General features: G+C 25.0%; 4 protein-coding genes across 5 annotated transcripts in view; 3 read left to right on the forward strand and 1 right to left on the reverse strand.

Moving 5' to 3' along the window:
* LOC113559402 (legumain-like) overlaps nucleotides 1–3508 on the forward strand; it is a 12964-nt gene extending 9456 nt beyond the window's left edge. Inside the window, exons 9-12 of the mRNA XM_026965205.1 lie at nucleotides 606–806; nucleotides 894–1010; nucleotides 1085–1270; nucleotides 3245–3508. Of these exons, the coding sequence (XP_026821006.1) occupies nucleotides 606–806; nucleotides 894–1010; nucleotides 1085–1270; nucleotides 3245–3385 (645 nt within the window). The 3' untranslated portion in view covers nucleotides 3386–3508. The remainder of the gene's footprint in view (nucleotides 1–605; nucleotides 807–893; nucleotides 1011–1084; nucleotides 1271–3244) is intronic.
* A 7851-nt stretch (nucleotides 3509–11359) lies between these two features.
* Nucleotides 11360–23031, forward strand: LOC113559403 (legumain-like). The gene is made up of 12 exons (XM_026965207.1): nucleotides 11360–11512; nucleotides 12076–12230; nucleotides 16750–16847; nucleotides 18159–18240; nucleotides 18934–19019; nucleotides 19427–19565; nucleotides 20247–20316; nucleotides 20978–21105; nucleotides 21628–21828; nucleotides 21916–22032; nucleotides 22347–22532; nucleotides 22770–23031. Exons 1-12 carry the CDS (start codon nucleotides 11509–11511, stop codon nucleotides 22902–22904), a joined length of 1401 nt encoding a protein of 466 aa, XP_026821008.1. The 5' UTR covers nucleotides 11360–11508; the 3' UTR covers nucleotides 22905–23031.
* Nucleotides 23032–36770: 13739 nt separating this feature from the next.
* Nucleotides 36771–46073, forward strand: LOC113556556 (mesoderm induction early response protein 1-like). 2 transcript variants are annotated; one of them, XM_026961584.1, is made up of 13 exons: nucleotides 36771–37244; nucleotides 38277–38310; nucleotides 38382–38551; nucleotides 38623–38763; nucleotides 38831–38864; nucleotides 39663–39751; nucleotides 40142–40217; nucleotides 41787–41848; nucleotides 41915–42127; nucleotides 43222–43395; nucleotides 44903–45012; nucleotides 45375–45427; nucleotides 45674–46073. In XM_026961584.1, the coding sequence occupies exons 1-13, from the start codon at nucleotides 37227–37229 to the stop codon at nucleotides 45676–45678; spliced, it is 1179 nt and encodes a 392-aa protein (XP_026817385.1). In that variant the 5' UTR covers nucleotides 36771–37226; the 3' UTR covers nucleotides 45679–46073. The 2 variants fall into 2 exon arrangements, with proteins under 2 accessions (XP_026817385.1, XP_026817384.1); XM_026961583.1 differs by having other exon boundaries at nucleotides 36775–37244; nucleotides 45375–45531.
* Nucleotides 46074–50336: 4263 nt separating this feature from the next.
* LOC113558892 (uncharacterized protein C1orf194 homolog) lies at nucleotides 50337–55234 on the reverse strand. Its single transcript, XM_026964473.1, has 3 exons — nucleotides 55211–55234; nucleotides 52042–52241; nucleotides 50337–50547 (listed from the first exon to the last, which is right to left on the reverse strand). The coding sequence occupies exons 1-3, from the start codon at nucleotides 55232–55234 to the stop codon at nucleotides 50355–50357; spliced, it is 417 nt and encodes a 138-aa protein (XP_026820274.1). The 3' UTR covers nucleotides 50337–50354.
* Nucleotides 55235–72089: the final 16855 nt, after the last annotated feature.

The raw sequence follows: 72089 nt of genomic DNA on the forward strand, positions 1-72089 counted from the left end.
TTTTGTAAGCAATATTATAGCGAAATACGACGTTCTCCTATTGAGTAAAAGATGATCCTTAATAAATATAACTGTATAATGTTATTTTGGCTACCTTTCTCTCGTCGCATCACTATTTATTTTCTATACTAATTAAAGGTATTATTATAATGTGTGGTATTTTATGACGAAAAAACAGAACATTGAGTATTGACAAAATGCACAAAGCAATAAAGTTATTCACCAAAGTAGTATATTTTTGAAAAATCAAAAATATCTTTTTTCAGAAAACTATATAAGAAAAATGAAAAACAAATTTGACCTTTTTAAATTTTCGTGTACAATATTTTGGTTAAATTTGATTAAACTTTATGGCTAATATAAATCGTTAAATATTAAAAGCGCTCTGTATAATAATTTATACTATAATCTAGATTTATTTTTGAGATGTATGGTACTTTTATACAAGTCGTGGCATTTTATATTTTATTATTACTTATATTTACACGTAGTACACAATTTTTTTCAATTTTAACTTCCTCACGTCATTTGCGTGATTTCACGGCATACTCTACAACATCATATTATTTATATCTATATATATTTAAATTTTAATCACTATGTAGACGATATTCGATTCTTCTACGAAAAAAAGAACTGTCTTCAACGATTTCAATGAGGTGAGAACTAACGTCACTGATAGCAACGTCATGGTGTACGGTGATTTCAAAACGGGTCACGAAAAGCTCTCCGCGTTCATAGGCTACAAGAACCGTAATGAACATCCGCCAGCCAAGCCAAAAATGACCAAAACAATTGATCATAAGGTGTGTAATATATATATAAATAATATGTGTATTAATAATTATTTATGAAACGTATTACATTTATTCGTGTTTCTTCGTAAAACATAGATCACGGTGTCCAGTAGAGACGTGCGCGAAAATACCGTGCAACAAAAACTGGCAGACTACGAGTTGCCAATTTCGGAAAGACGCCATTTGTCAACGGAATTACGCCGGAACAACGAAGTATTTAAAATAATAATAATTAATCGTTCTACGTGGAACAGCGGTCGGTAAGATACGAATATAAATTGTTATAGATGAGATTGATCATCGACAGAGCACTCCGGAACATTTACTCGAAGGTTGTAAAGGCTAGACCGGAAATCATGAATAAAGTCGGTAACTTTGACGAACCCAATCATCTAGACCTCTCGTTAGACATGTTTCCGTGTTACAGAAGTATCCTAAATAAAATCACGGAGAGCTGTTTTTCTTTGCCACGGGTACGTATATTCTTACCATTATAAGTTGTGATTATATATTACCCGTTTAGAAAAAAGACAACTTTGATATTTATATAAGCTGTTATACATTGTGTACCAGAGGAGTTGATATATTTAATGACACCTGTTGAACTTAATAAGCTTACTATAGAGCTAGGTATATTGTTAGAAGGAAATAGGTAGGTATTATAGGTACGTTGTACGTATATAACAGAAAATTAAAAAATTAATAAAAAATAATAACAAAAGAAGGAAAAAGGAATTATACATAAATATATTTTTTTAAATGATGTTTTGTAATGACTTAAAATAATATAAAAAATGTAGGCAAACGGATTATGCTGCTGTACAGTAGGTACCGATAGTAGGTCACTGTGATGAATGTGTAAAATTTGAACTCAATGATAAATTATATCATTGTATACGAAAAACAATTTTGAGCGAAGACGGACATCAGCCTGTATTACTAAGTATATTTTATATTATGTTTTTTTGAAATTACTATTTTTAAGTAAAGTAATTTATCCTACTATTGTCTATTAGTTATAAAAGTAGTCGCAGTAGGTTATTGATTTAATTTTTTTCCGGAAACATACTTGAAAATAGCTTTGTGTGTATTTAATATAATAAATATTCGTAAAAGTTCTATGTCCCCAAGAATAATATTTTTGACTATAATAAAATAATAATGAATATCGTTATTTATAGTTAAAATATGCAATTTCAACCAAATTTGAACAAAAATGTCCATAAAAAATTATATTTATATATGTTTTACATATTACATTTATTGGTTTTAGTGTTTAAGTATGAATTACTCTCGTATTATAATTTTTTAAATCTTTAATATAAATATGAATTTTTTTTAAATATCTTCCTATAAAATAATTTGAAATTTTTGAGATTTTACAAATTTCGCCGAAATCATAAATTTAAATACTTCTAAAAAAAAAAAAAATACCGTGACTATAATTGTTTGATATTTTTCAATTGGTAATTACTAAAAGTTGTTTTGAATAATGAGTGATCTCTGAAAAAAGAATCACAAAAGTTAGTATACCTACTTGTTGTGACTTGTTTTTTATTTTATGGCCTTGTGAGTGTGTGTGACACCCTAAGGGAATACGAGATACTGTTCGTGCGTGTTTACGTATGTTGTGGTTTCATTTGCATATTGTAATGTGTCAGTGTCAGAATAAAACATCTTCGTTATCCCGGATACAAGGTTCTTTAATATCCTACGGTGGTTTCGTGAGTCCAGTTGTCAGCCATATTATTGTTAGTTGTCATATTATATCGCGAGTATTATTTATACTATTATTATGATTATTTATACTTGAATAACATTTTACTATGATAGAATTCATATGAGTATAATTAATTGTATGATACCTTAGCACTGCTTAGCTCTGTCGGACGCGACTCGTGATCACTCAAAATATATGTAGTATAAATGTATAGGTAATATATATCTAAAATGATTTTTATTTAATAGTTTCTATAGCAGTAACAAAAGTACAAAATATAAGTATTTGTTTATTTATTTAATTATCTAATGTTTATCCCACACGATATTGGCAAACACCCTCGTCATTTCAAAAAACTATTGATGTTTTTGAAGATGTTTTTTTCATCTAATTTGAAGTCATTACAAAACAAAATGTTTGAAAAAAATTTTCCTTTTTTTACCGTGATTATTTTTAAGTTGCTTATTTTTTTTGAACGAAAACATACATTTTAAATTTCCTATTTCAAACTCTAAATTAGAGTATTTTTAGTCTATTCAAATAATAGATATGCATTATTTAATTTCAAACTTTCAAACAAGGAATTAATTAATTATACGTATTTGAAGATTATATGTGTGGGGTATTACATAGTGCTTACATTATTATGTTGGTGTGCATTAATACTTAATTATATATTATATATTATAATATACAAATGCCACGTTTGTTGAATTATTGATTACAGAATCCTTATGTTTTGGATCGATTGACGATTTTCGCAAACTTGTGTGTTGTTGATAAACACATACACCAGATGGTCGAAAAAATAGTCAGTGCATCGTGTTCAAATATTCAAAAACAGCATATTATAAAAAACGTATATTAAAATTGTAGCATATCCGTAGAAGTATTTGTCTACGTGAAAATTATGTGTGTAATAGATATACTAATATCTAATGCGATTATAATACTACAAAAAAAAAAAATAATAATTGAAATACTATTATACTAATAATAATTATAATATATAATTATAAATTGTAATAAAATAATATTTTTAATCTATAAATAAATTATTCGTTGAATATAAACGAATGCATGTACCTAACAACAAAGGCGTAACTAGTCCTTTAAGTTAGGAGGGGAGGGGCTAAATTCTTAAAAATGTTTTATAGTAAATTTTTTTTTTTTATTTGATTATTATTTATTGTTTCTGTTGGTATTTAAAACTGACTTGAATAATTATTCGTTTATATGAAACATAATATTTTTTTACATTGTAGGCAAAAATAAAGTTAATACTATTATATGTTTTTAAGCAAATACATTTACTCAAAAATTCTGGGGAGGTTGAAGCCAACCCAAGCCCTCCCTTGTTACGCCTATGCCTGTTATCAATATTACTGGTGTGTCAGTATACTGTGTATAAATTGTCCAATCTTAGTTTTAGGTTTTTAACTATCATCAGGATTAGCGCCAGAGTATTTTCGTCGAGAGAGAGGTGGTGTAAGGTAAGTATATTTTTAATTTTTAAATCTACTTTTTTTAACATCTTTACTATGGTTTGATATATAAATAAATAACAAAACACAAAATTTAAAATGGTATTTTAATGGTAATTTTTAATTTTTTTTGTTGGTATATAAAGGTAAGTGATATAAGTCAAAAGGTCATGCATTTACTGGATATAATCCGTGGTATATATGATAATAAGATTTAGTTACTATCCGCAAGACCTTAATACGACTATAAATATTGATACTTGATAATAAAATATAAATAATATAATAGAGATAATACTATAAAATAATGGAATTTTTTTCAAATTAATATTGGTTTTACTTTGTCAAATATAAATCGAGATAAAAAATAAATAAATTTCTTAATACCTGGTAACTTGTGAGATTTATGTGAAATTAACAACCCTATCGCTTACCTTGGTACCTCCGAAAAGTCACTGACTCGAAAAAAAACAAACCATTATGAGTACAACGTGATACTATCAAATATCTTTGCGTTCGACAACGTCCCGACCATACAATCGCCTGTTTCACCACTAACTCGAACAGTTATCGATTAACTAAAACGTGCATGCTGATTATTGTAACTCACAGTCGACAGCGCTGTATTTAGAACTTTATACACCGGACTCTCGTAAAATTCCTACCCTATTTTAAAGCCCCGTATCAGTGTTGAATAAATAAATATGCATATAAAAGTATAAAAACATTTAAAAACTTACATTGTACTAGTATATCGCGTTCAATAGAAATTACAAGTATATATTATAATAAAATATGCTTTCATAAGTTATACCCAATTTGAACAATAGACATTTTTTTAAAGTTATGTTAAGGCAGCTGATACACTGGTCGCTGCACACAGAGTGCAAGACTCCTTTCACGTTGATAAAACTTAAAAATAACAAAATATTACGCAAAATTTATCCACAATATATATTTTATTACCTTAAATATACGAGTATTATGATTTGTAGTGCAGCAATAAGTGATGACCATTAATATTTACGTCCAGCTTTGGTCTGAATATTGCATTATGTCATCACACGTTTTTTCTATGGAATCGTTTGTATAAAAAAAGATTTGAAAGAATACCTTATAATCTACATAATACAATTCAGCAATTAAAATGTTTAAGTTCCACTTACAAATCAACAATCTATACTATTATATAAAATTGTAAGGGTTTTTCTACGACCGCGCTACCCGAGAAAACTACCGAACCGATTTGGCTGAAATTTTTTCCTGTATACCCGACACTCTGCTGAAGGTTTTAGTACCACTTTTGTCAATAAAAAAAAAGTATTAAGTTCATAAAAAATTAAAAACAATTGTACCTATATGTGCGGCACGGCGGCCCGCGGGTTTACAGCTACCTGCAACCTAACCTTTTTGTTCGTCAAATTGTGTCGTGTTTGAAATCGGCGTGTAGATATGAATAGTATTGTTCCGAGAAGTTTATCGCACGTACACCGACAACATGTATACCCAATATTCGTATTAATCTATACTATTATGTATATATTATTATATTATTATTATGTACGTTGGCGTAGATCTTCGTACAGAGTGCTTTTCACATGGCCAATTATACGTGGGATTTTCTCGAACTGGGGACCCCAATCATCTTATGATTTTAATTTTAACAGGAGATAAAACAAAAAAACGTCATATACTCAGAAGGCTTATACAATTTTTTATCAACCATAAATTACTTAGCATTTCTTTTTTATCTGTATTTATTTTTAATAAAAATATATTTATCATTTATACCGCTAGAAAAATTTCAATCCGTTTTCATTAACCGTTTTTTATATTTACTTGCCGATCACATTAAACAAAAATATTAGAATAAAAATTCTACATATCATGGTTCGAAGGCAAAATAAACAACCAATCACAGGCGAAGTCGTGACGGGTCGGCTAATAGAGTATAATATACAAAAATATATATATTTATAACATAATTCTATTTTCGAGAGCCAACTCATATGGGTTGAAAAAACTATATATCACATGACCACATTCAAGGGATTTATCAATGAGACATTTATTAAAAATGGTCCAGTAGTTTTTGAATCTATAGAGCACAAATAAGGAAACATTCATGTATATATTATATATACTTTCGTCATACAGGACTACGCCACTTTTATGACTTATGACTATTTTATTGTGGTGTATTTTATACGTATACACTTTAAATTTATCCAAAGGGAAATCAAAGAACATGTAACACACACACACACACACACACACACACATATATATATATATATATATATATATATACTTTACACTTATAGATTTTCATTTTGTGTTCATTATATTAATGAATGGATGTTCGTTTGATGTTCAATTATGTACCTTCCTTGGAAGTATTTGTATTTGACTTGCGAGTTTGCAATAAGCAATCGTTTTAATTATTATATATGCAAATACGTAAATTTAGATGAACGTAATCAAACACAGATGTAATGTTCAAATTAATTAAACAATATTTTCAAAGTAAAGTTTTCGAAATTCATAAATACGATTGTACACAATGTATTAGGTATTATATCCGTTCCATTGAAATCTACACGTTCACTTGATTATTTATTTGATCTCCAATTAATAAAATGTATAACGTTCGTTAATTTAAAATATTACGAATAAGTATACATACACCTTATTTATATTACGATATAGAATATTTTACTTTGTGCTCTAATCCAATTCGGCTTTGAACTTAAATAAGCGAAAACACTTTATTGTGCTTTATTCCATTATATAAACTATGTAGTGCATATTATGGTTATATATTATTTACTATTGATTCTAATGATTATTATGTACCTACGAGTATAATAAAAGTTCAATTTTCATGGTTTGCTAGGTTTTCATTAAGTGTTCCTCGTTTATTTATTATCACGTACTTATTTAACTATGCTTAGTTAACTTATTTGACTTAAATCCACTGTTTGGTTGTTGTTGGTTTGTCGTGAGTTCGAAGTTCTTGAATGGGCTACTATGTGGTAAAGTTGATCACCCCAAATTTTATCCTTGATCAATTTTAAAATTCCTCAAAAACTGTTCCTTTATTTATTCTTTTATGCACTATTAATTAATTATAAATAAACTAAGACATCTTATGAACAATGTAAATGTTGACCACATATTTCATAACTGTTAGTTAATTTATCAAATAAACGTTTGTTGTTGTTTTTTCTATCATTTTATTCTAAAGATATTAATTATGTTAACGGTTTAGTTATTTTGTTATTATTTTATCTTAATTTAACAGTAACTATTTTAATTTGTTGAACACACAAATTGCTCTATTTATTCAAAGGTTTGGCTTGTATAATAGTTATAAATAAATAAACCTATATAACAAACACGTCAGACCAAATATATACTTTTAAACCATTGAAATAGTTACTAAACTGAAATGATCATTAAAATTAATAACCTTCTAAAAATGTCACTAAAATAAATACTAATAACTAATAACTATACTCCTATGTTTAAAAAACAATATTCTGTATAGTGCATATTACTCTTATTATTATTTTGCTGCATATCTAATGATGTATCTATATTGTCTATACAATACGCCGTGTAATATATTATGTTAGCAAACATACCATATTATTATATAAAGAACAACCTGATGTCTGGACTGTTGGAATAATTATAGGTAACTTAACCTTTTTAAACAGAAAAAAATACCATTTTACAGATATTTTAACCTAACTTTAGGAATTAGTTAATCTCAAATTACAAAAATAAAAACAAAATTATTTTTTAAATCTGTGTATACCGGAAAGCATTAGTAGCTAAAAAGAATTTTCCAAGACATATACAAATATGTAAAATTAATGTAATCATTGCTTATATGAATTATTTATGTTATTTTGCTTTTAGTCAATTACTATTGCAACAGTGGTTAGTTAATGTTAATTTTATCAGATAGTATTGAGATTATCTACTAATATTGGTGGCTTAAGTCCGAAGTATTGTCATTAGCTTAAACTCATGGTTAAACATTAAAGTTATTATTATTATTAACATTAACCAAGATACCGAATGATTTCTTATATAATTGGAATAATAATTATTAAATTATGTATTATTGATTAAAATTTTAAATAACTACCTTGAAAATTATTTAAGAAATAAGTAATAATTACATTAGCTAATAGCTATTATTAGCATGTATGTTAAAAGTAAATGTAGGTAGGCGTTGGTCTTCTTTAAGATAATTGGTACTAAATTATATATTATTTAATTGAATATAATACTTGATAGGCAATAATAAGAGGCTAATAAACATATGATTTTTATATTACATCTTTGTATACCTAATATCAGTTTAATTGTAAACCATTAGTATAATCAGTGGTACAGAATATATTAATGTGTGTGTTTAGTGTCACTAAAAAATAATAAACATAAAAGCCTTTATTTTAATTTTATATAATCAATATTGTTAAATAAAATCAAAATAAAGATATCAGTTCATAAATAAAATAATTTAAATGTTATGAATTAATAATTACCGTTTAGTTTTTAATACAGTTCAATGTTATTCATATTTAATTTATTATTGTATAGTTATTAGATTATATAATAAATATAGATATATACTCGACATTCTAGTTTTAATTAATTTTTATTAATATATTAGTTATGTATTTTTCTATTAGTAGTATACAGTTTATAGTATGTTGAATTAATTTTTGCAAAATCTCATCACATATCTTATTTTATTAATTATCATAATATTAAATCGTATATTATTATTATTACTATTAATGTATAAGTCAATACCAATGTATCGTAGCGGTGTGAATAAGACTATGATGTAAGTAGCTTAAAATTGGTTTAAATATTTTAAACATTTGAATAACGATGTACGTATAGCAAAAAGTTTCAATTCTTTCAGGTATAAAAATTTGGCGAAAAATTCAAATGAGTTAATAATTTTTTAAATAAATCGAAAAAAAATGTATTTTGTCAAAAACTGGTTTTGAATATAAGTTTTTTTTAGTTTTTTTCAGAATATTTTTATTAATTACGTACAAAAGATATTTTACTTTTGATTTGAAAGTACTGACTAAATCTAATTCTTTACCAAAAAACACCCAAAGTTGAATATTGAATATTGCTCCTAAATAAGGCCATACAAATACAATCAAATTGTATAAACCAATACTAATTCATTATAGCCATAATTTTTATAAGTAGAATACGTATAAATAAATATATATCTAAGATATTTGAAGAGTATTATCGACCACTACTCAAAGGAAAAACAGGAAAATAACATAATTTTATTTGATTAAATAACGTTATTTTGAGAGCAAAATATAAAGGTTTCATAAAAATAATATACATTTATTATGATTTTACCTTTGTACAAAAATATGGGTATTATTTAATTAGCATCTCTAGTAATGATTGAACAGCATAATTAAATAACTCAAACAGTGTATACTTAATACAAATGGCATAAAAAATAACTATTTTTATATTGAATTAATTACTAATGTAATTAATTATTACTGTTATTACTTAAAAAAAAAATTGAACATGAAAAAGTTAGGACCTAACCTTATCAGTTAAAAACTATAGGTATCTCGACCTTGGTTTTGTCTTTGATAATGTTGTTTCTAATGTTCATATATTAATTAAATATTGATATTGTTTTGGTTAAATATTACGAGATAACTTTTTTAGGACTAAACAAGAATCGGACGTTTTTAATCAAGAAATTAAATTTTTCGATGAATTCTATACTTACCATTCTAATATTATAATTCTGTAAATGAATTTATTAATCGGTTATTTTTATGGTTATGAGAGTAATAAAAATGTTAAGAGGACGTTACTCAAAAATATTTTACTACTATTGTCTGATGTACGCAAAACTTAGGAAGTGATTTTATTCCAAATCGTAGACAGTTGATACAGCAGTACAGCATAATAATAGTACATTCTATGTATTGATTGAGCACTAAATGCAGTATGTACATATCGCAGTCAAATTTAGAAATGTGAGTATCATTAGAATAATAATCTATTAATATGAAATAAATGTTGTTCTTTAAAATTCTATTTTTTTTTTTTAAAGGCTTTATGTGTAGCGTTTTCTTAATGTAGGTATTTTAGTAATTTAAGCAGTTTGACTAGTAAGTGATTATTTAATTAATGATAGATACTTATAAAATGTTAATACTTAATAATAATATATTGTTTAACTTTCATAATAGGACGTTCAAAAATATTTTAATACTCATAAATATTTAATTTTATTGTTATTTATACTCTCTGAATATTTTATAAGTACTAAACTGTATATCTATATTTATAGGTACTTAAAGATAGTGAAATTGAAATGTGTTAAACTTTGATTCAATAAATAAACAAAAATAATCTAATATAACAAAAACAAAAATACAAATATATTAAATTGAATTCGCCTATTTTTAAAACTTTAAAAAAACAATTACATATTTTTTTTCTGTTTTGTAAAATATCTATAAAATATAATATTATATTGTACATCGTTAGTTGAAAGAATAAAGTATACATAGTTGTTGTATTATAGCATTGGAATAAGAAATGTTCTAACATATAACTAAATTGTCTAGATGTATAATTAACACAAGATCAGTGATCAATGGTGGACAGAGGCTTACGGGAATGTAACTTAAAACATAGACAGAGAACTATAATATGGTAAATCTTTACGTAGATATTTTTTTCGGAAGATTAAATTAAATTTTTAATATTTAACTGAACTCGACTTAAAATATTTAGTTTGGTTCTAAAATCATAACGTGAAAAAATTATAGTTAAACTTTTGAAATTTTGTACGCATACGGTTTAAAATTACAATTTATAAATGTATTATCTTACTCACGTTTAACCTCAAAAATATCAATCTTGTAACGAAATGATTAACAAAATAACCTTATTGGGTATAGACTTAAATTTTAGATATTTATCAGATAAACTAATAAAATTACTTACATAACTATGTGTTATGCAATGTTTAATATTTGTGTATTATAATATATATTTATTCGGTGTATATGTGATTTGAAAAAAAAATTATCAATATTATTAGATTATAAAATATATAATAATTTATTGATGATGTACTTCAAAGCAAAGCACAAGTTTCAACAATAAAATAAATAAATTATTATTTAGCGAACTCTCAAAAGGGGTTTTTCAAGTATTAAATTTCCATAAAATATAATGCGGTCATTGTTTCTACATTGAAATACTTATAATAATTAAACATTTTTAAGAAGTATCACTTGGAGTTTAATCACACAATCGATAAGCAAATAAATTGTCTATATAATATGGTCCAACGCTATTAAGTTGAACGTAGAAGTGTGTAAAGTATTATAGATATAACTGCATATTATTACTATAGAGGTTTGTTATTTCTAGTTATAGGAATCGGAATAACCAACTAAGACCATAAAAAATGGGTAAGTTTTATTTAGGATTTATCGCTTGAATCGAATTTCAAAGTTCAATAAGTTTGAAACTTTGAAAAGCTCAAAGCACGTCTGCAACGATACGGTATATATTGGTTATGCATAATATGTTTTAATAAAGAATATTTTATACGAATACATAGTATAATATATATTATTATATACTCTTCCTTTTTTTCCATTTGCAACAGGAATATTTGTTAAGACTTAAGATATTTTCAATTGTATTAACAATATTTACACTTTCCATTAGTTTATTATTCTATTCTTCTTTCCATTTGTTATAACAATGTTTAAATCAGACAATTATTTATTTAAATTTCAGAGAATATGAAAAGAAAATGACTCAGTATTTAAGTTTTATCGTTAATAATATTGTATAATATATTCAACATTATTATGTGTATAGAAAACACAATATACGTATGGCACGTACAAAAAATGAAATATACTTAATTTCAATATTCAATCTGTGATGATTAATTATAATTGTCATAGATTAGTTTACACTTACATTTATATTTTTTAATATTTTAACCGCTTTGATATTACAGGAGTTTTCCATTTGATTGCATTAGCGCTATTCGCTGTTGGATCTTTTGCTGAACATAATATACCGGAGCTAACAAACGAAGATAATTTTATTGGAGGGAAGAAGTGGATAGTTTTGGTAGCTGGTTCAGAAGGATGGAACAATTACAGACATCAGGTTTAAAAGAAATATTTAAGTCATTCAATAATACATTAGATAGCCGGTTATTAGCAATTACAATTTACATTAATTGCATTACATTACGTTTATCTATTTATATTTTTAGCTATACGTTGATTTACTAGGGAAATGTTCATTAAATTATTTGACAGAATTCAGCATTTTTTTATGAAATTTATTATTGGTTTACTGGGATGCCTCTTCAATCTAAATGTGAATATTCATACAGTGTTTCCATTAATTTTTTGATGCGTATTTTTTGTCCTGGTGCCAATAGAGAAATATAATAATATGCTTGATCGTAATAACGAGGTTCCGTAAATCAGGCTTTCTTTGATTATAAATTATATCACCATTTAATTGTATTGGTGATCAGATTGAAAATCTAGTGATCTAAAAAAAATAATAGAAGTGTTGTCTAGTTAAACCAATTTTTGATCGAAAATTATTATATCAAAAATTTAAATTATTGAAATGTTATATAAATGAAATATATTGTGGTCGAAAAATATATAAATGTAAAAAAATGTTAAGTTTAAAGTTTAAAAAAAATAATAATTCATAGTTATATATTATTATTTGTTATATAATAAAAAATAAAATTAATTTTGAGATATTCCTCTTACACAAATAAATCATAAACTGGATTATCTTAGAGTTTTTGTTGCACTTCTTTTAAATGTGTATTGTGGAATGGTATTTTAGTTTTCGTTATAGTAATATCTTAATTTTTACTTTGGTCTCATTTTGAATAGACAACAAAGTTTTGATTAATTTATAAATTTCTACAATAAACAATAATAAAATTTATGGTTTAAATAATGATAAATCATAATATTAATTTCATACAAACTTGAATGTGGTGTTATTAATCTTAATATTTTACTTCGACCAAAAAATCCCATTTGACCACAAAATATTTTGACCATATATATTTCCAAGTAAAAATAATTCGATTATGACTTATCGATCTCTAAACCTTCGACCGACACACATTTTCACCGAGTATCATAATATAATAATATACGAGTAATAGTAAACAAAAATTAATGATAAACATTACAACTAGGGCTGTGAATTTGTAGGAAAGTGCATTTCTTTTTGGTAATTGTGAAACGTAGCTTTGTTAGTAAATAATTTGAATTATGCAATAACAAAATTGCATTTTTTTACGTTTTTAATTTTTTAGGTCATATCTTCCTTTTAAAGTTCATTTTCCAGTATTTATTATTAAATTTCGTCAATTAACATCTTTATAAACCTTTTAAAAAAATGTTTCGCCGTTTCAGGCGAATAGCATTATTAAAGAATCAATCAACTTCAAAATCAAAATTCAAATAAAATCAACTTTTTTTATAGATATATATTTTTTTATTAAATAAATACATTTTTATCCATATAATATACTAATATCAATATAAATGTTATATTAAAAACCATTTTATGTGCATTTTATACCATAATTTTCGCCATTTCAAATGTATTTTTAAAGGTTTTTTAGTGCATTAAATTCACAGCCCTATTACAACTATAGTGGAATAAAATTACAGCGTATACATATATGTACATTCTGTATGTAACTCCGTGTAATCTTATGTAGTAGGTTTATAAGTAGGTATTACAAGAATTTAACTTTTGAATATAATTTTATTTAATCAATCTAAGTATAATTTAGTTTAGTTTATGAACGGAGCAATGGATGAATTGATTTTAAAATAATGAGTGTTTTTTTTTTGTATGTACCTATACACCATCATACCTAAATTGTTTGAAATGCTTTAATTTCTAATAGCAAATCAAATCTAATTTGTATATTAGAGAGGTCAACAATTCCAAGTAAGTACTTTTCAAAATTAACGAGATAAACAGACATTTTTACGCGAAATCACTATTTAACAAAATTGATTTTGGTTTCTTTTTATGTAAAAATATTAAGTCAGAAATGAAAATGTAGATACTTGAAATTTTGACTCAAATTTCATGTTAAATATACTATAATTCTTAAAACATTTAAAATTTTTAAATCTTTTTGAACTATTTATAGATACGTGTAATTTTACATTTTTTAAAGTTTCTTTTTAATAAATATCGATAAAAATATGTTACTTAATCAAAAAGCTTAAAAATTGAAGGCAAAGTTTGTTATATGTTTTTAATTTACTTATTAAAAAATATTGAAAATATTTAGTTACAATAATAATTTTTTATAAGCGTTTAAATTTAGAATTTTGACGAAATTCGTAAAATCTAAAAAATTATATTTTAATTAGAAATTTGTAAAATTTTTGATTTTATATTGAAGATTTGAAAATATTTAACAAGGTTTTTCATTAGTTATTTACATATGATAAAAGAAAAGTTATCGGAAAATGACGCGAATATTATTTATGAGCGTTTGAAGATCAAATTCACGTATTTAACATAGTTACATGTTTTACATTCTAAAGTTCATACATATTCCTCAAAAGTAGGCATACTCCTTAAAATATTTTTAAATTAAAATATTAAAATATTTGTTTCATGCCTCTCTGCCCCCCCAGCTAAGTTGGAGCTTGAACGCTTGATTATATAAGAGTAAAATAAATTCCTTAGCAGTACCAAGAAATACACATAAGAAAATAGTTAGTATATTTTTATTATATCATATTAAAAGAAGGTAATTGTATCATAGTAAACATATTAAAATTCAACAAAATTAAATATTAGAAACTATACGCATAATATATATTTAAATTTACAGAACCCTCAAATCGATACGTAATGTAAATTTAAAATGTTAACAATAATAAAAAAAAGGTAGGCACTAATAAGTAAGTTCGTAGTACCTATCCACTGTAGGTACATAAGTTGTAGAATGGGTAATTTTATTGGATTTGTTAAATAGAATTCAATGATATATCATTGCATACGAAAAATGACTCTAAACAGAGAATATACATAAATTATAGGCTATTCAGACTAAAGTATATGTATAGCTTTAATAGGTATGTTTTTTGATATAGCTATTAAAGTAATTTATTTTACCGTAAACACCGTAAAACAGGGTGAATAAGTCCGTAATATAAAAAGATATCTTAAAATTAATCATCTCATTCTAAAAATTGAATTGTGTATAGTATAAAATTCATAATATGCATAAAATTGTTTTAAGTCACCACAAATAATGTTTTTGAAATATAACAAAATAATTAACATTGTAAAAATAAGTCATTTCGTCCAAATTTAATTTACGTATAATACATACAAAAATAATATTATGTTTGAATATTTTTAGATTTTTATTTTTATACAAACTATTTATGAAGAAAATTTTATTAAATTTTCATACTTAAGCTATAAAATTTGAAATTTTATAATTTTTTTACTAAAAAAAATTATTTCTAGTTCATAAATTTTTTTGATTTTACCGAATTTTGTAAAAATTTGAATATCAAATGGGTATAAAATAAAAGTGTGGCTATGTGTTTTTTATGCTATACAGATATAACAACAACTTATATGGGATCTTGTATTAAGTTTTTGAGAATTTTGACACAATACCTTTTTATTGAAATTTAAAAAAACAAAATAAAAATTTTTCATGCTTATAATTAGCTCAAAAAGAGTTAAAATATTGAAAATAATAATACAAGCGGTTGTTAGTTTTTGAATTACGTAAAAAAAAACCACATCGATTATGTTGAAACTTCCCGTTTTTCGTTAATTTGTTCACGATTATTTTGAAAAATACTTGGAATTGTATTATCTCTCCAAAGTTCAAAACAGACTCAATTTTCTGTAGAAATCACACTCAAAGTGAAAATCAAAGCATTTTACCGACTACTTGTCGTATAATACATATAATACACACCAAACAAAATACTTATTGTAAAATCAATACATTCATCGCTCAGTTCAGAATGTCAAAACATAACATGAAATAAACTTAGTTATATAGGCTGATAGAACATCTTCGCTCAGAATCATTTTTCGTATACAATGATGTAACATTAAATTTAAATTAAGCGCATTTATCACTATGACCCTCTTGACACAAAACGTGTAGCAAAGCAGTAGCCACTTCAAGGGCGCACCCAAGTGGGTGGCTAATGGGCTTTAGCCCCCGCCCTAAAATGGCTATCCCCAAGTATTTTGATAATTTTATTAGATATATTGACTTTAAATTATTATATAAAAAATTATCAATTAACAAAATTGAAACATTATAGGTATAACATAATATTATATATTTATACCTGTCATTCCGGGCCCCGGGAGACACCTCTGTTTATATTATTATAAATACTACTAATATTTTAAAATGATTTTAATTTAGCCCCTCCCCCCCCAAAAAAAATATATATATATCCTGGGTGCGCTCCTGAGCCACTTGCACACCTTTATACTTTAATTGAGAATGGACCATTAGCTTATAGTTCATTTCTAACTTAAATTATTATTGAATTTTACATATTTTGTGTTTAAATAAATTTGCGTGTTTAAGTTAATTATTATTACAATAAATATTACTCTATAGGCGGACATATGCCATGCATACCAAATAATTAAAAGTAACGGAATACCAGAAGAAAATATCATAACAATGATGGTGGATGACATTGCATATAATTCAAGGTAAATACTTATTAATTTTGTACATTTTATAATTAATTCTAAATAATTTAATTTTAAAATAAAAAACACCAATATCTAGTGCATTGTTAATTTGGACTATTTGACATTCGTTAAAATTGAATTCATGTATAATTTTTTCACACAATCGCCATGATCTATAATAGTTTTAATAGTAACCGATTAACAATATGACTTATATAGGTGCAATATTCGTTCTACAACGCAAATAATATTTAAATAATGATTCAAAAATACGAACAAAAATATTAATATTTAGAAATAAAACAAAACCAGATATTATAAATATATAATATGTATTTTTGAATGTATATTTTAAGACAATAATAAATATTATAAAATATAAAATCATATGAGGTCATATAGTTGCTGTACTATCGTGTGCAATAACAACCTTTCTTACATAATTACTTAAAAATATCAAAAATTTAACATGCGTCTTGATATAGGAAGGTAAATTTTTATAAATCTCATTCGTAAACAAACTTAAAATAATTTACCAACGATGAAAATATTATCACAACATAAATACTAATTAATAATTAATTAAAACTATTAATAATGACGCCTATGTCACAAACAAAAAAGTTAAACATATAAAATTGACCTAGTATTTCTGTTAATGACCATGATCTATCTGATACAACTTACTATAACGCATAAAACAATATTTTGAATTGTATTTGGTGATAATAAAAAACTAAAGAAAAAATGATTTTACAATACTTATACAAATTACAATATATTATTGATATTTAATTAAAATTTTGAAAATTTGTAATTATTTTGTAGTAAAAAATGTTAATAATATTCAAAATTTATAGCACAGTTTTAATATTTTAATACAAGGTTTATCATAAATATTTAATTCTAAAAAAATAATAATAATAATAAAATAAGCACAATTTTTTTTAGACATTTTAAATTTGTACGAATTTATATAGATTAGTATTTAAACAAAGAATAACAATTAAAATTATTTTATTATAATTCATTCAACATTTTGTTTAATTTCAAGCTATTATTATATCCACATTTTATGCTATGAACCTATCGCCGCTATATAATATGGCGATAATGACAAGGTACTTTACTATTTTTTATTATTTAAGACGATAGGTACTTTTTTCCTTTTATAACAATTAATATTGTTGACTTAATCAGTTTCATATTTTATTTATACCGTGTATATAAAAAGTTATTCACATATTAATATATCATAGTATAATAATATTATCCACGATTGTACCTAATTGTTTATAATAATCTGTTTATGATACGTCTTAATGAAAGGAATCCTACGCCTGGGAAGATTATTAACAAGCCAAACGGCACTGACGTTTACCAAGGAGTTGTAATCGACTACAAAGGAAAAGTAAGAAAATTTTGAACTTGTACAAATACAAATACATTTCTAATTAATAATGGGGGTACTGCCGGTACTGGTACAATGTGTATACTTATAAACGCATTGTGATAATACTGATAGTCGTACACATAAAATTGATTTCAATATTTTGATACACACACCTTATGATATGATTCTATGATCAGAACATTTTTAATTATATAAAATAGGTAAATTATAAACATTGTTATTAATGTGTATAAATGTAGAAACAAATAATTGACGAAAATACGGAGTAGAGACAGCTTCCGAAATTACATGGCTTTTTTTTTTGTATAAAAAGTGTTTTACACCATTGAGTTTACATAGATAGTATACTCGTATATCGTACTTTACAATTTTTACAAAACTGAGAGCATCTCGATGGCTATTTATTTTTATTGATTTGTGAGTCATCGGTTTATTATAATATTTTATGACAATCATGGAATAGTAATAATATGTGGTATCGTTATATTTTATACTTGCATATCGCATTACTATTAATAATTTTAAATTGTTTGTATTTTGTGGAAAATATTTCAAATAGTAAGTTAATTTTTATAATATTTAAACGGTGAAAATTTATTAATTAAAAACACAATATTTTATTATATTTATACTTAATTTGAACTACTATTTTGATATTTAATTACGTGATGTTTTCTATTGTTTTACTAGGACGTAAACAAATCAAATTTCTTAAAAATTATCACTGGTGACAGTGAAGGCATGCGATCCATTGGAACTGGCAAAGTTGTAAAAGGGTATGTTAAAAATCACAACAACTACATAAAATCAACATTTTTAACGTTTAAACAGTAAACTTTTTTTAAATGTTTGTACCTATTACGTCCTGAATTAAAATTAAGAAAAGTTGCATTTTTGTCATAACGGCATAATAATGCATACGGCGAGATATATATTTTTATATAAAACTATAGTAAAAATGATTGTTAAAGACATATTTTAATTTATTGCAAAAATCTTCAATGGAAAATAAAAATAATAAAATAGTTTCAGCTTTTTCTATTCAATTATTCAATACGATTTAATAGTACATTTCTAAGTCAAGTCACTCGTGTTGTAGTCAAATATAATAATTAAGTACTCAAACCTTATGAACATATATTTTTTATAAATTATATTTTTTTGTTTAATTGTTTGTATAAAGAGGACGATTCGATAAGATTTTCATTAACTATGTTGATCATGGTTCGACTGGACTCTTATGTTTCCCAAATGATTATTTGTATGCCGATGAACTAAACGATGCATTTAATTCTATGTATGGAAATGGGAATTATAACAAGGTAAAATTTCGTTGTCAAGAGGACGCTGCAAATCTATAAGATATTTTTTTTTTAAATAATTTCACATGGTAAAATTCTATTTGGCCTATAGCTTAGGTTAAAAAAACCAATCAAATAATTACCTTCAAAAATTGAAAAACTTTGGCCAAACAATATAATTTTCATTTATTCGAGATCAGTAATACTAAAACAATTATTAGTGTATTAAAATTTATTTTTTTATTGTATATCAGATTTAAATATTTTTTTTTTTGCAAACGTGATATCAAAAAAAAAAAAAAAACTTTGAACAATAATAATGCTTTTGTTTATGGTGAAAATATGATTTCTTAGTTGATTCTTGGTTTCTCGTCTTGGTTTCTCGTCTTGGTCATATTTTCTAAATCATTTTGGAATCACGTAGAACAACTAACAATGGTTATAGGCTTATAGCTTTACAGTTTGTATTTATTTAAGTATACTTATTACAGTTAATAGTTAATTTAGAGTACTTTGATCTAATTTTGAAAGTATACTTACTAACTAATAACAACTGAAAATATTAAATTTATTAAAATTTCCCATGTTTTTAACTTTAAAAAACAAATGTGTAGCGTCCTCTAACTACAATATTTATAATATTAATAACTAAAATTGAATATTTTTGATAATATTTTTGGATTATAAAATGACCGTAAATAGATGTTGTTGTACATTGAAGCATGTAAAGCTGGATCTATGTTTGATGGTATACTTAGTGAAGACACAAACAGTAAGTTTAAAATTAGAAAACATTTACAATAGGTACATAAACATTGCTCAAATCCTTTCTATACCTTTAAAAGATACCTTATAGAGCATATACTTTTTACTGTAAAAAATCTTTTTTTTACGTAAATTTTATATGAGAAATAATGATAATTTATCATATTGTAAAAAATTTTAGATTAGAAAAATAAATTATCTTTCAAGCGTGTTTACGTAAATATATTTTTTTAAATATTATCTTCACATAATAGGTATAACTGGATACAGTAAAAATATAAATTATAAATAGTAAATACAATATTAATGTTTTGACCGTGTGGTTTCTTGTTATCGATACACTATAATAAAAAAAAGATCAGTTAATACATATGATAAAATGTATATTATGTTGTATCCGCTTGATGAAATTGTCTATTTTATGAAATGTTATTCAGTTCGTGAAATGGATAAATTGGATAATGTAATCAAATGCATGTGATATATATATATTTATATATATCTATAATACTTATCCATTATATTTATATAGGTATCTACTACAATATTTCTAACCAACATAGGTATACGCAACTATTATAAGCTGTGATAAAGATATTATTATGATAAATACGATATTAAAATAAAAATATTAATACATTTAACTTATATCTATATTTTGTAACTAGTTTTGGCAATAACCGCATCAGGACCAAGAGAAAGTTCATACGGTTGCTACTGTAGATCTGAATCGGGTCCGTACAGGACATGTCTCGGAGATTTGTTCAGTGTCACGTGGATGGAAGACTTAGATGTGGTATGCGTTCTTGTTATACATAGATAATAGTTTTGAATAAACTGCACCACTATTTAAGCAATGCACTTAACAACTTTAGACGATACATACTTATAGATTCGATTACACACGCAGTAACTTAGGTTTATATTGTTTCATAATTATAGATGTGTATCACCTATTTGGGTTAAGAGAAATACTCAAATAATATTATGTAGCTATTACGCATTCTGTAAACTGGACATTGGTTACAGATAATTCATCAAAAAAAGTATTTTTTTTTTTAACTGTACACGATTTTCTATATCTACGATTGTAATTATATATAATACCAGCCCAGAAATCTGTCGTTTACAACACTTGTTAATCAAAATCAATTGTTATTTTGTTTTAATTCAGTGAATAAATTATGGATACATTAAATTATTGATTTCTGGTAATTTTTGAAGAAATGTTATTTATTTTAACTTTTAGTATGTATAATATAGCATTGTAAACGTGAAAATGTAATATATTTATTTAAACGTTTTCATTTATATTCAGCCAACGTGCAAACAGACAGCAAGGAAACGGTCTATTTTCAACGACTTTAGGGAGGTCAGAACTAACGTAACCAAAAGTAATGTCATGATGTACGGAGATTTTGATACCGGAAGCGATAAACTTTCCTCGTTTATTGGTTATCATGGAAATGATGGATATGTCTCGCCGACTGTACAAAAATCGAACGAAATCAATATAAAAGTAAAATACCATCTTATTATTTGCACTACAATCATTATTACGTAATAGAAAAAAACTACAATGCACATGGTTCTCAATATATTATAGACCACAACATCCAGTCGAGATGTATACGGAAGTGAAGTACAATATCAATTGGCGCACGATAAGTTGTCGCTTCCAGAAACTCTCAAATTGTCAGCAGAATTACGTAAAAATAACAAGGTAATATTAATAATAAATATTTTTGAACCGCCAACACATTAAGACTGTTTACAGACAATAATAAAGGTATTTCGTGGGTCAATAAGCATTTGCTCGCTAAAAGTATGAAAGTTTACAGAAAGTTTACAGAAATAAAACGGAGAACCCAACTGCGGATATTGTAGGAATGATGAATTTTCCGCAGTTAATTGGGATTTCTCGAAGAGACTTTCTGGAAAATTTCAAAATTCTTATTCTCTTGACTACCGCCAAGTGTTCATCGACTAGAAGACGAATATAATGTGTTTTTGTACGTATCTAAAATCGTGTTTTAGATGAGATCCGTCATAGACTCTGTGTTCCAAAACATTTACTCGGAAGTGGTGAAGGCAAGGCCGGACATCAAGAGCAAAATCGGTGACTACGATGAACCTAACTATCTACAGCTGAATTTGTCCATGTTCCCATGCTACAGAAACGTTTTGAACCAAATCACCGAGAGCTGCTTTTCATTGCCTCAGGTACTGTGTGTAAAGTATACAATTATATCTTATTATTATGATTTTACGTCGTAGAGTTTTAAACAGCTAAAACTAAAACGTGTAAAATTTACTTGATGTCAATATCCAAACAGGTTTTGATAAATCCGACATAACTAACACGTATTTACTTTATTTTATTTGCTCATACACTTGAATAATAACAGTGTATTAACCATCAAATAATAAATAACATTTATGTATGATTATTGGTTGCAGAACCCCTACGTATTGGATAAGTTAACGATTTTCGCCAACTTGTGTGTCGTCGACAATCAAATCCACCAGATGGTCGGCAACATAGTCGTTAAATCGTGTTTAGACATACCAAAAAACATAATAAACGTACAATAAAATGTAATATTATGTAGAATTACGTGGTACTATTATTTAGTGCAAAAGTTTAAAGTTTAAGTTTCAACAATTAATGATATTATTGATATTCAATAAATATTAAAATATAATCACTCCGTAATATCCATGTTTTGTGTTTTAGTTTCTATTTAGGTCGAAATTGTAAGTATTTCCAAAACTATATCAAATTAATATACTAATACATAATAGTTTATAGTAGTTATATACTTTACTGTATACCATATTTTATGATTGGTAATAAGTTATGACTAGGTATTGGTCTTTTTTAATTAGGTATATGGTTTTTATTAAATTAAAAACGATTTGAAACTAAATTTACTCATATTATTTAAATTTAATTTTTTTTTAACTGTAGCATTTATTACTTTATATGCACTAAAATTTTATCTATTAACAATCTTTGATAAATTATGTTAATTTATTTTAAATTAAAAAGCATATTGGGTGATTATTTTATCGAAAAACCCTCTTTATTTCAAAATCTACTAACGTTCTTACTTAATTTCCAGTCAAAATAAAACAACATTTTTTAAAATACATAGATTTTAATGTTTTTTATCGTTATAATTTTTTAACGACAAAATGCGTATTTAATTTCATATTCTGAAGCGGAATATTTTTTGGAGTATTTCAATTCATAAAAAGTAACCGAAGAGCGGAGTAGTATAAGACCAGCATTTTGTGGAGTATTACCGTACCACTCTACTCCGCTCACCTATTAGCTTAATAATTTAAGCTACAATAAAAAATTACTATTGTTTTGAATTCTAAATAAAATCTATTGATACATTTGAAAGATGGTTAAATTTATAGCCCTGTTGATAAACCAATTCAGTTACACTATATAGCAGTAAAATATCATGTTAATTTGCACACTCTATCTGAATTGATAATCAGTTTTGCATTCCATAAGTTTATTAAAAATGTAATAGTTTCCATATTATTATATGTGAACTAATCATTACATCAATATAAATCCACATATTATACAAAATATGGATACAAATAGAGCACTAAATTATAAAATACTATTACCAAAGGAAACGCCTCAATATGAATCTCCTGCTATATGGTTCATATTAACATAAAACTTATTAAAACCAATTAAAAAAATTAAATTATTGATCGTTTAAACGCAGACCTCGACTCATCTTCACCACCATCAAATTCATTGTTGCTGCCAATAACGTGTGTTCACTAAAAATACCATGTTTATGTAACTTTATGTAATCCATAAATAATTATAATATGGATAAATATCTATAAATCTTTAACGATACTCAACATTTTTCAAAAAAAACATATTAGGTAATAAAAAACAAAACAACTCCTTTTTTTATGCATTTACTTAATAATATAAATAATATAAAATATTATAATACCAACAAGATAATAATTTAGGAAAACAATAATTTAAAAACTCAAATAATGATGTATAAAAGTATCTTGTTAAATAAACTTAATATCGTTAATAAATTAATTACAAATGTATACTGTTTTTAAATGTATAAACAAACTGTTAACGATATATGTACATCTGATATCTCCAATACCAAATATATACATAAATACATAGTTATAATTTATAAACCAGTGGGTTGCGAGTTGTCGCAATATTATATTGCTACATACATATATACCAATAAACCGATAAAATAATATTACATTTCAATGTAAGCCATATATGGTCTCTATTTATAAATAATAAATTATAACGGCTTAAGGAAAGTAAAACGTATTAATCATTATGGAAAAAAATTGTAGTTTATGCGAACTATTTAGAATAAAATAATTACATGCAAAAAACATAAGTATGGGTTTATCATTGTAGAAATATTGATATGTACTGCCATAAGAAGAAAAAAACTGATCCATAGCAGTTTGGGGTTATCTTTAGACTATAATCACCACCAACAAAACCATATGTGCTAAAAAAAAAAAAAAATAATAATTAGTAAATAGATATGGTCTGTTTCAATAATTGTTGAAAGTCTAGTTATCAACAAAAATAAAAAAGTATGTAAATAAAACTAAATGTAAATAGGTAACTAAAATACGTACTTATTGTATAAATATGAAACTATATAATACGATATAATACGTATGTAATAAGTAATAACCTTTGTTGTCGAAATTCTAACTAAAATAATAAAAACAAAACTTTAATCAGTAAGTGTACCCAAGATAATGTGCGGGTCATCTCATTAAAACAGTTTGACTTCTATTATACGAAAAAACAAAAATACAACAATTACCTATTTATAAAGACGAGTTATAGACGTTCAGATCATAAAGCTATAATAGGCTTAAACATTATAAAAACCGCATAAACGCATATTATAACCCTGCGAGGCCGGAAGGCTGCGATATCAAAAACACCGTGAACGTGACTAGGAACTAATCGACAAAATTTAATGCAATTTTATGTTTATTTAAATTCAGTTTTATTTTTATTCGAAACTGATAGTATACACGCATAAACCATAACACGCGATTTTAGGATTAATGCTTAAATTTCATTAAAGATCTTTTACGCCGAGAATACTGTCAGACTATATAAAGTATATACATTGCGTCTTTATTATAATCTATACACGAGTGTCTAGTACAAACAGAGAACCGTCGTTTGAGCTCGTCCGAAAAACGCGGGTACATTGTTATAATATTTGCTTACGCCGTATAAAATAAGTGTATACAAATAACAAAATGTATAATAATGTGTACATAATACGCGGACGGATTCTCGGAAACTCGCGCGGGACAAAAATCAATACACTCAGAATAATTTCACAGTGAGCGGAAGGTATATTTTATTATATAGTGTTAAGACGCATAATATTGTTGTAAGGTAAACGTCACGAGGAATATTTTTTAGTTTTTCGTTCCAACAACACGAGTAGAATAATATAAATTGTTATGATATTTTATGAACCAATTTTACGAGTCAACGCGTCAGACTATAACACTATGACCAATCACCTATGTCTATATACCTACGTTATAATAAATCGAGGAAATTTCTTTACTAGAGTGAGTAATGCATAAGTCATTATAGATATTATATTATGCATGCATTTGAAAACATTCTATTATAATATTATAATACCATAACCGCTACTTAATAAAAATATTTTTTCAGTACTGGAATCAAATATAGGTACATTTAAAACCAGCGCTCGAATTCGGGGGCGTAGGTGGACGGAGCTCCCCTACTATGTATTTATTTTTTAGCGTACCCCAACTTTATTTTTTCACAGGACCAGAAAGACGGCACAAACTTATGTCCAAAATAATTGTTTTTAAAATGTGGATTTCAATTTATTATAAAACGAATTTTACAATTTTTAGTATCAAAATGATTTTTGATATTAGTTTATTAATTTATTATTATTATTATTATTATAACTTCTATGGCCCTATATATTTTTTTTTTGGTTTGCTTATTAATTAATCATAATATCATACTGTTATTTGCCTATAATTTATTATATATATATATATATCTATTCTGTGGACTAGTATAAAGGTAGAATTAAAATATCTGTATAGTTGAAAAGTGGTATTTAAAATATAATGAAATTTGTTAAAGGGGGGTGGAGACGAAATTGCTACCTGCATTTGGGAATTTTCCACCCATAATTTAATTTATATATTATATTTTATTAGAAGCTAGTAACTTACTTGTTCACAGCATTTAAAATATTGGTTTGGAGAATTATTGATTCCGCCGAAACTACCTGTTTAGGAAAAAGGTTTGTATCGATTCCGCCGAACATTGTTTATTCCCCTCTTTGTATATGTATTTTAAAATATATAGTATATAATAAGAATAAAATAATAAAAATTGTATAATTAAAAATTAAAATGTGTATTCTAATTAATACGTATATGTGAATATATTATAAAATATTAAAATGTATATGTACTATATATAGTTTATAGTTTAAATTGTATAAAATGATAATAATAATTGTATAAATGTATATTTGTGTATTTATTTTTAATTTTTACTTATACGTATTAGTTAGACTAAACTTGTGTGCAACTCAAAAAAAATTGGGGGACACAATTCGTGTAACTTTAAAAAATCCTAAGGATACAATTCAGTATAAACACAAAACGCAATACACAAAACGTCGCCGAAAAAGTAATGGATAACGCGTTTATATTTACTGGCGACTTGTAGCGCGTTAATGTAAGAAACGATATACCCGTAGTGATCCCAAAACAAAGAGCACATAACGTGATCTGGAAACACCACGATCACGCCCAAGCTGTGCACATAGTAAAACAGGAGTAAGTTCTGCTAGATTACATTTAGGTAGGGAACTATACACGGGATTAGATAGAATAACACCAAATGCACCACATAATGTTTTAAAAAAAAAACGTTAGTAAGACAAAGAAAATAGAGAACAAACGTTTAAAATAGGAGAAGAAGTTATAGGCCAAATGTTATAAAAAAAGTAAGAACAATAATGAATAGGAAAAGAGCCACAATAACAGATCAAGTTAGTCCAGTGACATACAATGTCAGTGATATGCAATGTCACATGACAAAAAGACATTTAGATCAGCCAAAAAAGACTGAATTTAAAGTAGAGACAGAGAAAGAGAACGTTGAACAGGACTTAAGAACAAAGGGAAACGGTGATGATATAGTAGTTAGAATGTCAATTAGAGAAAAGAAAACTAGATAAATATAAGATCTATACTTCAGTTATTTATAGGTAATGATATATTTTTTTTAATGTTGTATTATCTGTTCTATACTGTATTATGTTATTAGTATGATCATTATATTATGATATTTTTTTTTATAATTTCAAAAGTAAAGAGGGTGGACTGTAATGGTCTTATTTGTAAAAAACTTTGGGATTAATTCATAAATTTTAAGGTTAGGTATAAAACAATAAATACAGTACTGAATAGCAGCCCATAGACTGAGCACCAGCCTATGTTTTACGTGTAAAAGTAGTTTGATGTACACAATGATTTTAATAACTTAAAATAGTATTTCAGAATTTTTTTTTCAAAATCCCATGTATATTTATAATTTATATGCTTAAGAAGATGGTGTGATTTAAAATTTAATATATCTTGTTGTTGCACACATATTAAAAATTATAATTTTATAATTTAGTAAAACTATTGAGTTAGCGACTTCCATGCAAACCAAATTTTACGAAATTGACTATAATAGTTTTATCTAGGTACTATAAAAAAATTGAAAAGTGTATCAAAATTATAATCACACCAGTGTCATAAATACAAAAAAAAACGCTTATGGTTGTGTAAAAATAAAATTAAAAAACATTACATTTAACGATTGAAATTGTTGTATTAATCTAGACACTTTTGCACGTAAAACATACGCCGCCGTTCCGACTTCAGCTCTACCTCAATCAGAATAAAATAATATGTAGCTATAATTATTATAAATTAGATTCTGAACAGTGATGAATGAATTGATTTTACAATGATGTATGTTGTTTTGTTTGTGTGTGTTTCTGTCATCAGGTTTTGGAATAGTGCTTTGCTTTTTAACTTCAGCCCCTCTTTGAAAAGGAAAGTGAACCTAGTTGGTACTTTCGGGGGGTCAAAAGTAAAAAACTTCCAGTAGTTTCAAAACCGTCAGGAAAAACCATAAAAAAGTAACGAAAAACGGGAATTTTTACGTATCACCTGTTTTGATAAAATCGATATTTTTAATTTGCTGTAACTCAAAAACGAATCACTGTATAAATACTTGAAATTAACACCAAATGTTTATATTAGGGTTATTTATTTACGGTTAAATTTTTAACGACTTTTTTAAGCTATTTATTAACAATTGAAATTTTTGATTTATCTGGTTTTTTTTTAAATGTCGATAAAAAAATTTTGACGTTTTAAAAAATCTTTAAAATTTAATATAAGGTTTGTTATGAGTTGTACTTATCATAGTAAAAAAAAAATCAAACATCGTTAGTCACAATATTTGTTTATAAGCATTTAAAGTTCAAATATTTACTAAACATGTCAAAATCGTGAAAATTTGCAAGGAATTTTGAAATTGAAAATTCATAAAACTGTTGTGACTAAGGTTAAAAAATCTAATACAAGGTTCTCCATAACTTTTTCTTCAATAACTGTAAAAAAAAAATTCTAGCATCAATATAAAAAAAAAGTTATGAGCGTATGTAGTTTAATTTTTTACGAAATCGAATAACGATATATTACAATTTAAATATAGGTTATAATATAATATATTCTAGACTGACAAATCATCTCCGTTCAGGATCATTTCATATAATATGATACCTGGCATGGAATTCAAATTTAACACATCCATTATAGTGACCTACTCTCCACCTCTACTATACAGCAGAGCGATACCCACTTTCCCACCCTTTTTTAAAAATTTAACTTATTTTCAAATATGTACTGTATTTATTTTGATAATGATATTATGTAATATGTATAATCGTTTTGGAGATTAATTTTTTGTGGCGGAATTTCACACAAGTGAATGAATTATAATATTATTATTTATTATTTATTTGTTTAATTTTGAATCACATATTATTGTAAAAATAATACATTCAACGCTCTACTCAGGATCTAAAAAATCTGAAAAAATGTTATGGTGTATAATATTTAATCTTAAATATAAATATTCCAAGAGTAATCATTACAATTTAAATGCATTTTATTTTAGATTGCTGATATATCAAACATTCTTGGTGCAATAGATGGTACCAGAGCCGGATTTAGAGGGAACGTGGGGAGGTGTTACACCCCCCCCTCCAGATACCTCGTTCATTTTAATCGGTAAATTCGTCATTTTGACATAGTAGTCGGCAAGTCAAGAATTATGGTTTTATTATGTTTCTGATTATATATAAATAATAAATATTCAAATATTATTTATTATAATATTTAATATAATAGATAATAATAACTCAAAATTTAGCAAAATAGGTGATCAAAAATATTTATTTTGATAGTTAATCTTATATAATAAAATACTTAAACAAATTTTCGCAGTAAAAAAATCGATTACGGGCTTGTGGTTACCGGTAGGTATAGTAATAATTTATTCTCGATAATGTGATAAATATAGTTGAGCATTGGTAGGTAAGATATAATACTATATATATTATGATACATATTATTTTAATGATATATTCACATATTATTGTATATACTGTTATTGCATAACAGTTTACAAATAATAAATAAATAACGATCTGGTGGTCGCACTCAGATAACGATTAGCCATTGGGTACCTACTCCCAATAAAAATTTTCATCACATATCATTCTACATCTTTCAGTTTATAGAAGCTTACAAATATATTTGTAATAATGAAGCGCAAGATGTTATTTATTCTTACGTGCCAGAGACAAGGGGTGGCCGAATAAGGGTCTCTGCCATCAAAGAGAAAGCTAGTTTCTTGAAAACGTAGAAGCTTTTGATAAAATCACCAAGTAATCTCTGGTCGTGCCGACCGTGTTATCTTTTTCACGAATGCAAACCATGCAAACCATCCATGTATTGACAATATCTCTCAACACTGAATCTTGCGAATAACAACTAAATCTCTCTTTTTAACGAGCTTAAGTGATATATTTATTTGGATTCGCGTGTTTAGAGTTCTTAATTTGTGTTATCCTAGTTCCTACTACAGCAGAATATATATATATATATGAAAGCCAGGTAATATACATAATTATTATATATTTCACATTTATATTACAGCTTATGTATACATTTTATTAAACGGTGTATTACTTGATCAAATTTTCGAATACACGACCTTGAGGGCCCTCTGAAGATTAGAAGGAAGGCAATAACGTGAATTTAATATTTGTATCTGGTATAAGTTATTATATATATATTCTCCAGTACTTATAATAAGTGTATAGAATAATCACTCAGACCTTTCGTTATTCGAGTTTTTAGATATATTTAACTATTTAACATATAATTTTTCTTATTCTTTCATTTTTACATTATTTATCATTATTAATATATATATATATATATATATATATATAATGTATTATACATTTTTATACAATATTATTGTATTAAATATTATCTATAAAATTAACTTTATTTTCGAGTATAAAAATTCAAAATGAATTATTATTATGATTTCAAAGTAATTTCCGGTAAAAAAAACGAGACTTTATTGATTCGTGCTAAACTATGACGTTCTAGTGGATATATTCATATCATATAATATTTAAGTATATAACAATAATACGTATGATGTATATGTATTATAGCTTTATAGGTACGCCTGCGCTGATACACAACAGATAAATACTAAAGTCAACAGTTGGCTTTGTGCTGCAAGCTGTCTAAAAAACACATATTAAAACTTTAAAAAGAAAACGTGGACTATTAGTTTTTACTTATAATTATATACATTTTATAGTTTCATATAATTTTGATAAAATTTCTAGCAGATCATAAATTAAAGTTTGATCATTTATAATGTGCATAAATATTATTTTAGATTTCATATAATTATTTGACACTTATACATAACTTTTGAACAATTTTTAAATGTTTAAAGATTACAATATAATGTAAGTACATTAAAAATGTAATTTTTTTTCTGGTTTTGAAGATAAAATTTGTAATTTTAATTCTAAACTCAGAAATTGAGTATTTTACAATTTCACCATACGATCAATAATATGCTGGAACCTAAAATATATCATATATGGCATAATATACATAATATTATATTATACACATATGTATATTCTTAAGTTATGATTTTTTTTTGTTTATATATAAATATATATTATAGGTAGGTAAGTGCTGAACGTCCGCATTATTAATAATATATATATATTTTTTTAATTAAACAAATTAGTAATTACATCAGCATGCCACAGTCGTTCATATTTGTCAATTAGAGAAGTAAAAACAATTAACAAATGTCCAATTATACAATAAAATATATGTTATAAATTATAATTATATTTGCTGATTACGCATGAAAATATTATTAAAAGAATATTCTGTCTAAAATTAAGTTTACTAATTTGGATGCCGGGGTAGATAATCAGATAATTCACAATCGCCCGGGATGTCTTTAAATTTATGTGTGTGATCTATGGTTAAGCTTATATAACTATAATGAGTGATAATAGAATTTAGATGGTGTTGAGGTCTGATGAAAACAGGGAAAACATAATAATAAAACAACGATATAGCCATCACCTCATATTATTTATGAGTTTATTAGGTATTGAAAAATATAGCCGGGAAATAGGTTCTGATGGAAAAATCCTATAATATGTAACTTATAAATACTATAGTATATTTTGTAATCAGTGAAAATTCTTTTAACTTATATTAGGCTACAAGTATATGTGGACTCTATATATACTATATAGGCATTATAATGTCATGAAAGTAAAACCAAATGCAATTTTTTATATTTATATATATATGAAAAACTTGTATTCAAAAAATATTTCATAATAAATTAATAAAGCCGAGGAACTACTGTTAGAAATAGTAGAATAACTACAAATGAATGTATCCATTTTTAATTAAATCTGAATGAAATCATTGCATACAAAAAAGGATTTTGAGCTGAAATACTAGATAGTGTGTAAGTTTTTATTTCTAAAGATATTTTATGATTTATTTATACTACTGCTATATTGTAATAAATTTAATAGGTATTTATTTTTCAATTAGTAATACGTATTTAATTATGTTCAATTTGTTGAACTAAATTATGACAAAACTACAAAAGTTATATTATGAAATAAATCCATTATCATATTATTGTTAATAACTTATTACGTATAAGTCAATATTTCGTCCAACTATTGAATAATTTTATTTTATATAAAAATAATAATAAACGTAATTGTAAAAAGTTGCAAGTCCCTAAAGTTAATAATTTTTGAATTCGAGTTATAACAAAATAACAAAAATCATCATTATACTTTATTACATTTTCTTAAAATTTTTATAAAAAAAAAAAGAGACTATGTAATTTATTAAGATGTTTTTAACTTCTGTGTGAACAAATACTATGTAAAACTATTTTATATATATATTTTTTTAATAATGTCGAACATTTTAAATACTTATAAATAGCTAACAGAGCCAAAATATTTCGAAAATTATAATAACATGTCTATAAAATGTTAATATAAATATTTTGTGAAATTTTTAAGTTGTAGGTATGTACTATGAATAGGCAGAGATCGGGGGGGGGCTTACGGGGGGCTTATCCCCCCCCCAAAAAAAATAATTTGAAGTTAAAGCCCCTTTAAAAATATTAAACAAACAATACCGTAATTTTGTACAGTTTGTAGAATTTTTATCATTATCTTACAATTATATATGAAGATATTAAAAAGAATATTTCACCTCAAGTATTTCCTAATCTTTATAAAATTATACAACTTACTTGTTCTGCTACGTGCGAAAGAAATTTTTCTGCTGTGAGGAAAATAAAAACATGGATAAGAACATCTATACATCAAAAAAAAAAAAAAAAATAATGAACTTTCAATATAATATATTGAAAAGATAAGACTAAAGCTTTAAGTAATGAAGCTATTTCAAATGATTTTAACAAAACATTTAATAGAATAATAAAAAAATATGTTAAAAATGGTAATAGTATTTTATTAATTATTCTTTTTTTTATGTTTATAATTAATTAAGTTATTGTGATAACGAGAACAATTTTTATGAGTTATTTAATGTAAAAATTAGTTTGTTGGGGGTGTGGAGGCAACGCCCCACGGGTAGGTTTGATATCAAATATTTGAGCCTCCTCAATATTTCACAGGATCTCCGCCTATGGTACTATATACCTACTTTAAAATTGAATTACTATATAAACCACATCATCACTTTCGTTTATTCGTATACACCCTGGCGGACTCTCGTTCCGTTATCGATGTCTAATTTAAAAGCACTGGATTATCTGGAGGGTTAATAAGTGATATAAATTATAATGAATATTGTTGTTTGGTGGAATGCTTTTGATTTTCTGAGGCCTAGAATCGTACTATCAGTTTATATTATAGCCTACAGGTAATAGAATGATATTTGATAATGTTTAGTTTGCGTTTGCCTAATGTTTATTATTATATCTACTCTAGATTTTTATTGTGAGGTCCCTATAACGTCTGCGATAGATACAGTTTTTTTCTTATGAAAATAATAAAAGAATAATGTAAATAAAGTAATAGTAGATTAATACAAATATTCAACGAACGTTACATAGCTATGTAAATATTGAGAAATTTAGCAAAAAACATTAAACAACAGTTATTGCAAATAAAAAATGTAGACACAAAAAAAATGTATCATCGTAAAATGAAATTAATAGATTTAATAATATTATAGGTGCATTAAGTATTTTTATTTTAATAACCTATTATAATATTATACTTATATTATTCAAAATATATACCTACTTACTTATTTGAGTATTAATCTAAATTTTGTGTTATAATTAAATATATTACTGTTACCAGTAAGTATAATTTTGTGTTGAGAAATATTTAATATTACCAATGACGAGTGGTAAACAAAATAATGGAAAGTGGGTATTTTTTAAAGAGTTTATCGGCAATGCCAAAGCCAATACATAATATTATTGCCGTAGAGTTGCGAGTGAGTGAATATAATAAAAGCAATTTTTAATGTGAAGGAGGGGAAAGATTCCTTGGATCATTATTGCGAAATGCAATAGTTATTAGTGTTGTTACTCACTTGTTACGTGTGCGATTTGTGAAAAATGTATTGTAGTAGCTCGCATTCGAGCACGCACACTTCATTGTATTACGTCTAATTATATTAGTAATAAATAATAATTGTGTTTTTACTTTTTGCTCAAACACAACTATTAAAAAAAAAAAAATACATTAAAAACTGTAATATTTATAGAAACCTGTTTTTCAAGAAATTCGATTTTGTTTTTTTTTATAGTTTAAAAGAGACTTGAAATCTTTACAAAATGTTCATCTTTATAAGCTTGATATAATTTTTTTAGTATTTTCTTTGGTTTCACGTTATTCGATGTAGTTATAATATTTTTGTTTGTGCATAAAATGGCTTGAAAATATAATACAAAAAAAGTCCGCATAAGTTTTTCACGATATTTCTACAAATATCATCCAAAAAGCATATTATGTACAATTTCGTTAAGCAGTCATTCCAAGTACAAATTTTTACTAAATTAGGTACTTAAATGAAAAATTATGGTTTTAGTTATTTTTATTTTATTGAAAAGGTGCCTACATTATTCGTAAATTTTAAACTTTTTACTATTATGTTTATTAATTATTATTATATGCTATTATAATATAATATACAAAGCTTTATTAGGTATTTTTTATATTTATGCCAGATTGCATGAACCGATTCAAAATCACTAACAATTTGACTCAACAATAAGCTAAATGCTAATTGGTCCATTCAATTTTATAAAGACATTACATTAATACATTTTTTATATTATACCACATTAATAATTATAATTGTTGTTTTATAACTCGGGTAAATGAGGACGGTGGAAAAAAAGATTAAAAGAACTTTAGTCCCAGATTTGTGACAAAATAAATATTTCCGGTTTTTGATTGTATGAAAAATCGGTGTAGTAATAATTAACCGTTTCGTTAACTATTATTTAATAATTTTTTTAGCTTATCGAAAATTTGAAATACCTATGTTTTATATTTATGTACAACATTTTTATACGATGGAGTATTAAAATACCGAATTAATATTTAACTAATGTTTTAAGTTAAAAGTGCCTAGGTAGTAATTTTTATTGTTTATATAATTTCACTGGTAAGATTTATAAAAATAACTTCTAGTAATAATATTTACAATTTTACGAAAAAAAATATTATTGTTACTTATTGAAAATGATAATATAATATATAAATATTTCTTTTCTATGTGGGAAAGTGAGATATACACAGTCTGTAGGAACATGATTTTTTTTACAATAAGTGTATACGCGGATAGTGTAGGAATAAGGATAGCAAGATTGCAAGAATAGCTGATAAAAATAAGCCACAACAGAGACAATTTTTAGTTGATGTAACTTGAATATAATAGTAAGTTAAATGTTATTCGTTACCTACTCAATATTTAATTTTAACATTAAAATATAAAGATTGATTTTTTAAAATTTATTAAATGACCATTACATAACACTTGATTTTAAATATCTATACTATTAATCAGTCATATAAGTAAGGTTATAACCTATATAATATTCAGTAATTAAATATTAATAATGGTGTGACTAATACCTATCTTCTATTCAATAATTTATAAACATTTATTCAGTCACTTTCACTGAAAGACCTTTTTTTCCTTAGTACCAGGGATTTTGTTTCAGCACATTTTTTTCCCTTGAATTCTCATTACGCAATTCGTTTTACTTTAGCTGTTCGGGTTGATTTTTTTCAAAAACAGGCATTCGGATCGTTTTAAAAGAGATAGTGTTTGTTTTTTTTATTCGCAACATAATCAGTTGCGTTACATTTGAATTAATATAATTATCGAGATCAACGGCGCGGATAATTCAGATTTACCAAAAAGATGGATACAATTTTTTCGATCGTTGACATTTATATACACGTATAATATTATAATCATTTATTTTATGTAATCCTACTGTGCGTCTGTGCGCGTGTAACCGTTCACGGTCGTTTGTACGAGATTTTAGGAACCACCGGCGGCGACGAATCGGCAGTGCCGCTCCCACCCAGCCGGGCAAACGGAGGCAGCTGTGACGTCGTACGATAACAATGCCGCTGCGGTAGAGGGGAAAGAGCTGCAATCGACGGCGAATACTACACAACAACAACAACGACGACGACGACGAAGAGGAGGATGATAGAGATGACGGCCGGATGACGTTATCACCCACTCGTCTAACGCCGCCGCCGCCGCCGTTATCATCGTAGCGTTTTGACCGCCATTCGACGACGACGACCAACATCCAAACTAACTACTCCGCAGTACGATATACTCTCGCCCGGACGACAGCGCGCCAACCGCCACTCGCCAGTCGGCGTCCGACACCACTCATACTATTGGTACCTATCCTGTGTCCTGTGTTCTGTGCACGAGCGCCCGAGCACTGAGCAGTCGCCGCCGCGATATGACGTCCCGCAGTTGTTAGTTGGCCGTCGTTTGTCTGTTTGTCTACACGCCCTCGAACGGGGACGCCGCTGCCGCCGCCGCCGCCGCCGCCGCCGCTTACGCAATCGTGCACCGACGGTTTGAACTGTGGCGATCGCCATGGCCGACGAAGAGGAGGTAAACTATAACTCAATATTGTTGTGTAGAAAACTAATATGACAGCCGACGATCGATTTGGCCGGGTGAACCGCGTCCGGCAGTCGTTCTCGGCTCCTTTATTCCGTGTTACCTACCCAGCCTTACGTTCTCGAATCCCGGGGCGGCATCGAATGGGACACCCGTCACTCGCTGCAGTTAACCACCACCCTGTAGGTTGTTTAATTGTGTTGGAGGACGACGGTTACGTATAGCGAAGAATATTATATGAACGTGAGGCGAGGCGTCTATGCGCACCGAGTCTAGTATGTACTAGTAGTGTTTGTATTTTGTGATCAATGACACTACCTCCTTCGCCCCATTCACCCACCAATGGTGGTATGGGTTGTGATTTTTAACTTGTTTCCCGTGTAATATGTCGATATACGAGTGAAGAAAACCTCGATGCTACCTCAGTGCCACTTCCGGTGCCCGCTACGTGTGTCGAGTAAAGATTTTATTTATTCGATCCGTCATTGCCTTATCACATCTGTTCTTGATAAGTTTTCCACTTAACCGTGTAACAATAATGTCTCTACGTGTGATTATCGTTATGTCTCGCATAGTATCTAGCATACAACTTGTGTTGGGTGTTTTTTATACGTCTAAATAGTTAAGTATAGGTATTGACAGTATTGTGTATGATCATAATAAATTAATTGATATATTCTTTTATTATTTAATGGGTTAATATGATAAAAATACTAGGTATGTGTTTTTTAATCAAAATAACATTCAATCTATTAAAAAGTTCTAAATTGACAATTGACATACATGAAAAGATGTTTAAATTATTTAATAAGATTTAATTTTTTATACAAGAGCATCAGGTATAAATATCATTGTAGATAAACATTTATAACTACTTGTTAAAGTGAATCATCAACTTTAGCTTAAACATTTGTAATCAATTTAACATGTTAAAAATTATTTATTTTAACAGTTTAGATTGTATACAATAACTTCATTTATATACGATTTATATATTATATTAATAAATGTTCCATTTTATAGGTTGTCGCTAAATCCGAAGAATCTCAATCAATAAGTAAATAATTTTGTTATAAATAATTAATGTTAATTTAAATACAATGTGTGTTCATACCTATATTTTTGCAGATGAAAATAATGATAATATCGAAGATAATGAACCACCACCTGTTGATGATTTAAGTAAAGACAAAGATTATGAACAAGTAGACGAAGCTGATGATGAAACAACAATGGAAGAAGAAGAGGCACTTCCAGAATTGGAGGATCCTTTAAGAGAAATACGATTTTTAGAAGAGGTAATGTTCTTGTATTATTATTATGGTTTCTAATTATTAGATAGTTTTTATTATTTTTGTTTTATTTATAGGAAAGCAATATGCCTATTCATGAACTTATGGTTATGTATGGATATTCAAAAAAATCTTCTCCAGAACCCAGTACAAAAAAGAAAAAGAAAAAGAAGAAGAAAAGTTCGTCAAAGAAAAGTAGTAAAGATAAAAAAAGAAAGGTAAAATTGTTATTTTCAATAAACTTCATAATTGTATTTTAATATAATAATTATCATTTTATGTTAGAAAAAGCTTTCAACTTCTTCTGATGGCGTTGCAGGTAAGAACAAAATATTATTAAATAATTTAGTTTAATTTATCACATGTTTGTCTGGTTTAATTTTCCAATATCATTGACTTTGTTGTATTATATTTTGGGTAAGGTACTAGAACAAACCAAAATCTGATAAGTAGACAATCAGTGTATTTTTTTTCCTTTAATCATGCACAATAAATATTAGGACCCGGAATCAAATACATAGAATATGCATGTTTTTAATATGCGAATAAATAAAAAAATATTCATGTTCATTATATTGAAATAATGTTTAAAAATGAATAAAATATGCTAAATAGCAACGTATAAGATAATTGAAATATAATATGTTATTTGTATAATTTTTAATAAGTAATTTTTACTCTAGTACCTATACTCTACAGCTAACTACATCTTATCATAGCGAGTCATGTTGTGGAATAGTTATCAATCGAGTATTGACAACTAGTCAATAGGTCAACAATGAATAATTAAATAAATTTAAAAATAATTGAAATGTGAATATATCAAGTTATATAACAGTATTATTACTATTTTTTATTTAATAAATATTCATAACTTATTTTAATATGCATAATGATTAAAAACGTTCCAATTATGCAAATTTAAAATTTTCATATTAATATATTAAACCAATATTCAAATTTTTATCGTACACAACTATTTTTTAAACTAATAAATGAATATATACAAATACATATAATTTTGGGTCTTATTTTAATGGCACATTATAAATTGTTTCATAAAAAACATTTTAATAATTATAAAGTATCTTTTACTATTAATCATTTTTATTTTTAGAGAAAAAATCTAAATCAACTGATCGGCAAAGATTTGTAGAAGAAAGTACTGGTGATTCGTCAAATAAAATGTCAGAAGAAACATTAAAAGTAATTTTTTACCATTGAACTTAATATAAAAATTAAATTCATATTTTGCAAATTTTAATTAGTATATAAAGGCTATTTATGAATTTTTTTTTAACTTGTAGACCCAATGATATTTTATTTATTTCTATTTTTACTTTATAACTCCCTTCATCAAGATTATATGATTATTTTCTTCTATTATTCAATTAATAAAAGAACTGTACAATATATATATATATATATATATATATAATTTTTAAGTACAGAAAATATATTCTTTTAACCATTTTGTGATATAATATAGATTATCTTTTATAGAAGTAGTTTATATACTTATATAATATTAATTATACATTTTCCTTAAATTTAAAAAATCAAAGTATTGTTACCTGATTATTATTTTTGTTTTAGGAAAATGGAAGTGTTAAGGATGGTGAAGATTGTAATAATGCATCTCAGTTATTAAATTTATATATGGCAGAACTTGGTGAGCTAAATTATGAATATTTTATAGAATCTTAGTTTACATATAACTTAGGAAGTATGTATCTAAGTATTAAAAATAAATGCATCATATAGGTATACTGGCTAATTCATTTATCAAAAACACAATTTGTTTCAAAATCTATTAATATTTTTGAAAAAATATTAAATACTTGTTATATAATACTTGTAAATAATATATTTTTTTATTGTTTTAAATGTTTAAGTTTTTACTTTTTTGAATGACAACTTTAATTTTTAATTTCATATTCCGAAGCAGAATATTTTTCCGAGATTTCAATACATTAAATTATAAATTCAGACTAAGTGTTTGTAAGTTATAAAAAATATTAAATTTAAAGTTTTGGTAAGTGGAGTAGTTGACTAATATTTTGTTGAGTGTTCCCATACATCTCCACTCAACTCACATATACTTTAAATACTTATAAGTAAAGACCAAATTTTGGAAAAAATGCATGTTACTGTTTTCTACATCATATACATGCAATCAATGAGTATCCATAAATCATTACTTGACTGATTAAATATTAAAATTTTATACTGCATATATTTTCATATCTTAACAAAGACACTACTCATAGTCCAAAAATGTTTTGACCAAATCAAAAAGATTACAGGTACGTTTATGTATCCTGTATTTTACATTCTAAAGAATATTTGGACACTAAAAATAGTTTTAAAAGAAATTCTCAAAATAATTTAAGGTGACATTGCTAATTTCAATGATTTGTCTGTTCCAAGTTATTCATCGGATATATTAACCAAATTTGAGTATGCACCAATAACCATGGTTGATTTTGAACGCAGTTTTTCATTCTTCAAGTACATCAGTAGATCATCATTATAATTTTACAGAAATAAACATGGAACACATTTTGATAACTAATTGTTTACCTACTGCGTTCAATTTGTTATTTTTTTTCTATTATATACCAATATGTATTATTTAATTTTATTAACATTTTATTTACTTAGTTTAAAATGTATTAATAAATAAGAACTTTATATTAGAACTTTAATTACAATTTAAATTTTATTGTGCATATTAGCATGCACATTTTACAATTTAAAATGCATATAAAACTGGTCTTTACTTATAACTTATAAACTATTTATCTAAATTTCGATTTTTATCTACTCTGAAAAATATTTTGCATATGAAATTAAAAATGTATGTTGTCATTATAAAAAATTAAACTTAAAAAATATAATATTTTTTTGTACTAGAAATTATGTGAAATAAAATATTTTTAAAAACATTTTAAATGATGAGTTTTGTTCAATAAGGTCATAACCTAAACATACAGACCTAACCTAACCTAGAAATTCAATGCTTAAATTTGTAATTTGTTATAATACAAATAAATAAATAATAAATTAATATTTTAATTTTATTAACTAATAGCTATTTTATACTGCTATAAAAAATGATCATTTTCATAGTTAAATAATGATCAAAATACTAATATTCTAAAACACTAATGCAGATTTTTTTCTTGAAATATTAGCCACATTTGTTTAGTATGAATTATAATTAAATAAACTTTTTCAGACCAAGTACAAAGTGAAGATGAAGATGAAGACTATAGACCCTATTGGGAACTTCATTGGAAGGTTAGATTTAGTTGATTATATTATTGTTAATGAGTTTATGTATATAACAATATATTTTGTTTACAGAGTGTTAATGTTGGGTTAAATTTTCAAGCTCTAGTAACAGATGGGTTATCTACGTACGGTGATGTATTACCTTATGAAAACAACGATGAACTTTTATGGGATCCAAATGTGTTGGGTGAAGATTTAATCGAAGATTATTTGACAAAAATTCAGCAAATTACAAAGGCATTAAAGCCAAAATCTAAAGTTGTTGGTATTCGTGATAATGAAAAGGTAATTATTTTTAGTTATAAAAATTTATTTATAGATGCTCAAAACATATGTAAACTAAAAAAACAAATTATATTTTTATATGCTATGTATTTGTTTAAATTTTCTAAAAATAAAAGTATTGCAATAAACATAAACTGTAAGCATTAAATCAAATAACTAAATGTATATTATTTGATTTTATTTGACAAGATATTAAATTATCTATACTGCTTGTTATTGTGGCATAGTATATTGAATTAAAAATATTCTCTAATAGGCATACAGTTAAAGTTTATGAATTTCAAATATCTAGTTTAATAATTTATTTAATGTATTAAAACACATAATTTAAAAAAAAAAAAGCAAAAATATTGCTTATTACAATAATATTTCTTAACTTAATTTTGTTACTAATTTAATTGTTTTAATTTCACTGATAGATAAGACCTATAAACATTTACTTACTAACTTAATTTTTCTTACTCATACTCAAGCATTTTAAATAAGTGCTTTGACTTTTCTTAATATGATCATCTCAAACATACTATACTTCAATAAATTTACTTAATTTCCACACTAGTATAAATTATAAATTACTTAATAAAAAGAGACTACATCAAAATCTTATGAATTCATAGTTTCTTATGGTAATAAGAAATATTAAAAAGAAATGTTTTGATAAAATTGATATTAATAATTAAATTATTTTGTGTTTTCATCACTTTATTATTATTTTATATTTTGTTTAATCAAAGAAATATTTCAATAAAAAAATACTTTTGTTTTCAATAATATGATTCATTAATGTTCTAATAATTAGGATTGCTTTATTGGTATTTTATAAAAAGAACTGCTTTAATCTATGTACATTTATTTTATTTTAAAATTATACATTAATTATCATTTTGATGTCAAAACTCATTATCTAGTTTGTAATATAGATTAAAGAAGCAGGATGCAATATTTTGTAAGACATATTTTTGTGTGCATATTTCAATGTTTTATTTTTATTCACAAGTGTTGTTTCAATTTTTTAGTGTATACAATTCAATAATTGAATAATAAGTTATAATATTTATATTTTTAAATTAATTAAACAATATTTTTATTTACAGGCACTTTACTTGTTAGTTCAGTGTGGTCATGATGTTGCTGAAGCTCTCAGAAGAATGTCATTAAATGTAATACCATTGGAAAAATCATTAAGTGTCTGGTCAGAAGATGAAACATTAAAGTTTGAGATGGGACTACTGATTAGTGGAAAAAATTTTCATGCTATACAAAAAGAGGTATTTAAAATTAAACACATTATAATTATCTCAATAATGACTTAAGCTATTTAAAAAGGAAACTGTTATTGTTTTTAAGGCAATTCATCAAGCTGCTCACCTCATTTTTTTCAAATTTGGTTTTTAGAATTTTTTCACATACTTATGACCATATTCTTGATATTTCTTGTAGTATTAAAGAAGTTTCCTGTATAAATATAAACTTCAGTTTTTCTCTTTTGGGAACTATTTATATTTTTTATTTAGGGAATAATTTTTCTGGAATTGTTTATGTATCAAAATCAAGATTTGTAAACTAATAGTTTTTAAGTTGCTTGGATTTTTTTTACTAAGAATAATAGGTCCTTGATAATGGATTTATAAGACATAGAATGTATGCTAATTATAGTCAAGAATGAAGGTTAGGTTGCTTTTACTGATATTATTATTTTAAAGTTGTAATATTGTACATAGATATAACTCACTTTAAAACGATAATATCAACAAAAGCATTTGACAATGTCTAGATAATATTCTTACCTTTAAATTTGATAATAGGTAAATTTATACTCTAATATTAAAAGTAAAGTCACAAAATGTGTTCTACTGAACGCAAATTATCTATGATGTACTTTAGTAAAACAAAGACATGCGAGTATAACGTCCTCTTAAATAATTTTTTACAATTATTTAGGGTAGTAGAAGCAGTGATACTTGTGGTCAGACCAAAAATATAATATTGTAATTCGATATTTCATATTTTATTTTTTTCTATTATTATTAAGTAGATATTTCATCATAATTTTATATATATTTTATATTAAATATGGCTTGTGCATTGTAGTTCCAATATTGCATCTTTTTTATTTTTTTGTACAATCATTGTTAAACATTAATATACCTTGTGTCGGTATAAGCAATGTAATAACTAAAAACTGATCATTAGAATTTATAAATATTTATAAAAAAAGAAAAGATTTTTATTTGAAAAATAAATGTTTTTATTAAAACAAGATACTCTTTAAGTAATACAATAAATTTCAAGAATTTGAAAATATGGTCTTTAAATATATTTAAAAATACCAAAAGTCAGAATTTGAATAAAGTAATTTTTAAAGAAAGATTTTAAGTGATCGTACTTGGTGAATTACTATTTTTATTGTATATACATTAACCATTTTTTATTAATTATTCTTACAATATATTTATTGAATTAGTTTAAATTACCTATACATACTACATTCTTATCTAATGTAGATTATAAATTCTTAATTTGGTACATAATATTATGTATAAAATGATTAAAAAAAGGTGAAATATTGAACCAAGTGTATGTATTTTATTGAAAAATATTTGAATATACTAGTATAGTTTATTCAAACTAAAATCCATGAATAGGTTTTTGCTAATTTTTTCATTTTGAATGATAAGTATGAATCATTTAAAAAATCTTTAAAATATTAAATAATAATGTACAATTCAAATATATATATACATTATTGAAAATAATTATTAATTTAATTTCAAGGTCAAAACTAGATCAGTAGCAGAGTTGGTTCATTTTTACTATTTTTGGAAAAAGAGTGATAGGCATGATCAATTTGAAAGAAAACAAGTTTCAATGCGTCCAGAATTGAAGTAAGATAATAAATATTTTTACCACTAGCTTATGAGTTATGATTAATTAATAGAAGTAAATAATTAAAATGTTAGTTATTTTTTTCAGAAAATAGTTTTTAATATTATTTTTAAATAATTTCCATGTGTGCATATAACAATATAGATTGTCAGTTATTTATTATGAATAGTTGTACAAAGTTCATCATAATATCTTAGTCCAACATTAAATTTATGAATTTTAGAAAAATTTTGAATATTTTACTTGTATTCAATTTAAATAAGCTATTAAAAAAATCTACAACCTTACCTACGCATCATAAATTTAATTTTATAACTTGATTTTAAATGAACATTAAATATTATTATTATTTAAATTATAGGCAGTGGCAACATTGGGATTCCGAAGAAGATCAAGATAGTGATTTTGATACAAGTATGTTTGCAGATAATAGTCATGATGATAGTGAAGATAGCTTGAACGCTGCTGAAAATAAAGCGCAAATGAAATGCTTAATTTATGCTGATCGCAAAAGACAAGTACGAAAAAAAGCTACAAATAATGCTTGTAGTAATACTAATACTAGTACTAACACTAACTAACATTCAGTGCACCCCTTCAGGTACACTTATAAGCCATGAAATATTATATTATAGCGACTATTTTGCTTCCCTTTTCCAGATTGAGAATTAATAAATCATCAAAAATTGTGTTATATCGTCAAATTTAATACAATGTAATAGTTCTTCATGGTAACATAATGCCTGACACTCGGAAACCATTTGAGATATCCACAGATAATGCATAATTACCCATTCAAGTTACATTTGGAAATAGATACTTCAATAATAGTTATTCTCAAATATCAGACTAACTTAAAGTTTTCACCACAATATTTAATTTCAGCCATGGTGACACAGGTTTGCATAAAATACAAAGTTGATCTTAGAGGATTATATAACTAACATATATATAGTATCTTAAATATTAAATTAATATTTAAAGTTTAAGTTAGAAATTTAGTAAAAAAATAACTAAGGATATGAAGTTATAATAGTTAAGTGGTATTTAAAAATGTATTTTAACCCATATGCTGACCTAATTTAAAACAATTAAAATAAACTATGCATTCATATATATATATATATTTATAAAATTTCGGACAAAGAGAAGACTGAATTTAAATAGTTTATTTATAAAATGTTATTCAAGTATTAAAAATAATCTGAACAGCTATATATACATAAAAATCTAAAATTTCTTACTACATTCTTTTGTCTAAGCTATTATATTATTACGTAATTTATAATAAGTTAATTATGATTTGAGTTCCTTGAAAGTTAACAATAAAAACAAATATATATATATATATATATATATATTTGTTTTAATTACAATTAAATCAAATATTTTACATCTTATTAGAAAATATATGTTCTCAACCTTTTTCTTAACTTAAATCCAGAAATATAGCGACATATTTAACACAATAGATTTTCAAAGAAAAAAAAAATCTTTGCACATAAATTATTATTTTTACACTTGACCATTGAATTAAATATATATGTTTGTATATAGATGTTTTTCATTAAATCATATTAAATTAAACTGATTAAAACATTTTTGGTGGCTTACATCACAGCACTACACAATACACCGGTTGAGAACCAACGTACTTAATCTCTACATAAGGTAGATTAAGTATGTTTTAAATTATTTACTTTATTTTTATTTTTTTAAATTTATTTATTGAAAAAATTGTTTACGAGATCTACTAACACTCAATAATTAATATTTATTTTTAATTTAAAGATCTGATCTTTAATTTGAATATATTATTCATTTCTATACCTATAAAGTCCCTACTAGAAAAGTATGAACGTATACTCATTGAGATTATAAAATAGTTTTACATAAATGTTTTGCTATATAATAATAAATTAAATTTAATAAATATTTAATATTCCTATTTGATTTAATTTTTATTAATATTATTGGTTTTGACATTCCTTTTTTTTTTATAACTTAATTAATACTATGTACTTATTGATTAGTATATAGTGAAATGTATTTATTTTTATGTGCGAAATATTATTGAAAATGTAATATTTATAAGTGCATAGTATTTATATTAAGTAATCATATTTACCAATTAAATGAATAGTTCACAATAACAAAGTTATTGTATAAGTTATGGCATATAAATTCAAATTTTCCTATCTTAAATTTATATGCTTAACTTAAAATATGATCTGAATAAAAATATTTTTAAAATACTGTTCTTTAACGTCTCTGTTGAACCTCTTCTATAAATTTAACATTCATTAAAAAAAAAATTGACTAAGATATCTATGAAATTAATATAACTTGACTGTATTTTGAGTGTAAATCGTAGTTATTAAAAAAAAAAATTATCTATAAAAACATTTTGTGTTACAATTATAATGCTTATTATACAAATATACTTGTTTATACCATAAACCAAAATAAACTAAATATTTATAAAATACTAGACATAAAGTTAAAGATTTATAATACTTAAATGGCTTGTAATTTAGCAATTCCTAATTATTTTAGGAGCTATTGAATCCATACTAAGTAATTTAATATATATATATATTGCTTTTTTAAAAAATGCCATTAAAACTTCTAAATCATAAATAGCTTTAAAAAATGGGTCTAAATGATATGGATATTTAAACCACAAATTTTTAAAAACCTATTATAAAATAACAGTTTTAAGTTTTATTTCTTTCTATTATGTAAGTACCTACGGTTAATATATTGTATGAGTTTTATTCTCAATTTTTAAAAGAAATATAAAAATTAGTTACACTAAAATTATATTTATCATGCCAAAAAATAAAAAATATAATAATAAATAATATTTTCAGCATTATATTTAAAATTCTAGGATTTACTTGCCATTTAATTATTTTGATGGCAATGTAATTATATTAAACTAAAATATTGGTGTTATGTTACAAACTACTTAATCTGTGTCTTAGTTATATCATCTTTACATCTAATTATTATTTATAGATATCTATATTAAATATTATATGATTACAGTCGTAATTATGATTACTAAGTATACAGATATAAGTTGAAAATATAATTTAGTTTAAAGTTTCTAGAATTATACTAAATGTGGTTTATGTATGTTGCCTTTATTATTAATTTTTAATAATATATTTTAGTCATAAATTGTATTTAAACAGACTTGACAAATATTTTTTTTTACCAGTTTAAATATATATATTTATATGTCTCACAAATTAAGAATTAATTAAGGATACATTTTTATATCATGTTTCATTTTATAATCATACTTGATGGATAATATTTAATACTTAACGTTCATCGATCACATATAGCTAAATATTTTTATTGGCAAAAATAAAGTTTTAAACTAAATAATTCTAAATAGTATTTTGAACAATATCATAAATGTAAACAATTTTACTTTAATGATCAAAAATTTAACTGTTGATAATTTGAACATGCATAGAATTCATAAATACTTCAAACTGTTCAGTTACATAATTTATTATTGTTAAAGTTATATGTAACTATGTAAGATTCCATAATTCACCAATAAAGCGAGTATTTCAAGACATATGTTAAAACTTAATATGCCACTTTATATTTATATCTATACTCTTTTGGTTTTGACTGCAGTTTAATTTCTAAATTTAAAAAAAAAACCAAGTTTAATAATTAATCTTAATTTGTGATGATAATTTTATTATTGTTCTGTATGGTGTATTAATGTTAAAATAATTAGTATTTTGAATATATAAAATACATGTAAATAATAAATTATATTTGTAAGTTTTAAAATCAATTATTTAGGTGATTATAATAAGTGTTACTCATTTAAGTTTTAAAATGCTATTTATTATGTATCATTTTATTTACTGACAATCCTGGTTGAGTAATAAAAGTCAGGCCAATTATATAGTTTAGTATTTAAAACATCAATAGTAAAACTACATAATATTATGGATTGATAATATTAATGTTTTAAGTGGTAGCTAAATTGACAAGTTGTACCAACCAATATCATGTATGGATATAATATGTACAAATGGATTTCAATTGAGCTAACTTTACTGATGTAATTATAATAGATTTATACTGTATTTATAATCAAAAATGTTGTTGTTTAACTTAAATTTTATGCATATGTTTCATGAAATAATTTTATTCCCATCATAACATTTTTTTAAATTAATTTAATATGAAAACTACCTATCTAGTAATTTAAAAAAAAAACACTGAATGATTAGTACCTGCTATATGTTCCTTTTTTTCTACTCATCAGTAATTGTTAATATTTCACTGTACATGCATTGATTTAATTGTTGAATTTTTATTAAGTATTGTTTTATGTTATACTTATTAAAATAAATATTGTAAAAATACTGAAAATTCAATCCTATCATGTATGTATAAGTTTTTACTGTACCGAATATGGATAATCTTCAGTATAATCATCAGATACAATTTAAAATGCTAAATTCATACAAATTTTAATCAAATTTTATTGTATAATAAAATACTTTTTCTTTTTTCATACTAAGAAAAAATAAAATATCAATCATTCCAAATATTTATGATGTACCTACCTCATCAATTAATTTTTTTTTTAATGTTATATCTGATAATATATTTAAAAACAATTTAGTTGAAGTCAAATTATTTATTGAGTATTTTATCTTCCTAAACTTGTCTTGCCGTCCGTATAACTGAATGATTGATATTTTGCAATGTGTATGTTTATTTTTATTGCAGAGTAATATTGTATTTACTAAGCTCTGCCACTTACTCGTATGCTACTAAAGTAATTATTCAATATCTATTTTATATATACATATACATTTATACAGACATTATGTTTATTATTTATTTGTGTCTATTTTATTTAGAAATTACATGTTTAAATATTAATAAAATTATGATTATATTTTAATGCCATAGATAAAACCAATGAATAATTGAATTATTTAATAATATTAATAATTTATCTATTAAATTGTTTTCAGTAACATAGTGTACATGGTTTTTTAACAAAAAAACTGATTTTATGTTGTGGAGTATACTAAAATATATGTTTGTAAACTCCCAATTTAATATATTACTATTTACTTTAAACTATAAATGTCATTTGTATTTGATGTTAAATTTCAGATATAGAATTATATTATAATTACAAATGGTATAAATTATTTCTTATTATGATTTTTATATTATCTATGAATAAGTTGAAAAAATCCTTTCTATTGTTTATCTGAAAATGTCAATGTTTTTTATTATTTGATATTAATAATTGTTAGTTTTATACTAACCTTATAATATTTTAATAATTGTAAAAAGTGCCATCTTCTTTTCTTGAATATCCATGATTAGTTTGTGAAATATGACTGCCAACTAAACCCAGTTTAATACTATTGATGTCTTTTCGTTCACCAATAAGCCCACCCATTTTCAAAGGATGATTTCTAAAAAGCTTTTCCACCTTTTGATCTGATCGAATACTATTCAACTGTTTCCTTTCACCAAAAAATATATCTTTATTAGTTATATAATTTAATCAAATATTTTATAAACTTTCAACTTTAAGAAGGCTAAAGACTTATACTTAATAAATTGTTTGCATTTTTAAATATTCAACTAGATTTTTACAAATAACTAACTATCAGTTAATTATATATTGTTCACTATAAAAACAAGAAAAAAAGTTTTGAAATATTAATAATATGCATTGGAAGCTACATCATGTGTTTGTACTTTCTGTTGTTATTTAATATTGTATTTGTATTTATATAGTATGCGCTTATAATATAGATACAAATATACCAAAAATGTAAACACTTACATATTATATAAAAATAAATACTAAACTTCTTATCTAATTTAAAAAAGCATATTTTGGTGAACATTAATCAGTTTTATAGGTATTAGTCGGCTGTGAAAAATGTTATGTCAATTGAAATTTAGGTCTAGTTATGCCTTTGTTACAGTTAAAATGTAAATAAAAGTTTAATTACATTATAAGATACCTATTGTAGTAATACATAAAAACATAACCTAAGTAGTAAGTACCTAACATATTAAAAAAGGTTTTTTCGTGTTACTACAATTAGATATCTTATAATATAATTAAATTTTCATCAGAATTTTAAACATATAAGTAGGTACATATAGTATAATATTTTTATTTATAATTATATTATTTACTCCCATAAAAAACCATACATGTTTCTAGTAAGTAAATGTACTAGGAATAAAATAGGAAATAATCAATTTCTTAGTTGTTTATATGTGTTTATCTTGAATATACCTATATTGTATATATCGTTTACTTGCCACAGCTTAACAATATAAACCTATTAAATGATAGCTGCTTATTGGCTCACTTTAGAACCTGACTATTGAGTCCATTAGGCAAAAGGTCTAAGAATAAAAAATTTATAAATGTATTGTAATAAAAAAATCAACTTTGGTTATGTAATTTGAACAAATAAATATTCATCAGCATGTATTTCAAACATATCTTATCATTCATAATAAAAAACAACTTAGAAATTAATAACAATACAAATAGAATATTTTTTTTTTTTTTTCAAAAATTTGCCATTAAAAATATTTTTTATAACTTGATTTTTTTTTGATGTGTTAAATTAAAAAAACAGTATTAATCATCAAAATTGCAAAAATGGACGAAAATAAATCCTTAATACACTTTTACACCATTAACCAGTGACTATATTATTATTTTAACTATGAATTTGAATACATTTTTTGTGGGGGGAAGAGGATCATGCTTTAAAATATAGACTTCATTTATCAAAGAATAGTATATAAAAAATAAAAATATGTTTATTTAATAATTTTTTAAATATTGCAGTTTCTTTGCAATTAAACATTAATTTTTTTTTAAAACATTTTTATCGCTTTTAGTATGCTTAGTTTTAAAATACACTCACTGGATTATAATTACATATTTTTATAATACATTAGTTATTGTTCTATAAATTTCTCACTTCAAACACATCATAAAAGTTTCTTTTTGCATGCACACTTCATTGTTCTTAGGAAACGATAGCCCCGAATGACTGTAAACTGACAACAAGGCTGTGTCCAGACTGTCGTTAACCACGTCCACTTGGGGAACCCATTGTATGCATCGGTGTTCGCTGGCCACAGTGTGTTTCTTGTGCAATTCTGTCCAGGGCCTTTTCAGCTGCAATATTATGTTTATAATTTATATTAAGTATGTAGGTATACATTGGCACGCCTGACGCTTGCAATTTGTATAGGTAGACATTGAGTTTATTCAAGTATTCAATGAATGTGATTTTTTCTTATTTATAAAATATATTTGTATGCTAAATGTGTTACGCTAGCTAATACATGTTATGCGTATTATGACCTTATCTATTACGAGTGAGACAAATCTAGGTATAACTATAGGTTTTAAAATGTGTAACAGATTAAAGAAGAAATATTCCAAAACATTTATGTATTATAAACACAGAAATAATCTGAAAATCAATGATAATAATTTTATAGAACCTAAGGAAATAAGAAATTAATTTTAGTCAATAATTTATGAAATCAAAAACAATTGAATCAATTGATTTTTTTTTTTTTAAGGGGATTGTATAGATAATGCTAATGATATATAATACATGACTATTATATAATTATATTATGTATATAACATATAGAGTGGGTGTTAAAATGGAAATATTGTTATTTGTTTAACGAGAAAAATTAATTAATTATTTTAAATACAGATTCCAAAAAAACTATTGGGGAATATTGAATGATGAATTTGCAAAAAAAAAAGTTGTAAATTATTTTTAAAAATAAACAATTTAACTATGATCGAGGAAAGTAACCTTGAATACAATCATCAAAAATATATTAAAAACATATTCGAAAGGTAAGCGTTAAGCTAAAGAAAGCAAAGTTCAAGAAAATCTTGAACGCCCTCCAAAATTAATTTGTCAAGAGTTACTATAGTTAATAGTGAATGGTGATTTTACTGACATTGAACAGTTCATATATAGTTCATGATATTTCTAGAGTAAGACAAAATATTCATACTAGTCGATCAAGTAAGTTACCTAAAAAATTAATAGAACTGCGCAAAGCGTTAATTTATTACAAAAGTAACAAATCGTGAAGAGAATTTTAAATTTATAAAATATTGTAATTTTCACTGGTCTACATAATTTAGAGATACTTGCCACAATGAAGATAGAACTTTTAAAAGTTGCTCAAATTTTTCTATCAGCTTTCTACGATTCATGGTGTGAAATATAACAATTTTTTTTTACTACCTAATAAAAACAATACCTACTATTTTTACACAAGCTTTTCAATTTATAAAAAATCTTATGATGGTGATATTATCATTATAAAAGCTCACAAATTCGCATGCTACATATAGATAGTTTAAAAACAGTAAAATCCATTTCGATAATTGGTAAACAATAAAACAACTCGTGGTCGTCCGTAAATTTTTTTCTAATGTAAGCTATTCGCGAGGGTCGCCCATAGAAGGTCTGTTTAGCAAACATTTGTTTTTCCCCTTCCCTAAAAAAATTTGAAAATGGTATCAGTTCACGTTGGTACCGTACTAATTTTGTGCGAATCTGTGTAACAACCTTATATATAAGCACGTAATTTTTTCAAAAATGTATTATTAATTATTAAACCTCAGTATAATTCAGTATTAGAAATAGATAATAACACTTATCATAATTATTTATTATGGTATCTAGAATTGGCCAGCTTGAAAAAAATGGATCTTTAGACTTTCTGAGTAAGTATCTAGATATACCTACCTGATCAATATCAAGAGAATATTTTAATATTCATAAGACAATAGGCGTAATTTTAGTCCAATGAATTGGTTAAAGGAAAATGAAAACTAACATTTTTCGAAGAGGAAAATGGATCTACTTAGAAAAAGTACTGCTCCAAATAATTCAATTGTGTAGGTATCTTGATAGCTATTATAATTTCGTTATATACATTTATTTTAAGTCTAAATTAAATATACCACTTTTTTTTACTATTTTTCTTATTTAATTTTTGTTTAACTCGCATCTTGAGACACATATTCGTAGTCCATAAGTATAATAAGCACCAAAAAAGCATAGTGTGACTCACAAATACACGATATATTACATATATAATTATTACATGTTGAGCTTGCTATTTTTTATCAAAAACGATACAATATATTTAAAAAAAAATGTTAAACGATCCAAAACAAATAATAACTGATAATATTACTATTATAAACAGGTATTCATTTATATATAGTTTAGATTCTGAGCGGAGCAATGAATGTATACATTTATTATTCTAATGCTGTGTTTTGTTTTTTATATGTATGAGTGGAAGATAAGTTGTCGATAAAATTCTTCGATTTTCAGAAATGAGAATAGTTTTGAATATCAAACTGAATCTAGCTTGTACTTTACAGAAGTCCAACTTAAAAATTCTCAGTACTTGGAAAAAATAATCAAAAATTTAAGGGAAAAAGAGAATTATTATATAAATCTAAGTATTAGCAAAATTAATTTTGTTTTTTGGTGTAACTCGAAAATTGGAGTTTTTTATAATTCATATAATGTATATAATATATATGTTATATGTATAGAATATATATATATTCTAGACAAGCTATTTAGGAATCATTTTTTATATTTAAAATCTGATACGCCTAAAATAAATTCAAATGCAATAATTTCTCAGCATTTTTAAGATAATATCTTAATTTTAAGAGTCTTTAAAATTTAAAATCAACTTCCAAAATAGCCTAGATAAAAATAATTAAAAAAATGCATACATAAGTACATTAAAAATTTAAATCATAGAAACAAAAAAATACTCATATGTGCAATTTACCTGTACCACACATTGGACAAAATCGTATGAAAAAATTCATGCGTTTCTTTTAAAGGGCAAACATACTTGTACCTACCTTATTTTATTTAAAGAAAATAGTTATTTAGAACGAATACAGTTATTCATGATATAATACTTTATCAGAAGACGTTTACCTTTGTTATTTAACTTTTTAACTATACATGAAAAAAGAGTAGATATTCCCGTGACATTTTTAGCAATATATCAATTCAGATAAATCTTAAACAATAAAAATATTATTATTTACAAGGGAATTGCACGTACCGGCTGCAGCTGCTCCTCGTCCATCGCTCAAACAGAAAATCTACCTAATTATGCATAGTAATAAACTGTGCGATGCTTATTTATTATTATTATTATTATTATCGGAGACCTGCGCACGTGCGTACATTCATGATGACAATACCTAATAATATATCTATACTATTACACTACCGACCTATATTGTACAAACAGCGATGACGACGACGATAATATTATTATAATGTCGCGAGTTGCGGCTTTTGTGGTTCACCAAAGGAATGATTGAACGCCTTTGGTGGCGGTTTGTTGCCAAGGTGACACTATTTATTTTATTATGCTTATTACAAATTGTATCATGTATTATAGTAATTTGGCCGTTTGTGTACCTACATGTGTCCCTATATACACCAATTTATATTTTATGAATATATAAGTACATATTATTGGTACGTACCTCTGATTCAACAAACATGCCCACTTTTTCACTCAAATAATGAATTTATTGAGATCATAGTTTATTAAATTTTATAAGACCATAAATCAAACAGGTATATATGTTACACCATTTGGCGTTTAATGAATCTATAAGATTTATTTCTATTGGTAGGACTATTTGTCATGTTGAAACAAACTTATTTTATTCAAACAAAAACCATTTTTTTTTTATGTAAATTGTAAAACATAAAATTATTTTTTTTTCTAATTTTGACATATCTATTGCTAATTCAAATCTAAATTCAAACGAGTAGTTTTGAGTTTTTGAATTTAACAAAAATAGTCCATGGTAATATTATACAGGATAGACTATGATGATTTGAAAATTATAGTAATTTTAGCTAATACTGATAATAGCATTTTATGTTTGTTTAAAATTTTAAATTATCGGAGTATAAAAACTTACTAAACTGACTATTAAATCGTATTTATATGGATACGCATAGGTATGGATATAGTTTTCATATACCTAATTATACTTAAAATTAGAGAAAATCATCAATCATAATATGAATAAATGTATTATTAACGGATAAAAAAAGGAATGAGTATACTTGATGCGTATAACCCTGTGGCCTGTATGGCTGTATAACACAAACACGTTGGTTTGATTCGTATTTATGTATACATATAGTAAGTAATTTCTATATAGTAGGTGCGTATAAAAATATATAGACACGCGTATTGTGATTAATGATGATAGTTCAGTGGCGCGTGTGGTTTATATAATATGATACGCATATTATAAAGCTGTACTGTATTAAAAGATATTATATACAGCGCGGCTTTTAAATAAAATTTCGTCTTAAAAAATATTTTGGTACTTTGTACAGAAATTTGTTTTATAGTATTTAAATACACTTAAAAAAAAAAAAAAATTGAAATGACTATTTTGTATAGTGTACGTTATTATGTTTAATTTTTATATTTTATATTCCTGTCCAAAATATTAATAAATCAATTATTTACAACGAACAATTTTGTACAGTGGAAATAATTTATCTACTTAAAATGTTATTTTTAATATTCAATCTAACTTAAATTCAAAAAATATCGAAAAAAACTCGATTGAACACATTTTTGTAGATTAAAATTTAAATATGATTATGTTTTTTCTCGGTACTTCGTATTATACAGCTATATTATTCTTTTATGGATTACAGTATAATATTAGTAATGATCGATTATTTATATAAAGAAAACCGTTTGTGGCTGTCTTCCACTTCCAAATTGGAAGTTCCAATCTCGTGGGACCTATTATTTTTTTTAAAGAATTTCGATGTCAACTTTTGACGTTAGTAGTTCGGTATACTATGATACTATGATATTGCTATATAAACATTCATAATAAATTATGTTATTATAGCCTCACCCCACACGTGGCGCACAGATTGCTAAATTTCTGTAAAATAACATTTTTGAATTGAATCAACTAACAGTTTTTTATCTAATTGAAAAACATATCTTTAAATATTATTTAAATATCAATTTTTAACCGAAAAATTTAATTTATACTTGTTATTTAATTAAAATATACGTAAAATAAATTACACAAAAAAAAAATAAACACATTTTACTATCGAAGAATATGATCACTGGTAAAGCCATGATAAACATAGCTTTATTCAGATACAATTTTTTTATAGTTTACCGTTACAATTTATCTAACACAATTAATTGTAAAAATTAAAATAAATTAAAAAAATTTCTATATAAACAAGAACCACACCTACAAATTCGTTATCTCAATGACGGGGGAATTGTCTCCCCCTTGACCCTCTTTTTTTATAAAGGAATTCGAAACGCGCCGTTTGTATGGGGTTCTGTGTAGGCAACAAAATGATTTCTTGCGAGTTGGTCGTGGTGGTGTGTATGTGTTGCTAATAACCTTTAGTATATGTGATGATTTGGTTTCTTGTTCTCTCACGCTTACACACACGTTAAAAACTGTATATGTCTCTCATAAATCTATAATAATAATTGTTTTGTTTATATATTATGATAAATTGCGTATTATTTTATAACTAAACTAATGCATTTCTATTCCATTTTACTAATAATATTTTATTTTGATGATAAAACAAGTTAAGACTATTATTTAATTTGGATCTTACGAATAAACGTAATTCACTGTTGAATATATAAAAATGTACCAACATTTTTACATTTTTAAGATCAAATTTTAATAGAAGTGTATATTCATGTTTATTTTAGAAATATTTGTAGTGTCATGAAGACAATGTGAGGAATCCAAACTAAATTCATAACACCTAATTAGATTAATTAATATGTTGGAATTAAATTTGGTCTTATAAACATGAAAATAAAAATAGATAATTTCAAATTAATTTGATAACTAAGTCCATCCTTAGGGAAGTGGATATGTCTCAGTATCTCGTGTTTTTTACTTAGATTAAAGGCTTCGCGTTCAAAAAATTGGTTTAAAATGATACTGAGCAACGATAGAAATACATCAATATCTATTATCTACAAATATCTACATACATCAGTTTTGAATAAGTTTCTCTCTAGCATGTTCAGTGTCCATTGCTTTGCAGAGGTACTATCATGAACAGCGATTATATTATTATTAGGAGTTGGCTATAGGCAATTAATTATACAGCCAGGATATCGACTTATAGGTATACTATAAAATTATTAGTTATTCTGTTTTCCCTGTTTTCAGATAGGTATTTTGCGCCGGTGTTGCGTGTTGATGATAATTTACTGAATAAATTAGACGTTTTCCCTGCCTGTATGCTAATTAAATTGTATAGAATGGGGATTTCTAGACTTCTATATAATATATTTTTAATAGTTCAATAAATAGTAATACAAGTAAAATATACTTAACCTATTTTAAATTTGAGATCTAAAATTTTGTTAAAAGTTCCTCATAATTATTTTTTTTTGAAATTAAAAAATATATATTGGCGAAGTCTTCTTAATTTTTTAAGAGTATTTTAAAATTAATTTTTGATGAATTGAATATTTATTTTCTAAAAATGATTTTTGTTGTAATTCAAAAATATTAATCGTATAAACACTACTTGAAACTTTTCAGTTTTCTCTGTTACGTTCATTATAGTTTTCTATACACAAATGTTTTTGAAAAATATATAGACTTATAACTTTTAAGTCACCTAACAACAATAATGTTACAATTGTATTATAGCTTATGCGATGTTTTTGAGGAAAATAGTTTTTAAGTAATTTAGGATGAATCAAAGCTCGGGTATTAAATTTAATCTATAGATTGGATAGAAAAGTTGTGCTTTTATGAAATAATCGAATTTTTCAAAAGTTTTCGTTATAACTGAAAAAAAAAATGTAGAAGATTTTTAAACAACGATTATTTTCAAACAAATATATATCATTTTCGGGTTTACAAATCAACTATTAAGATTATTTTTTAAATCTATAATACGTTAAAATAATTTAAAAACACGTGCTCTTGAATTCAAGACCATTAGACCACAATATAATTAAAAATTATCTTTGTGTATACATAGTTTATTATAGATACCTAATTATTATTAATGCGTGCAGCAGATTGATATGATATTATTTCGATTAAAATGTTTTATCATTATTCGTTTTTCCCAATTATTTATTTGACAGGATAATATTATTACTAGACCATGGCCTACCTTCGGTACAGGTACCCAACGGTTACCTAGACATAAACACAATAATAATTGTCCTTGGCGCCGCTTATTTCTGAACGTTTTATAATGGTTATTATATACCGGTGACTTATATTTTATAACCACACTTTTTCAAACAAAACAATAATAATTCGTATAACAATATATTCTAATAATAAATATTACATTATGAAAGTTAATTTTTCTACAGTGCAAGTATAATCTATTACAATGCCCTTTCACTTTTTCTTTATAAAATACGTTTATGCGGTGTTACAACAGAACGGAAGGTCGACAAATATAATTGGCCATGACTAACGAGGTCCTGCAGGTTTCAACTTCCTACAGTTCGGTCTCAATGAGTAATGAGCAATGACCGTCACACAAGTAATGCACGAGTATGTAGGTTTAGTTTGGGTGATAGGTAGATATTGATGATGATGGATTTATAGGCATTTTAGTCGAGCTTTATGTATTATGAAATATACACAGTGTAAGTAAGTACAAAAATAATTTGAAAGGATAAAAAAAAGAGAAACACAATCCATAGGCTTATAATTTTGAAATATCTAATACTATAATTTTCTATGCATTATCGAATGGGTGATTCACCAAACACGCTCACCTCCAATTTTTCCTATAGTAATGAATTTATTTAAATTCTGAGTTTTAGAACTTTTGTGTAGATATACGAACCTGTTTAAGATTCTGTATACCATTTAAGAAGTGCTCTTAATATTTTTAATAACTCAGAAACTACTCGTTCAAATTTAGATTTAGATATATCAAAATAATACATTTAATTGAATATACTTGTATATTATGATCCTCGAGTAAGTATGCTTAAAAATTTAAAAAGTCAAGATTTGAATAAATTCATTTTTAAAGGAAATCATAGGAGGCAAGCGTATATGATGAATCACCTATAGTGTTTTTAAATATATCAATATACATTATGAGCACTTAATGCACTGTTTGAAATTAAAAGTTAAAAGAGCTTAAGTACCTAAGTATTATTATCATTATTATATAATAATAAAATATAATGTACTGTATAATATGTACAGCTGTTCCATGATTATATTGCAGATTATCTAATAGCTCCAAAATAAATATATATTTCTATAGAGGTAAGCACAGTCAAAAAAATTTCTGTATCACTGTACTTAAGTGGATATAATAATTACATTTTTTTGTTTCCGGGACCTTGACCTTGTAAATTTAGAGTTAATAAAACACTGCCGTACACATAATTACATTTTTGAAACAGTCGATTGCTGTTGAACTAATGAATACGTTTATATTAGGTAGGAATAAGGTGTCACATATTATATAAGCTAACAGCACACATATCCAATTATTCAGGTATCAGGTTGTATATACGAATTGTATTGGCCAACTCAAACTATAGTGTGAACAATGCGACCAGTTGATATTAAAATTTTAATATAATTATTAAGTATATCAAACAATTATCTTTTTTATTTATATAAATAATTCCCAATGCAATATAAAATATAGATAATTATAACAATAATATTATAGTTATCTATGTGTTATAACTTATTTTAGTACATAGTTTATTATTGCGTATTATCACATATGCATATAATATCATAATATTTTCACCGGTTAAATAATGTGTAACGTTTCAAAGACGACAGTATATTAGTCGTATATATATTTGCGTGTAGGATCTATACGATATACGTTTGTTTATACAATGGTGGCAAAACTTCAGAAAAAATGTTCTGTCTAGTAGTGTGTAGGTATACGCGTAGATATATCCATTGGCGTAATTTAATCAAAAATATCAGCAGGACGAGTGCAAAACTATCATTGGTCCAATAATTGTTAAGTCAATTAAATCGTATTCAAATTTCAAAGCTACTTGCGTGCACTATACTTTTATACTGTGTTATATATACAAGTATATCATAACTATTCTAAACATAATCTATATATTTTAAATTTTAAATACAAACTATATATTCGCGTATAAAAATACAATACTTATGTTTTTGTAAAAAATGCTATTTTATTAAAATATAGAGTCAACAATGTAGACTTTACATAGTTTTATGACGCGGCTATAGTTAATACCTATGTGATAATATATAATTATTACATAATTTTATTTTATTGTTTGTTTAGTAAGTTGAGTTAATATTTTCTATGTATAAAAAAAAATTAACAAAATAACAAAATAGTAGCATAATATATATCTTAATTAAATTAAAGTTCGGCTTCATTATTTTTATATGTGTCAAATATAAGTTCAGTGCAAGCCTTATTAAAAGGATTTTTCAACTGCACAAATAATAAATTGATGTTTTAGTGACTTGGGGGGCTTTTCACCAAAACCTCGTTCCCCCTCAAAAAAGTACCTATACGAAAATATATCTTTAAATTAATTAGATAATTAAAGTGCGTACTATTCTAAATAGTGAACTATACGCTCTATTGATTATTTTCATCTCCAAGTTATCACTTGTCCCATGCATTTTAAATAAACTGACTGTTGAGTTATATACTTATACCTACTATTACTATAGTTTACATTTGATAAAATATTGAGTAGAATTTTAATACCCAAAAGTTTATTTTTATTTTAGAGATTAAATTGTTTTTTACAATTATTATACCAAATAGGTCTTATACAACAGTTACTTCTTAATATTTTATATATTTCTCAAGTGCACATTTTCGTTTAGCCAACAGTACATTTTTTATTTCCTATATATTTCCTATATTGGTGTCCTACTACACCTTACAATAAAGCCTGGTTCAGTGGTTGTACTATACAAGTGCATCGTTGTGCACTTCTGTAATTGTACCACTGACTTTACCTGCTTATAAATCTCAACTAACTTGTGAGAGTACAGCTCAGTAGAAAAACATTTGTTTTAAATTTATTGCTTATCCATTTCCGCGGTTTATCCTTTATCCGTAACAACGAGGACAGAAATGCATCAGACAGCGCAATATGCTATTATTCTTTAGCGTTCAAAATGATAAATATGCCCCCGAGGCCCTTAGCTTAGGTATTTGATTTTCTGTATTACTATGTTTTGTAAATAATTTAATAGGTATCTGCACGTGTGCTAAGCCGTAGCCTTGTTACGTACACGAAAAACCAGAATTATACGAGTATACAACCAATGCTGCAACCAGAATTTTTGAACCCTAGGACAAAAGGTGATCTAGGGCCCGTTATAATAAAGTAGCTGAGTGACATTATATTTAGCTATTGTAACAGGAAGTAATTCGTTCCTATTTAAAGTAAATACAATTCAGAATAGGAATTCGGTAGACCGAATTTATTCATTTAGTTATAATTCCATGTTTATTAAACTGGTCAACAATGTCATTTAGTGTTACTATTACTATTCATAAAGCTACTACTCACGTTACAGACCACTTACAATTTACTTTATTCGTTTTATTCCCTTAGTCAATAAATATATTTTCTTTAATCGCAAGAAAAGTAAAAGAGACAACACACTTTTCATTAACCTTTAGCTGTCCGTCTTGTGCCTGCCTATTAAAATATATGACCTACAATAGTTTACAATAGTTTATTTCTTTTTTATAATATATATTATTACATTGGATAATTAGGAATAATATAGATCTTAAAAATTGAACAAAACGGTTAACATTAAATAGGAGCCAAAAAGTCACACGTGCGGCGTTGCGTGAGACAGCAAATGACATAATCACAAAAATAGTTGTTGTACTTCGCGTAGGTACTAATGTACAATATTATATAATGAGATTGTTTATAACTTATAACATTTATTTAAATTTAAACAACAATACAACATATATATTTCGCTTTTTAATTTGGACGCAGTGCGCAGACACGTTTATAGTGTTTATACAGTATACATTAAACGCATAAACATAATATAATTAATAGATGAGATTTCGCGTAAAGTAAAAAAAAGCATTTAAATAATTGTGTGTACTTTGGCCCTTAACGATACATATTATAATAAGAAGAACCGTGATTTCGATGCAGTTTGAAATGTTTTCCAAAGCTACGCGTTGCTTATTTTATAACAAATATACTATGTTTCATGTATTTTTAAATCAGAACAAGAAATTATTGTTTATAATTTTTTGTATATTTTTTGACATAATTTAATTTTAAGGTCATTTTTTAATATTTTTTTTACAGAATTTTAAGGTTTTCAAGTCATTTAGGTAACACTAAAATCCAGTTCTTATCAATTTTCTTTTAAGATTTTTAATTAAAAAAGTAATTTTATAACAGGTTATTTTTACCTAATCGAATATTATTGATCATATTTTACGAACGGATCAATATGGACGGTATGACGTAAACATTATGATTACGACTTACGAGTGATGATAGAAAATTAAATGAGAATAATGTTTTTTTAGATAAAGGACTACAATAGAAAACCTGAGTATGTGCGATTCTGTAAAATGATTTTTAAATTTAATAAAAATATTTTTAGTTCAAAACTTATTTAAAATTAAAAATGCGCATTATTTTGAATTTTTAATATTTAAAAGCATCATTTTTTTTGTGCAATACATTTCCAGTCCTAATAATAATATACACGGCTGGTGATATAATAAATTGATGGAGAGCAGTGATCTAAAATTTCCAACTTCAAACATTGACAAAATACACCAATTACATTTTGTAACAAGTGTACAATTTGTATTATACCTACTACCTACATACAAATTTTAGATAAGTATATTTTAGTACCTATTATACAGAGTGTTCACAGTAATATTATTAAACCATAACGCTTATTTTGTTTTTGTTTTTTTTAATCGTAAATAATAAATATTATACAAACATTTAACAACAAACACAAAATATGTTAAACAAACAAATTTGTATAATATTCTACTATTCTCATTTTAACACGCGTGCATAATTTGTTCACCAAAAATAATAGAAACGACTTATTATTATTATTATAAACCAGCCAGGTAGATAATATGCTAGCGTATATAATATATAGCTTATATTATAATGTTTCGGCGAGGAGTTCTATCTGAATAAAATAAATTATTAAATCACGATTTAGTAATAATAATAATAATAATAATAAAACAATGATTTCAATATAATAATTATAAGTTTATACAACCGATTGCAATCTAATTAAATATCAATTACAGATCGCATATTTACGTGAAAATTGTAATTTATAATATATTTTTTTCTTTTAGGTGAGTTTTTATAATATTCGTTTGGGTAATTCGACAGGTATGAAGGTCAACAAATTTCACAATCGTAATATTCGTAATGGATTGTGATGTGCGCCTATAATATAATGTAGATCACCTTGCACCTTTACAACAGCGGTAGGTGTTTAACGTCTGTGTAAAAAATACATTACACTCAATAGGATATTACACAGATTGCGGTTGTGGTGCGAATTGATAGGTTTTAAAATATTTTTTTATAACTGAAATCATTTGTGCATAACTATCTTTGTTAAATAAAAACGTTATAAGAATTTCTTTTAATTTTTACGTGTTATATTGACGTTATTAATTTTGTATGCTAAGGTATATACACCACTTATCCGCTATCATAAAATATTATTTTAATATTTATTAATGTACCAAGTTTTCTAATTTCCAACGGTATATAAACTATAATACGGCTTTATGGCTTTATAAGAAATCGTATATTCGTATACCTGTATCAGGCCGTATGTGCTTTGTGCATTTGTGCCTACACTTTAAGTTACAATAATAGTTGTCATTAAAATGCGTCTGATTCTTTTATTTTCGTATTTTAATAATACCCATTTAATTAATAGGTACGATTGTATAATATTATATACAGTTATTATAGGATCAGTGGTCGAATCGTTCAATCAGGACTCTGACCAAATTCATGTTGCAGCCTCCAATAATGTACTCAATATATCTAAAAGTCTGATCTGTTTGTATAATACACGAGTATATTGTACATAGCCGTATTTGTTAATCGTGTACCTATCCATTCTTATGCAATTCATATTTATACAAATTAATATAATATGTGAAATTGAAATACCTTTCCCGATTGCTGCCGATAGCTATTCATACAAATCTTTTATAAAATTCTAAACTTTTTAATATTCTACAATCGTTGTCCATTTAATTTTTATAAACTACACACGTTTATCGTGTAACGGTTCATATATGTGTACATATGACACGATATACCTGTAATTATATAATCATAACTCATTATACATATACAATACATGCATATATTTACATAAATTAAATTTTAGTTAATTCGTGGTGCATAATTAATTATTAATGTGGTTCCACCTTCCACAGTAATTCACCGTCTTATGATTAGGTGTTGAAACGTTTAGAAGAGCCCGAAGCAGTGAATTTGTTGAAAAATTAATATCGATCATATATTATAACATTATTATCGGTCGAAAAAAAAGTGAAGTGACTTTTAAGTTTATATTATAATATATGCCTAATTATATTTCAAAAAAGTATTCATCGCATTCGAAATGATGAAAAGTATACTAACAAGTATTATTGTCAAATGTTCGAATCGATGAGACTTATACAAGTATAAGAGGTAGGTAAAAAAAACTTTTTTTTATATATATATATATATACACAGGTACAATAAAAACGGATGTTATAAAAAGTGGAAAGCAAACTCTGAGTTCGTCTTTCACAACCATTAAAATTATTATCGCAACAATTACCTTGCATACATTAATCATATCATCATATCTAAAAAAAATATAAGTCTAATACGTCATTTTGTAATATTTAGATAGATAAACAATATATATATTCCGTTTTACTTCACGTAGGCACATATACCTATATATAGACCAATATAAAAACTATTATATATACCTACGACCTAATTATCCTATTTTTTTTTTTATATATTTAATAACGCAATTGATATTAAAACCATATATCAATTACCATATAAAATCATATATTTTTACTTTTTTATATTTTTTCAGTGTAACATTTTTCTGAAAATATTGATATAAAATAATCAATTTTCAAATAGGTATAGTTAACTAGTTATTATGCCTAACTTAAGTTAAAAGTATTTAAAGTTTTGATGGACGGAGTGAAGTGGCACAGTGAACCGACCTTTAGCTTTACGATAAATTAATAAAGGTATATTTACTCTTTTCTTAGAAAATGATCACCAATCTGATTTATGTAAAAGAAAAATAGTTTTTTTAGAGTTACATTTAGTACTGTATATACACAGCTCTATTCATCAAGCTCACTTCCTCAAATGTTATCCTTTAATAATGAATATATTCAAATTTAAATTTTTTGAATTGTTTAATACAACGACCATATTTTGTATGTTAAGATTCTTTATCCCATTTAATTAATAACAACATTTTGTGACGATACAAAATTTTTTTCAGACGAAAGCTGACTTTTTTAATGTAAATTATTGAGCAGATATTTTTTTTAAATGTTTAAGTATATAAATCTTAATCCTAACTAGTGATTTTATAATTATTTAACCTAATGATGTTTCTAGTACCCACCTAAAAAATATTATTGTTTACGATTATTTGAAAATTATAGTAATTAATAGTTATTTATTAGTATTTTATAATTTCTACTATAAATTGTTGGAGCTTAACAAGTAATAGATCAAATATTACAATATATATTTTATATTTTATGTATAAAAATATAATTCAGAATTAATAATTACATTATAGTCATGGGCGTCATTTAAGGGGATCAAATGTCCCAATTGGCCTGCGCCCTGATGAAATAATGCATGATTATTAATATGATTAAAATTAAATTGTACCTATTTTAATTTTTGTATTGACATTTATTAATATTGGTATACTGTCAGTTATGATTACAACTTTAAATTACATTGGTTATAAACAAATATCTTGTTATTATTTATAATAATTGTTTATTATTATATTTTAGTTTTTAAATTGATTTTTACTTTTTATGTTGATGCAATGATTTGATCCATGATATATGGAAATAATTTTAAGCAGAATTATGTACATATAAGTGTATCTATTTTAAATGGCCTGCTTGATACCTTGCACACCCGAAAAAACCTGAAACGACAACCCTGATTATAGTTAGTAATTACTAATTAGGCTTAATAATAATAATAATTTTAAAAGCAAAATAGTCGATAAAATTGTCCGGTTAATATATACTTACAGAGGGTTGTGTGTCATTGAAAAAATGAAGTTTGTATTGCCATATGATACTCAAAAACTGGTATCTAGATATAATAAAATTTAAGTAGGTATTTGGTTAACTATTATATTATTATGTCATCATTGAATGTTAAAAGTAAAAGGAAGACAAGTATGAGTATACAAAATAATCACCGCCTATACCTAAATGAATAAAAATAAAAATAATTTGTTATATTATTAGTTAGTTATGTTCTGTTAAAATTAAATTTGTCAATTATGCACAATATGCACAATATTTTTTATTAAAATACATCATAATATTTTCCATACACATTGTAATATAGTAAAATAGTAATTTAATAACATCACAATGTACTCGTATAATAAAATAAATAGTTATCTATAACACTATTATTGATACTCAATACTCGTATACTTATATCTTTATATATTATTATATCAATATAAAACGTCTAATATTATTTTGTTGTTTTTTTTTTCAATTATTATTGTATTAATACTTTTCATAGTATTATTATATTTTTACGTCATTAATAGCTGAATTCGAAAGAAAAACATTTAATTTTTTCACAAAAGTAATTGTGGATAATTGCAGTACATCTAAATCGCATGTCTTGTTTAATAACATTTAATTATGATTACAATATGCATTATATATGTGTTTTGATTGTATGCCATGTTTTATTAAACCGTCCAACTTGCATGCAATATTTTTATTTGATAAATATCTTTACTTATTTTATACAATAAAATATTATTAATTATCAAGTAGATAGGTGCTACCATTTATAATGTCACATGTTAAACTTAATTTTCTATATTTGCATACTTATAGGACTACGGTTATTTATAAATCTATAACAGATAACCATAATCGTACTTATGACTGACAGACAACCGCCACATTGTATACATTTTCTGCGTGTTCTAATAATTTTTTAAATTGCCCTTTCTTTTTTTCTTTTTTCTTACGTTAAATGTATAGCTTATTATCATTCATAGTTTCAAAATAATTAATTTTTTTACATAATTTAATTATTATTGTAAGTAATAAAATGCTTTTTTACTAACATAACTATTAAACTATGTTATTTTCAAATATATCGTAAACTTAATTCAATTTAACTTGGTAAATTTTAATATACGTACCTATTATATTTAATTGGTTGGGAAGAAAGGTAAAAATGGTTATTAAAAAAATATAATTACACCTATATTTTTTGTTTGAATTTTAAATTTTAAATTTATGTCATTAAATTAGAATTTTTTCACATATTAATATTGAAAATAATTGTATTGATAAATCTATTAAAATAATGTATTGATTTACACAGACAATATTTAGACTTAGAGTCTTACAGTGTTACGATACTTTTAGTTCATATTTTTTTGAAATGCACTAATGAAGAGATTATTTACTTAATTACTTATATTTTATCTAATTACGTATTATCATATGTATTTAGTTTATAAATACTTTTACAAATGTCGAAGCCAGTAGATAGCATGTTTGTTAATAATGCTAACACGTATCTACCAATATCATATAACTTAATAAGAGCTAAGATGTACTACAATTAGGTACCTGCTTACTTGTGTCATTTTTTAATTCTAAAATATATTCAATTTAGATAAAAATGTCCAAACGAAAATATTCAGGTTATAATATACTCAAAATGCAAAAATAAGTAATTCCATTTACAATTTAAATAGAACTTGGCTACCTATATAATATGATATTTATTTTTTAATAATGGCTAGTATGAATTTATTTTGAACAGAACCGTTATGAAATTATTTACTTATTAAACTATAGTAATAAAATATTTAATACTTAATATCAACAATGATTGTTGCAGAACATATTTTAAGTATTTTTCACTAGGTAGCACTATAAGGAAATAATAATAATAATAATTATGTACCTACAGGTATGAGGTAATAGTGATGGTAACTAACGGATTGCCGGGCACAACGGTATAAGGTATTCTAAGATCATGATGTTTATAGATGCCAAAATTGTGTTAATATTATTGTTTTATATTTGAAAAAAAATAATAACCAGATAATTATTATTAATAGAAATTGGTTTTACTACTTCATTGTTAGGTACATTTAAAATAAAATTTCTGGTTTTTAGAAAATTCAATATTCCTTTCATAATATATTCGTTCAATGGATGTGTGTTTGTTTCTTTTTTTTGTATCTGTGTACACGATAAGTCAATAAAATGCTTCGATCTTCAATTCTGAAGGTGGTTTATAATAGAAAATTGGATATAACTTATACTTTAAACAGATCAAAATTTAAAAAAATTCCAGTATTTTTCAAAATAATCAGAAAAAAACAACAAAATATTAAGGAAAAACTAAAGTTATTAACGTAAAATCAGTTTTTAATAAAATCGATTTGATTTTTTTTTGTCTCTAAAAATAAAATATTCGTAGATACTTAAAAAATTTTCCAAATACTTATATTAATATTTTCTATTCATTACATAATTTTCAAAATATTTTGATTCTTTTTGAGCTACATTTTTGATATTTGATTTTTTTAGTTTTTTTTATAAAAAAAAATGTATAGATTGGTAATTGTGTTTGAAAATTTAATACGAAATTCTTCATAAATATTAATGTGTTATAACTTATAATTGTGTATAGAATATTATAAAATAATAAAAATCGCCTCATTTACTTTATAATATTATATACTATATCGATTCTACTGCTATAGTAATAACTTAAAATTATGTATTACAGATTGTATAGGTTGTTAAAATTTTGTTATTTTTAATTTTAGCAGCGACATTCATAATATATGGTTTAACGGTTTAGCCACTTTTGCTATTGGTTATATAAAAATTAAAAACTAAGTATTTTAATCCCACACACTCCACCTAATTGGCTGCCCATGCAATACGACTGTTATTGCAGTGTATAGTATTTAATAAATAATAGTATCTATATATTTATACTTAAATACTCGATAGAGAATGAAACATCTTGTACTATAGTATAATAATTGTAATGTAATAAATAATAAATAATAGCGCATATACCTACATCACTATCGGTTATTATATTGTAGTACTAACATAAATTGATTATATTAGCTGAGTTACGAGAACACACGGATATCGTGAACATTTCACCCGCGTCCCCACTCTAGCATAGGTGTTAATGTGTGTAGTATAAAGGTATTTTATCTAAAATGTTTTAATTTTATAATTAGGAAACGGATTTGAAAATGTATACATTTATTCCGTTGTATATATATGTATATTATATTACTTTTGTGATGACCTTGCAGAGTGTCAATGACAGTGACCCTAAACCGAACACATCATTCTATTATATACCTATATTTGAAGTTTGTGTTTAATTAGTGAGAATTTATTCATAAAATAAACATATAAAAAATGTGGCTAATTGAAAATTATTTACATTATAGTAATAATCAATCGTTTTGTAGATAGTATTGTATATTTCAAGCACAGAGATGACATTTTTTTCTCTAATAAGTGGTATAATTTGGTGTTTGTTTTCAAATTCCGTTTGCTACAACTGTTTAAAGTATTATACTATTATAAATGGTAAACATTTTAAATAATTAAATAATTTTTTTAAATACTCATTTTCCGATTTAACTCAAATTACTTTATTTGATTTGGTTACAAAATTGATACCCGTAGATGCATATTAATTTAAATGCACTTTTTAAATAATAAATAAGTTTGTACTTAGTAAGATATATTATTTAGTCGGTAAGTTGAATAACATTTAAAAATATTATTTTTTAAAAATGTTTTATTTGAATTATCAATCATGTGAATAATAGCAATATTGAAACTAGTTTTGTATCAAAAATAAAGTCACCGATTCAAGGTGAAATATACTTTATTTACTTGGCACTATAGTACTATACTCTATCCGCATACCTATATTACAAATTAGGCCTTGAGTAACTTTTTGTAAAAATAATCGGTAACTATATAGCTAAAGTAGAAATCCTAGAAAATGAAGTATATTTAATATTATACTCGGCGCAATGCTATAAAGACTATGACTAGTATATTTAGTTGATTTAATTATGTGTTATATGTTAATATTGTTAGTAGCACAAAATATAACATAATCAGCAGTAATTTTATTTTTTAAATTTAAATTTACATTATCAGAGTGTTTTGATTTTATAAAAAAAAAAATTAAATTTACCTATCGTATATAATATTATTAAAAAAAAATTATATTAATATTAATATTGTTTATGGTACAATAAATACCAATAATAAATAACTATAAAAATATATATACCTACTTCATTGGATAATTATTATTTTTGATTAATACAATTATTAATTATAATGATTTCCTACACAATATGAAAATAAATTACACCAATATAATATTTTATTGTTATGCCTACCTAGTACCTATTATAGGTCATTCTGTAAAAATGTACTTATATATATTATTTAAACTTCAAAGCACTATAGCAGTAGTCTATAAGTGTTCTTACTATACAGTTCTCAAACTACATACCTTGTGCTACGTT

Source organism: Rhopalosiphum maidis, chromosome 3 (genome assembly GCF_003676215.2).
Source record: "Rhopalosiphum maidis isolate BTI-1 chromosome 3, ASM367621v3, whole genome shotgun sequence".
NCBI classification, from domain to species: Eukaryota; Metazoa; Arthropoda; class Insecta; order Hemiptera; family Aphididae; genus Rhopalosiphum; species Rhopalosiphum maidis.

Coding starts and splice junctions, on each gene's coding strand:
- LOC113559403 (XM_026965207.1), top strand. Junction 20,317..20,977: donor ACTTAGTGAAGACACAAACA/GTAAGTTTAAAA, acceptor TTTTGTAACTAG/TTTTGGCAATAACCGCATCA. Junction 21,106..21,627: donor GGATGGAAGACTTAGATGTG/GTATGCGTTCTT, acceptor ATTTATATTCAG/CCAACGTGCAAACAGACAGC.
- LOC113556556 (XM_026961583.1), top strand. Junction 38,865..39,662: donor TTCTTCTGATGGCGTTGCAG/GTAAGAACAAAA, acceptor TTTTATTTTTAG/AGAAAAAATCTAAATCAACT. Junction 40,218..41,786: donor TTTATATATGGCAGAACTTG/GTGAGCTAAATT, acceptor AAACTTTTTCAG/ACCAAGTACAAAGTGAAGAT.
- LOC113558892 (XM_026964473.1), bottom strand. CDS start 55,234: ATGGACGAGGAGCAGCTGCAGCCG. Junction 52,242..55,210: donor ACGAGGAGCAGCTGCAGCCG/GTACGTGCAATT, acceptor ATAATATTGCAG/CTGAAAAGGCCCTGGACAGA. Junction 50,548..52,041: donor ACTTTTATGATGTGTTTGAA/GTGAGAAATTTA, acceptor TTTTGGTGAAAG/GAAACAGTTGAATAGTATTC.